This window comes from Eschscholzia californica, unplaced genomic scaffold, assembly GCF_041429995.1.
Source record: "Eschscholzia californica isolate CP2 unplaced genomic scaffold, dmEscCali1.0.p SCAF_3, whole genome shotgun sequence".
NCBI classification, from domain to species: domain Eukaryota; kingdom Viridiplantae; phylum Streptophyta; class Magnoliopsida; order Ranunculales; family Papaveraceae; genus Eschscholzia; species Eschscholzia californica.
Genome location: NW_028238420.1, coordinates 35,252,132 through 35,307,540, shown reverse-complemented (window position 1 = coordinate 35,307,540; position 55,409 = coordinate 35,252,132). Strand labels below are relative to the sequence as shown.

The 55,409-nt window shown below is 36.1% G+C and overlaps 7 protein-coding genes and 1 non-coding gene across 14 annotated transcripts; 6 read left to right on the top strand and 2 right to left on the bottom strand.

Moving 5' to 3' along the window:
• The first annotated feature begins 9,274 nt into the window (after nucleotides 1–9,274).
• On the top strand, nucleotides 9,275–15,136 carry LOC147549834 (uncharacterized). 2 transcript variants are annotated; one of them, XM_086669084.1, is made up of 8 exons: nucleotides 9,275–10,727; nucleotides 12,063–12,139; nucleotides 12,212–12,380; nucleotides 12,656–12,744; nucleotides 13,397–13,561; nucleotides 13,697–13,774; nucleotides 14,031–14,134; nucleotides 14,686–15,136. In XM_086669084.1, the coding sequence occupies exons 1-8, from the start codon at nucleotides 10,109–10,111 to the stop codon at nucleotides 14,789–14,791; spliced, it is 1,407 nt and encodes a 468-aa protein (XP_086525210.1). In that variant the 5' UTR covers nucleotides 9,275–10,108; the 3' UTR covers nucleotides 14,792–15,136. The 2 variants fall into 2 exon arrangements, with proteins under 2 accessions (XP_086525210.1, XP_086525209.1); XM_086669083.1 differs by having other exon boundaries at nucleotides 9,450–10,727; nucleotides 12,054–12,139.
• A 2,630-nt stretch (nucleotides 15,137–17,766) lies between these two features.
• On the top strand, nucleotides 17,767–22,463 carry LOC147549833 (uncharacterized). Its single transcript, XM_086670971.1, has 8 exons — nucleotides 17,767–18,274; nucleotides 19,391–19,467; nucleotides 19,540–19,708; nucleotides 20,029–20,117; nucleotides 20,761–20,925; nucleotides 21,060–21,137; nucleotides 21,390–21,493; nucleotides 22,018–22,463. The coding sequence occupies exons 1-8, from the start codon at nucleotides 17,893–17,895 to the stop codon at nucleotides 22,121–22,123; spliced, it is 1,170 nt and encodes a 389-aa protein (XP_086527097.1). The 5' UTR covers nucleotides 17,767–17,892; the 3' UTR covers nucleotides 22,124–22,463.
• A 685-nt stretch (nucleotides 22,464–23,148) lies between these two features.
• Nucleotides 23,149–27,822, bottom strand: LOC147549832 (zinc finger CCCH domain protein). The gene is made up of 6 exons (XM_086671067.1): nucleotides 27,313–27,822; nucleotides 26,217–26,390; nucleotides 25,685–25,810; nucleotides 24,997–25,194; nucleotides 23,933–24,097; nucleotides 23,149–23,707 (listed from the first exon to the last, which is right to left on the bottom strand). Exons 1-6 carry the CDS (start codon nucleotides 27,586–27,588, stop codon nucleotides 23,375–23,377), a joined length of 1,272 nt encoding a protein of 423 aa, XP_086527193.1. The 5' UTR covers nucleotides 27,589–27,822; the 3' UTR covers nucleotides 23,149–23,374.
• Nucleotides 27,823–28,824: 1,002 nt separating this feature from the next.
• On the top strand, nucleotides 28,825–33,102 carry LOC147549831 (Pentatricopeptide repeat (PPR) superfamily protein). Of its 5 annotated transcripts, none has more exons than XR_015237064.1 (3): nucleotides 28,825–28,955; nucleotides 29,139–31,653; nucleotides 32,629–33,102. XR_015237064.1 is itself a non-coding variant. In XM_086666703.1 (2 exons), the coding sequence occupies exon 2, from the start codon at nucleotides 29,347–29,349 to the stop codon at nucleotides 31,267–31,269; it is 1,923 nt and encodes a 640-aa protein (XP_086522829.1). In that variant the 5' UTR covers nucleotides 28,825–28,955; nucleotides 29,139–29,346; the 3' UTR covers nucleotides 31,270–31,820. The 5 variants fall into 5 exon arrangements, 1 of the variants encoding a protein (XP_086522829.1); XR_015237062.1 differs by having other exon boundaries at nucleotides 28,914–28,955; nucleotides 32,391–33,102; XR_015237066.1 differs by lacking the exon at nucleotides 28,825–28,955 and adding an exon at nucleotides 32,391–32,540 and having other exon boundaries at nucleotides 29,142–31,653.
• Nucleotides 33,103–34,107: 1,005 nt separating this feature from the next.
• On the top strand, nucleotides 34,108–38,448 carry LOC147549830 (cytochrome P450 714C2-like). Its single transcript, XM_086666700.1, has 5 exons — nucleotides 34,108–34,517; nucleotides 35,638–35,864; nucleotides 36,355–36,602; nucleotides 36,991–37,345; nucleotides 37,955–38,448. Exons 1-5 carry the CDS (start codon nucleotides 34,151–34,153, stop codon nucleotides 38,378–38,380), a joined length of 1,623 nt encoding a protein of 540 aa, XP_086522826.1. The 5' UTR covers nucleotides 34,108–34,150; the 3' UTR covers nucleotides 38,381–38,448.
• Nucleotides 38,449–38,556: 108 nt separating this feature from the next.
• On the bottom strand, nucleotides 38,557–42,787 carry LOC147549829 (cytochrome P450 714C2-like). 2 transcript variants are annotated; one of them, XM_086666701.1, is made up of 5 exons: nucleotides 42,345–42,787; nucleotides 41,280–41,506; nucleotides 40,147–40,394; nucleotides 39,519–39,885; nucleotides 38,557–39,108 (listed from the first exon to the last, which is right to left on the bottom strand). In XM_086666701.1, exons 1-5 carry the CDS (start codon nucleotides 42,667–42,669, stop codon nucleotides 38,683–38,685), a joined length of 1,593 nt encoding a protein of 530 aa, XP_086522827.1. In that variant the 5' UTR covers nucleotides 42,670–42,787; the 3' UTR covers nucleotides 38,557–38,682. The 2 variants fall into 2 exon arrangements, with proteins under 2 accessions (XP_086522827.1, XP_086522828.1); XM_086666702.1 differs by having other exon boundaries at nucleotides 41,286–41,506; nucleotides 42,345–42,740.
• A 1,812-nt stretch (nucleotides 42,788–44,599) lies between these two features.
• Nucleotides 44,600–44,683, top strand: TRNAL-CAA (transfer RNA leucine (anticodon CAA)). Its single transcript has one exon. It is a non-coding gene; the product is annotated as a tRNA-Leu (tRNA).
• A 1,886-nt stretch (nucleotides 44,684–46,569) lies between these two features.
• On the top strand, nucleotides 46,570–47,416 carry LOC147549827 (putative calcium-binding protein CML43). Its single transcript, XM_086672052.1, has one exon. It carries the CDS (start codon nucleotides 46,728–46,730, stop codon nucleotides 47,301–47,303), a length of 576 nt encoding a protein of 191 aa, XP_086528178.1. The 5' UTR covers nucleotides 46,570–46,727; the 3' UTR covers nucleotides 47,304–47,416.
• The last annotated feature ends 7,993 nt before the right edge of the window (nucleotides 47,417–55,409 follow it).

Here is a 55,409-nt window from a genome sequence, read left to right as displayed (position 1 = left end):
GGGGCGTCACACCATATGTGCCCAAATAGGGAGATGTTTACTACCTATAGGAGTATAGATGGTGGTACAGTTATACTGGGTGATGATAGTATATGTAAAACTGTGGGACTCGGAACAATACGGATCAAGATGCACGATGAAGTGGTGAGAACATTGACGGACGTAAGACACATACCCGATTTGCGGAAAAATCTAATTTCCCTTGGTGTGTTGGAGCGGAACGGCTGTAAGATAATTATAGAGAATGGCTCCATAAGAGTCGTTAAGGGTTCTTTGGTGGTAATGAGAGGTACTCGTTACGGTAATTTATACAAACTTTTGGGGACAACAATTACGGGAGATGTAACAGTAGGAATCAGTGGAAGGGATCCAACGGCTAGTACGAGGCTTTGGCATATGCGCCTTGGGCATATGTCAGAAAAGGGTCTATCTTTGATGTGCGGGAAAGGCTTGTTGAAGGACATGAAGAAGCCTTGCATGGAGTTTTGTGAGCATTGTGTGTTCGGGAAGGCACACAGGGTGACGTTCTCTACAAGCAAGCACAGGAGCAAAGAGGTATTAGACTACGTACACACCGATGTCTGGGGACCGGCAAAGTTACCTTCCAAGGGTGGTTCCAGGTATTTTGTTACATTCGTTGATGATCATTCGAGATTTGTCTGGCTTTATTTTCTGAAGCATAAGAATGAGGTATTCAACACATTCCTGGTGTGGAAAGCAATGGTTGAGAACAAAACTGGTCGAAAGCTGAAGACGTTAAGGTCGGATAATGGGACCGAGTACACGGATGGGGCATTCAAGGAGTTTTGTAATCAGGAAGGCATTGTGAGGCACTGGACAGTAGTAAACACACCTCAACAGAATGGAGTCGCAGAGAGATTGAACCGTACACTACTTGAGAAGGCTAGATGTATGCGCTCCAATTCGGGACTAGGCGTAGAATGGTGGGCAGAATCTGTTGCGACAGCTTGTTATATTGTGAACAGGTCTCCACATTCTTCCTTAGATGGCGGCATACCTTACGAGGTGTGGTCAGGTGAACATGCAGATTACGGGAGACTTAAGGTTTTCGGTTGTACGGCCTATTACCATGTTAAAGGTAACAAACTTGACAATAGAGCAAAGAAGGCAATTTTCTTAGGATATGCTACAGGAGTCAAGGGTTATCGGCTATGGTGTACGGAAGACAAGAAGTTTGTAATCAGCAGAGATGTGGTGTTTGATGAGTCGTCTATTGTAGCTATGGCGAAAGCTACGGTGCCTAGTTGTGGTGATGTTGGGTCTACTAAAGCTCAAGTAGTGGAAGTAGAAGCCGAAGACCAACGGGTTTCTAGGAATCATGATCAGGTGGAGCATCAGGATAATACTCAGGATGAGGAAATTGATGAACCCGATCATGAGGAGGTTCAAGGGGAAGGTACACAAGTTTTACAACAACAACAGCAGGATGTTTCGGTACACACTAGGCCGAAACGGTTATATAAGCCGGTACAGAGGTTAGGGTCAGACAAACCTCTTAGGCATTACGGGCAGGCAAATCTGGTTGAATATGCACTCTCGGTGGAAGACGACGAGCCGGTCACCTTCAAACAAGCTATTACCGCGGCGGAAAGAGAGAGTTGGTTGGTTGCTATGCAAGAAGAGATGGAGTCTCTTCACAAGAACCAGACATGGGAGGTTGTCCCATTGCCCGAAGGAAAGTCTGTTATTGATTGTAAATGGGTGTACAAGAAGAAAGAGGATTCTTCCGAGATCAAGGGTACAAGGTATAAGGCAAGACTAGTGGCCAAGGGTTATGCACAGAAAGAAGGGGTCGACTACAATGAGATTTTCTCACCGGTCGTGAAACATACTTCTATTCGGGTGCTATTGAGTATTGTTGCTCACAGGGATCTTGAGCTGGAACAACTCGATGTTAAAACCGCCTTCTTGCACGGTGATTTGGAAGAAGAAATTTATATGGCTCAACCTGAGGGATACAAGGTTGAGGGCAAAGAAAATCAAGTATGTCGTTTGAGGAAATCTCTTTACGGATTGAAACAATCCCCTCGCCAATGGTACAAACGATTTGATTTTTTCATGTTAAAGCATGGTTTTCGCAGAAGTGACTATGATTGTTGTGTATACATCAAGAAGCTTCGCGAAGGTGACTTTATTTATCTCCTTTTGTATGTGGATGACATGCTTATTGCTTCTCGAAGCATGGTGGAGATAAATAAGTTGAAATCTCAACTCAGTCAAGAGTTTGAGATGAAAGACATGGGCGCTGCAAAGAAGATACTGGGAATGGAGATTAAGAGAGAGCGGTCAAGTAAGAAACTGTACTTGAATCAGAAAGGTTACATCGAACGAGTAGTTTCTCGGTTCGGGATGCAGAATGCGAAGGCGGTGTCAACACCTTTGGCACCACACTTCAGGCTCTCGGGAAAACAATCTCCCACTACTACGGTGGAGAAGGATCATATGGATCGTGTACCGTATGCTAGTGCAGTTGGCAGTTTGATGTACGCTATGGTGTGTACTCGTCCGGATATTTCACAGGCGGTCAGTGTGGTTAGTAGGTTTATGGCAAACCCGGGGAAGACACATTGGGAAGCTGTGAAGTGGGTGTTGAGGTACTTAAAGGGTACCGTTGATACGGGTTTGTGCTTTGGTGGAGACACATGTCAGGTAAGCGGTTATGTTGACTCGGATTATGCTGGCGATCTAGATAGAAGACGATCTACTACTGGTTATGTATTTAGGGTACATGGTGCTCCAGTTAGTTGGCGATCGATGTTACAATCTACAGTTGCGTTATCTACTACGGAGGCCGAGTATATGGCTATGGCCGAGGGAGTGAAGGAAGCATTGTGGTTGTGGGGTCTTCTGGATGATCTAGGGATTAAGCAGGAGTGTGTGGATGTATGGTGTGATAGTCAAAGTGCGATCCACTTGGCGAAGAATCAGGTCCATCATGCTCGTACTAAGCATATCGATGTCAGGTATCACTTTGTACGAGATGTCATAGAGGAAGGTGATGTTTCTCTCATGAAGGTACACACAGATGAGAATCCCGCGGACATGTTGACTAAAGTGGTGACGTGTAGCAAGTTTCAGCATTGTCTGGAATTGCTGCAAATCGGCTCGTGTTAAGTTGCCCGAAAGGGCGTAATGGCGACAAGATAATCTTTATGTGAAGGGTTGGTAGAACTACGGTAGGCTTGATCCTATAAAAGGGTACGTAGGCAGCCATGGACATATGGTGCAGTCGGATGAAGTTACAAGAAGCAGATATATCTTACAAGGAGTATCCTGGTGTTCGTCCAAAATTTGAAGTATATCAAATTGTGTACGAGGTGGAGAATTGTAAGAGGCAGTTTCTAAAAATTGAAGAGGAGGTTTAAGAGGCAGCTATAGGCAGTTTCCAAAAATTGGGATGGTTTCCAATTTTTTGGCTCAATAGGCAGTTTCCAATTTTTTGGCTTATAATATATATAAATAGGGGTTGAGTGCTTTGTAATCAACACACCAACACAAACAACAACAACTCTTCTTTAGAGAGAGCTAAAGAGAGAGAGCAAGTGAGAGAGAAATTTTTTGTTCATAGTTTTGAGCGGTGTTAAATTTCTCGGTCGTCGAAGATCTAGTATAGAAGGTTAAATTCTATACGGTACCATCTTGGGACGAACTTGCGGGTTGTGTTAGTCGTCTTCATCTATCCTTCAATAAAGATTTCTTGTTCGCCCGAGGACGTAGGCTTTAAAGCCGAACCTCGTTAAATTCTGTTCGCATATTTGATTTTGACTTAGCTTTTCGATTAATCTTCATAATCGGATCAATTTCTAGGATAGGTTCTATAGCTTCCGCGACTTTCAGTTATAACATCGATCTCCCTCTGTAACTTATATATAGGACCATAACATTTAGCTTGTCTCTCTGTCTATAGAATTTTTGTAGATAAATTTATTATGATTTAGATAGGAGTATTTAAGTTGTAGTTGAAGAGTCTCTTTTGAAAAAGAAATAGTCTTAATGAGAAGTTATAGCATTACCTTACTAGCCATGACTTTGTGCATTTGCAGAATAATTGTGATGTTTTCCAAACAATTGTGAATAATTAATGTGTTGATTGAATTTGATGTACATCAAATATTATAAGTATATTTTGCAAAAGAAATAAAAAATCAAGAAAATGAAAGAATTGAGATATATTCTTTAAGAATCAAGAAATAAAAAATCAAGAAATACATATAGTCTGAACAAATATAACTTGCAATAGAGGTTCAGTCCAGTCTCAGATGGTTTCTAACCATCTCTATATTCTTAAAATCTCAATTTGTGGTCGGTGACCACCACAATTAAAATCACTATTAATAATCAAAATATATTTAACTTCGTCACATTAATGTTAAAACCTAGTATTTTTTTTACTACTGATTTATAAGCCAAAATTATTTTTATAATCTTAACAAATAACTTGATAGAAGGGAAAGTGAAAATAATGTATAGAATATTAACATCAAACATGTATTTAATGCCCTGTTAAATAACCAGGAATAGGACCCTTTTAGGTGAATATTATTACTATAACAAATAGTTAAGTAGTATGACAAAAAGAGCAGAAGATCTACAAGAATGGGTTTTTAATTTGTAGGATCTCTCCTTGTTTACCTGTCCCCTCCCCACACCTCTCTCCCCCATTCCAGATGTGTATTCTCTTTTGATTTTAATTATCTTCCAATCTAGTATATAACCTCAAAGAGAATCCTATGCTTTCATTTTTCTTCTATAGGCATGAATTTTTAGTCGGAGTGGAGAAATCGGGTTCCACTCCCCTAAGAAATGAATTTTCTTCCAGAAGTTCAAAATACCATATTTTTATTCCAACAATGTGTTGCCAAAATGATACAAAATAGTGTGAGCAAAAATAATTGTGCATCGCTGACAAAATAATACCCCTAGTGGCAATTCGGGAAAAATCGGGACTGGTCCAAAAGAGGCATTTTCTCCGTGATTTTTAGCAAGATCTAGTGGCCCACATCGCAGATGATCGACCAAGGTTTGTTGGAATTAAGTGAAAAGTCACATATTTTAACTGATGTGTCCCTAAAAACTCTAAAGATGTTCCCCTAATGAATGTATCTATTCAATTCCTATAAATAGGATCCAAATGAACTCCAAAGTGGATTATGTTTTCTTCAGAACATCAAACATTATTAGAAGTTCATTTTAGAGAGTCCAAGAATAACATTCAAGAGAGTTTTCAAGGAGTTTCACAAGAAGTATGTTATGTTCATTCGCATCAAAACAGTGGTTAATATACTTTCTCGTTTGACTAATTTCCGATTAGAAGTATCGAATCGAAAAGTTAATTGTTGTATCCTGGACGACAAACGTCGGTAACTGTGTAATACTATACGGGACGTCAATTGTCTTAAGAAAAGATGAATATCTCGTCTCGATTAAAATATCATTTTATTTAATCATCCGATTTTTCTTTTTCGTTTATCTGATTTCTAATTCAAAGACATTCTAATTTTTAGAATCAAGAAACATATTGATTTTAAAGTAATAAATCAGGAAACAAAGAAGGAATACAATTCATCTTTCCAATCATCTGTTCTAGATAACGGACATTATCAGTTAGAAACACGAAAAATATTGTATTGTTTTCTTCTTTGGTCTTTCTCTATTAATCTGGAACAAAAGTTTTAGATTGATTTACTTACAAAATCGAAGTAAGAGCTAGTTTTACCCGTGACTTGGTTAAGAAACTAATCAAGTCAACTCATTCAATGGGTATGCCGAAAACAATAGTTTAGTCTTTTAACCCGTAAACCATATTGAGAACTAGTAGCAATTATACATAGGAAAGTTCAAGAGGCGCCCTTTTTCGCACATTACCTAAAGTACGCCATAGGCACCTATTAAGTCCCACCTCTCTAGTGGGTCATAGGATTCATATTCCGAAAGTTTACTGGCACACACCTTGTTCTTTTTTTTTTTTTTTGTTGAAAACACCTTGTTGATATATGAGCCTATGAGGGCAAAAAAGTTTAGATGGGTGTGCCTGTACAAAATCATTGTTGCATTCTTCTCTATAATGGAGCTATTTTGAATTTGGAACTATTTTTTTAGTATTCGATTACGATCCACGTTAGTTATTACAAGACATTGATACATCATCAAGATGTGAAAGCACGACAAACATATTATTGTCTATACCTTTAATAACTCAAATTCAATAATCCTGGATTCCACCACTCCTGAGAAGAATATCTAAGACTTCCATGGTTTTGGAGTTTATGTCAACATTATCAACCACTTGGGCAATCAAGTTTTGACTAAATTTGAAATTCTCGTACTATTTCTTCTTTCCATTATTTTGTTTCAATTTGAAACGTAGTTATAACGGTACATTTTTTTTGGGTGAAAAGGCCTGCAATTATTCATTAAAATCGGGGTTAATTCCGTTTTGGCCCCCGATTTGTGACCAACTGGCCGTTTTAGCCCCCATAAGTGTCTGACAGTTCGTTTTATTGATTGAATGAATGACTGAAACAACTTCTAAGCCCTCATTATATAGACTTAGGGGTTCCTAATCTTGGTCAAACTCCATTAGAAACTCCTAAAAAATAAAATACTAGAATAGTAATAATCCTAAACTGAAAACAATTACCAAAAATAGAAAAAAACTAGTAAAAATCCGTTTTGAAGCCCTAAACGATGGAATTTGCCCCTCGAAGTGGGCCCAATGTGGCAACGCCACAATGAATGACCGGAACGCTATTTCGCACCATCCCTCAAAATTTCGTCCAATTCCGACACCCGTAGCTTCGATTTTGGCCGTTTTAGTCTGTCACCCTTGTATTTGGCCTCTTCGATCTCATCCATGTATTTCTCGGCCAATTCCTCTACATCACCAAACTAGCAACCATTTCTGGGGATTGATAGAGAAAAAAAGGAGGGGAGAGTAGGGGTGGGAATCGGTTCGGGTCGATCAGTACCAGATTCTAACTTCTCGGATCGGTCGGTTTCAGACATAAAATGTTGGTGACCACCTATTTACTCGGGCGGTCACTTTCAAGAATTATTTGTCCATTGACCGCCCGAGACCGTCCGAGTAAATAGGTGGTCACCAACATTTTATGTCCGAAACCGACTGATCCGATGAACTTAGAACCCGGTTCCGATCAACCCGAACCGATTCTCACCCCTACATACAACAGACAAAGGAAGTTACAATTTTTTGTTTGAAAGTACGGAAAGTGCAGTTGGAAATGTAGTTATATTATTTGAAGGGTTGATCATTATATAGTAAGGAAAATGGATCTCCTAGAGTTTGTGGCTCCAAAATTTTAGGGTTTCAATTCATTTGGTAGGTTTCTCTAAATATAGTTTTTTCTCTTTCTTAGAGGCTTACTCTTCATCTCTCAACAAAACTTCCAACCTCTCAACAAAAAAAAACAAACAAAACTACAGATCTTATGTTCTTTTGAAACAAAATTTTCTTCTTGGAACATGGGGTGGGAGAAGAATAAAACGAGAACTACTTCTAGATAATTATATCAATTTCACTTGACCAAAGTCAAGTGATATCGAATTGAGAGTGCTTTTAATATTTCTCATGGATCATTTGATGAGAAATTCTAAATGCACGCCCATTCACCCAAATATACCCTTATTGCTAAAGGCTCCTTTCCCATGCTTTACTCTTGAAAACAAAACTGTCCTTACCGTGGCAGGTAAACCGGATTTGTATGAAGATTCGCAGGTTGAACAAATTTGGCTGAATGCGATATTAAAGTGTGTTAATTTCGTGAGGTTAACCAAACAGCTGATTACTAGTCTACGATGAAACCACCAAAGGGACTAAGAGACATGAAACAAGATGAAATGCCAGAAGACTTACAGAAAAGGAAAGCATAGGACTTATTCGTATTAAACATTCTCAATGTGTTTATGTTTTTCAATTCATTTATTCTCTTTTTGGTACTTAATGAATCTTTTTTTTTTATGAAATCGTACTTAATGAATCTTGATTGTTAAAGGGTCGGTCTTTCAGCCAACAATTTCAAATAAAGAAAAAAACACCGTTTCTATATGAAACTGAACCCCCACAATTTGGTTGTAGAGGGCGTTTATAGCCGATATATCCTAACTCTGGCTCCATTCCACATCTTCTCTGTAGAACCACTCAATCAACAACTATCAAAATTCATTTTTAATTTATTTGTTGAAGTCCTACCCTGTATTACTTTTCCAACACAATGAAAAGGCATTTTCTTCTAATTATAATTAATGTAAAGTCATATCTTCGACAAATCTAAATTGGTGGATTGACCATCGGTTGATAAACATAACATATGAATATAGTTATAACTTGGGGTTTTTAATCATTATGACTAGTCTACTCATATTTTGTGTATAAAAGGAAATAAAACATTATTAGATATAAAATCTTTTAATTTAAATACTAATTTTATCAATCAATCTATCTGTCTACCAAGTTAGAATGAAATTGAACAAATCACGTTTAGGGGTGAGCCACTTGCCGATAAGTCTGACTGACTATATTTAATTCAAATTTCGGAGTATATATATGTATAAAATCTATATAATAACGAACCTGAGTTGAGGAGGATAGTATGTTCTAATTACTTCGTTTTTTTGTTTCAATAACAAAAGAAAACTTTGCATTACTCTAAACTCGTATAAGACACTGGCCCCTCCTACAGGAATAAGGAATTATACCTAGAGTGAAGGAACCAAATTGATGGAAGTTTATAGTCTTGTGAGGATTGTTGTGTTCTTTCCCAAAAGAGATTAACTCTATTTTCTGAGTCAGGATGACGGTGTATTATTATCTTAATCTAAAGTACCTTAAGGTCAAAAAAGGACATAATACTGATTGATTTGAAAAATTAATTGTAGATGGGGTATGCCTATATATGTTTGTTGACTTTGAATGTTTCACCATGAAAAATTATCTAAATGGAGCCAAAACTTGTTCTCTATTCAGTTTTAATCAAAAAACTTATGTAATAGACTCATATTATTAAATTTGTACATTTAGTACCAAACCGACCAAATTAATTTGATCCAAAGAAATTTGGATTGTTCAATGACCAAACCAAGGCTTATTCAGATAGTAAAAAGTTATAACAGAATGGTTCGGTTCGGTGTATAAGATCTGTGTCATCGATAAACGAACAAAACCGAACCAAACCATTGTTTTAATGTATTTTATATAGTATTATATATAAGAAAAATTGATCGACCTCTAACAAACAACAAGAAAAAGTGACAAAACATCCAAAGAGAAAGAGTTTTGATGAGAGGGGTATAAAAAGAAAAGATAAGTTAACAGTTAATGTTAACCGATTCAAAAAATCAAAGATATCAAAATGGAAGCCGGTCATCCTTATGGGGCTATTTTGGTGGATTTATCATCTTTTAGGGGACCAAAACAGAAATAACCCAAAGAAAATACACGCCGTACGCGGGTACACATGGATAATGGATTGAGAAATAACGAGTTTTTTTTCCCTCTTCGATTCTCGTCCCTTTTTTCCCTGTCGCCTCAAAGAGAGAGAAAGTAGAGAGAGAGAGAGAAAAAGAGAAAGCATTTCGTTTCTTTCAATGGTATATCGGGATTAGAGAGAGAAATCTAAAGAACATATAACCTGATAGAGTATTTCTCAGTTTGGTAACCCTAGATTCTAACTCAATTCATTACTATTACTAATTGTCTCTTTGATTCATCTCTATCAATTTCAGAGATAGTTCTTCATAAAATCAAACTGTTAGCAGGTAATGTCCCTGAATTCCTGATATTATCCTCCTTTAATCATCCATTCATTCCATTTCTAGGAGGATTTTTTAGGGTTTAAATCTTTATTGGATTGAATAATTCGAGTGGTTTGTTGATCATTAAGGGAGCTTCAAATTTTCTGAGGGGTGAGATTCCAATTCATCATTATTGGAACGTACGGTATGATCCTCTTCAGGAATTAGGGGTTCTGCTGATTTTGACGAGATTTTATCTTTTTTGTGCCCAAAGGGTTTTGGTTTATTTAGGTTTTGGGTGTTTGTTGTGAAGATTTTGTGTTTCTTGTTGATACTAATGGAAACTTCTGGTAGCAATCCTGACTTGTACAGAAACTCTTCTAGTTCTGGTAATAGTAGTAATTTTAGGAGATTTGGGATGGAATTTTCTGCTGCCAATTTCATCCAGGCGCCTTTATCAACCTTGTTAGAGTACTCTGGACTTCTTCGAACTAGATCAAATCACCAGGAATCGGAAGGGTTGATGAATGGAAGTCCATCATCTGGTTTTCGTGATAGGAATTTGGATGATTCTGGTCTGGCTAGCAATGATGGGGAGGTCTCGATACGGATTATAGGTGCTGCGGAACAAGAAAGGGATGGTCAGATAGGGGGAAATGTCGTCTCCGCTGAACAAACCACTGGATCATCATCGGCAGTAGGATTGGATCGTCAGGGGAACGTGGGTAATGAAGGAAGAAACAGTGAAGGGTCTTCAGTATCATCATCTTCTGCTTCGATAGGGGCTAGTAATTCAAGTAATGAAAGTACAGTTGGGGAAGCTGGTAATAGTTCAGGAGGAAATAGAGATTCATCTTACCAGAGATATGATATTCAGCAGGTTGCTAGATGGGTTGAACAGATTCTTCCGTTCTCTTTACTTTTATTAGTGGTATTCATCCGACAGCATTTACAAGGTATTTTAATTCATCGTTGTTTTAGATGTTAATGCTAAGTCGATTCATGTGTTAAAACTGAGAAAGTAATATTTTATGTGGGTAACTGATAGTTGTTAGATTTGTCTTGGAGCTTAAGTTTATGTGTTTGTTACTCTGTCTTTATCCGGGGTTATTGAATGTGTTGAACAAAAACTGGTAAGAGTTCTCCTTAAATCATACGATCAAGTTACATATTCACAAATAGAATGGAGGTTTTCTTGATAGGTGGTCTTTTGTAAGAGATGCCCTTTGCTTATTTTATTTAAGTTCTGTTTTTCTTCATCTTTTTGTTTCTCTTCCTTGTGCTATCTGATCATATGATGTCTATACTGGTCTTGATTTGGGCAAGAATTGGGTTGCAGTTTACTTTGGTTGAACGCATTGTATCCACTTGGAATGGATTACTTTCATGGATTATGAGTACTTATAGGTGGTCGTTTTATGTGCTTAAAGGAGGAATGTATTGATTCTCCGTACCCCTAACATGATATATAGAGAGATTGCAAATATCCTTTTGTGTTGCGTTAGTGTGGTTAACAATTAATGCGTTCATGATTAATTTCCTTATTAAGTTAAGAGAGTGAAGAGAACCCTTATAATTCTATGTTGATTTTTCACCCTATTTTAAAAACAAATATATCTCTTTACCCAGTCTCTTTTTCCTTAGGTTTATTCCTCAATTCTTAATTTTCTTTTTATCTATATTCTGAGATTAGATGGTTTGATTCGTGTTTTCATTATATGTAAAAGAATTGTTAGAGATGTACGGGCATGCTTTAGTTGTAGCAATAGGTTGTGCGGAAATTGTGTCGTAGTCAGTAGATGATCTCATTGACCAGCTGCAGCTAATTACCTCTAGGTTAATAATTTGTGTGCAGTCTGATCATTGTCAAATGAGCAGAAAAGCATCATCTATCATCCGTGATTGAGGCATAGACAATGTAACCAAAGCAAAGAAGCTAGGCAATCCAATATCTCTTGATTTATTCAACAGTTCAATGTCCTGGATATGTTTTTATTAATTTGGCTTATTTTCACTGCCAAGTCTTATTTTTCCTTCCTTGCTTCTGTACTTCTTCTCACACAACATTAGGCTAACTTCAAAAAGTGATTAGTTCAAAAGTACAAATAACCAGGTTTAACAGACTTTTAAAATTGGGATATGATAGTGGTAGTCGGTGTTTGAATTTTCCAGTGCTTCTTGTAATGGTGTGACATAATCGTGCTTATCTGCTTCTTTAGCTCTTCATATTTACCATTCGTTATCCACATTTCATTTGTTCATTGATATATTTCATTTGGAAGGGCTTGCAGGTTTCTTTTTCACAATCTTCATTGCTGCTGTGATGTTCAAGTCAAATGATATTCTACGGAAGCAGACAGCACTAAAGGTACTGTGATATCTTTCTCTTCTTTTTGTTTTTGATGTTTTCACTAAACACTGTCTTCTTCTTTGATTTCAGGGAGAAAGAAAATTTTCTTTTCTTGTTAGCATCACTGTAGTATTTTTGCTTCACGTGATTGGTGTTTACTGGTGGTATCGAAATGATGATCTTCTGTACCCACTTGTCATGCTCCCACCAAAAGAAATACCACCTTTCTGGCACGCAATATTCATTATCATGGTGAATGGTATGGTGGCATTCCCTTAGTTGATTTACCTATACGGTTTTCATATTGAGCAAATTATATAATAAGAGATATAATGATCATGAATAGTATGTAAACACTTTGAAATAGTACAAAACACATTGTATAGGCATCTCTTAAGGGGTGAGAGAATACTTGTTCACTTTCTCTTTTCAATATGTATTTCTTCTAGTTCACGTGTGTATTTTTATATTTTCCAGAATTTAGAGCTGTAAATATGTTATTTCTTACAGTCTTATGACTGGTTTACATTTCAGACACAATGGTGCGTCAAGCTGCAATGATCTTAAAGTGCATATTGTTGATGTATTACAAGAATAGTAGAGGCCGTATCTATCGTAAGCAGGTAAAATGGCAGTTATGTATTGCTTATTTAGAAGAATGTGATGTATGACTTTTATGTTAGCACCAGAACTGTTCATTTCGGTGCAGCTAGTAACAGTTGTGGTTTCTGTGTACGTCTTTTTAATTGATTACTCCCTGAAAGATCCAATGGTAAATGCAACCAAGGTCGTAAAAAATGGGTTATCTAACAAAGAAGTGCAGCAGATAGCCTATATATTTTCAGCTAGATAAGGACTTGCATCTGATTCATGCCTTCCATTTTTAACATTCTTGAATATTTTTATTTCTTAATATTCTGAAACATGCTTTGACTGCAATTGCCGTTGAAATTTTCTTCCTCAATTCAGCATTTTAATAACGGAAGTATCTTTTACTACTATGGGTATAAGAATAACTAAAATTTACGAAAAATACGCCTATTTAGTAGACAGGGAGGTAGGTATGTAGGTATTTGGTGATACAATGCCAATATTTGAGGCTTGCACTTGGTTAACTTTTATCACATAACTATCATTGATAGGAAAGATGATGATTTTAGGGTATTTTAGTAGAAGAATAGCCACAATGGCTTTCCAGCTTCTTAAAAAATTTCTTGAACTTTTTGCTCCGCTCTTGAGGTTTATTTGAGTATGTTCTATCTTGTAATTTTTCAGGGCCAGATGCTAACTCTGGTTGAATATCTGCTGCTGTTGTATCGTGCTTTGCTACCAACTCCTGTTTGGTACCGTTTCTTCTTAAACAAGGAATATGGAAGCCTATTTTCATCCTTAATTACGGGATTGTATCTGACTTTCAAGCTCACATCAGTTGTCGAGAAGGTGTGATTCCTGGGGAAACCTTTCATACATGTCCTCTAACTTCGTAGTTCTAAATAGTAAATACTTGTGCTTCATCAAGATAAGAACTTCCATATTTCAGTCCTAAATTTTCTGTTTTGAGCTTCTGGTGTCCAGGTTCAATCCTTTTTTGCCGCATTTAAGGCTTTGTCGCGCAAGGAGATCAACTACGGATCCTGTGCCACATCTGAGCAGGTAACTCTGGATTCCATTATCTTGGTTTATCATTTTTTCCTTAGTATATGTTCATGGGCTATCTTAAAGTCCTTTAAGAGTGAAGCTAATGTATCTTCAGGCCTTGAAGGAGCATATTAGAACTCCTAGAGATGTCCTACTGATAATGTGAAGTTTTGGATCATTAAGTTCAGTTATGTTGCTAAATGCAATTATCTGTTATATTGTTTGCGTAGTAAAGTGAACTTCAGCTCAAGTTAGTTAGCGGTTTATGCAGGTTAATGCAGCAGGCGATCTGTGTGCTATTTGCCAGGAGAAGATGCATGCCCCAATCTTACTTCGCTGTAAACACATATTCTGTGAAGATTGCGTATCCGAATGGTCAGTTTAAAAGCTTCATTTTGAAACTTAATCCCCCTTGTTTACTTGTTTCTTCCGTATAATCAGGAAGCATATAAAGAATCATGGAAAACCTAGTTTCCTGTTCCATTTTAAGTTATCTTAAAGTGTCCACGAACTGAATTGGTTCACAGTAAAAATGTGACCCGAAGGGCTCCGTCAATAATTACATCGACGTTGTGTTAGGAAGGAATATCATGTTCAACCCAAAATAGCTAAGGAGTAAAATCTTAATAGTCAGAAAACCACCTGAGTGTCTATAAGGCTTATGATAGTTTTTCTTGCTCATCGTGTTGGAGAAATGGAGTAATACGAGACTTCACTTGTATTAATGCTCAAAATCGTATGATACCAGAACGAACCCTTTAATGTGCTTCAATGCGAACGCATATTTTCTTCATTGTCTTTTATTGTGTTTATGTTTAACGATTTTCTGCCTTTATATCATTTGTATTTTGCCTTGAATCTGTATATTTTCCGAAAACTAAAATAAGTTTTATCATATAGACTTGTAATAATGTTTTACATTTCAGGTTTGAGAGAGAAAGGACATGCCCATTGTGTAGGGCCCTGGTAAAACCAGCAGATCTCAGATCATTTGGTGATGGATCAACAAGTCTCTTTTTCCAATTCTTTTAGGGTTCTATCAGCACAGCAAAATCCCGGAAGACCCATGTAGCTTCTAAAAGCCCGATTCAAACTTCTCCGAAGCAGGGATAACATCCCCACAATATCTCCAGTCAGTCATGTATTTTTCATACTTATACTCAAGTAAGTCTTAACCAAGTCTTCAGACACTGGTACAGCTTACAGCAATGATATCTAGGTTGCTGCTTCTTGAAATTGAAAGAAGGGCAAATATCATGTTTATATTGTTATTGATGATGAGGGCTAAAAAAACTACTCATCAAGAAACAAATACATATAAAGTTGTATTTTGGTTAAATGAGAAAAGTGAAAAGGAAGACTTCAAATGTTACATTATCCTTTTTTCCTTGTCTAGCTACTACTATTTTATGATTTCATTCTACTAGCTGTTCGAGATATGAAAACAGACGTCTACCAAATATCGGGAAGGAAAGGTAATATGGTTTGTTTTAAGGAAGGTAAATGAAGTGCCGAAGAAACGAATTTACCTCAGAAAGTCCTCTATTTTGATTCTTGCCTCAATATTTTCTTATTTCTTATACACTAAGAAGCTCAGATAAAATTTGTTGCTAATTTTAACATTTCTTCTAATCCTCTGTATACTATCATTGTATCCTGAATCTGATTTTAAAGTACACACTCAAAAACGAAAATGGTTAAGTTTACTAGAGTATATACTCTTGACAATCCAAATGAAAACAGAATAGGTTTTGGGACGGTCTAGAAACCTTACTGAACTGCTCTACTATTCTGGCCAAAAACTAAGACAAAAAAAGACTAAAAGTAGACCTAAATAAGACTCAATTTTCCGTCGAGAGCGAAAAAACGCCCATCGAGAATGAAAAAGTCAGATTAAGAGAGAGTTGAACTGAAAAAGGAGTATATTAATTTCATGTAGATTTGGAGTAAGCTTTGACTTGTAGTCTCTCCTATCATTACAGGTTTGGAGTAAGCTTTGACTTGTAGCCTCTCCTAGCATTACACAATATCATGAAGATTTGGAGTAGGCTTTGACTTGTAGCGGATTACAAAATGCGAAGATTTTAGGCTATTCAGTTCTTTTTTCTTAAATTCGGACTTGGCACTATAGTCTATATGTAGCTATTTTAGGCACATCTTCAGCTTTAGTTATATACTATTAGACAGGGAGTAAAAATCAAACTGATTCATATTTTTGGCAGGAGTGTCAAACTCGTGGGACACATTGTCATCATCTAGTATAGATTTAGCTTTGTTAGCCAGAACACCCCAAAAACCATACTTCGGCTCATCTTGTATGGATCCTACATTTGCGTCCTCAAAAGATTCACAATCATCAACTTGAGAAAAATAAATCATGATATTGTAAATGAAAATTTTCGCTGAAGAATTTGAATTTTGAAGAATTAATACGACCATAATCCATCAAGGGAATAATCAGATATCTTGCCTACATAAGCAAATGAAAAAGTCAAACACATCAAGACTTTAACAAGCTGAACAAGTGAATCTTTGAGTGTTAAAGGGTCGGTCTTTCAACCAACAATTCAGATAAAGAAAATACAAATTCCGTTTCAGTATGAACCTGAACCCCAACAATTTGGCTGTAGAGGGGGTTTATAGTCGATATCCTAACTCGGCTTCAATCCATATCTTCTCAATAGAACCACTCAATCAACCCCTAACAAAATTCATCCTTAATTTATTTTGTTGAAGTCCTATCTATCATGTATTACTTTTCCAACTCAATGTATTATTTATTTTCTTCTAATTATAATTAATTAATGTGAAGTCATATCTTCAACCAAGTATAAATTGGAGGATCTTCAACAAAAAAAAAAAAGTATAAATTGGAGGATTGACCATCCGTCCATAAACAGAACATATAAATAACTCTCGTTTGTAATCATTATGACTAGTCTACTCATATTTTGTGTATAAAAGGAGATAAAACTTTATTAGATATAAAATCATTAATTTAAATACTAATTTTATCAATAAACCTATTTGTCTACCAAGTTAGAATGAAATTGAACAAATGGCATTTAGGGTTGAGCCACTAGCCCATAAGTCTGGCTGACTCTATATTCAATTCAAATTTCCAAGTATATATGTGTGTAAAATCTATATAATAAGGAACATGAGTTGTGGAGGATAGTATGTTCTAATAAACTTTGTTTTTTTGTTTCTTAACACCAAAAGAAAACTTTGCATTACTCTGAACTCGTACAAGGCACTCGGAGGCACTGGTCCCTTGTAGGGAAATTACACCTAAAGTCAAGGTACCAAATCGATGGAAGTTTGTAGTCATACGAGAATTGTTGTGTAACTTGTGTTCTTTCACAAAAGAAATTAACTCTAATTCTGAGCCAGAATGCCCACCCATTATTATCTTATAATCTTAAGTACCTTAAGGTAAAAAAAAAAAGACAGAATACTAGAGGATTCTAAAAATTAATTGCAGATGTGGTATGCCTATATTTGTTGACTTTGAATGTTTCACCATGAAAAATTATCTAAATGGAGCCAAAACTTGTTATGTATTCAATTTTAATCAAAAAACTGATGTAATAGACACATATTATTAAAGTTGTACATTTAGTATTCAAACTGACAAAATTAATCTGATCCAAACCAACCAAAGGATTATTTAGATAATAAAAAGTCATAACAGAATGGTTTGGTTCACTATATAAGATTTGTTTGATCGATAAACGAACAAACCATTGTTTTGATGTATTTTATATATTATATATAAAAAACTGATCGACCTGTGACAAACAACAAGAAAAAGTGACGAAGGATCCAAAGAGAGAAAAAGTTTTGAAGAGAGGGGTATAATTAGAAAAGATAAGTTAAAATGTTAACGGACAGAAAAAAAATAGAAGTTGGTCATCCTTATGGGGTCATTTTGATGAATTGATCATCTTTAGGGACCAAAATGGAATTATCCCAAAAAAATAACATAACTGAGTTTTTTCGCGCTCGCCTCAAAAGAGAAGAGAGAAAGTAAATATATATATATATATATAGAGAGAGAGAGAGAGAGAAAGGGAAAGGGGAAGGCTAAAAAGTTAGGTTTTGGTATTTCGTGTGAAGAGAGATTGATTTCAATGGAAACTTCTTCTAGTTCTGGTAATAGTATTGATTTTAGGAGATTAGGGTTGCAATTTTCTGCTGTTAATTTCATCAGATGGCCTTTATCAACGTTGTTAGAGTACACTGAACGAATGGAAGGGTTGATGAATGGAGGAAGTCCATCATCTGGTTTTCGTGATTCTGGTCTACCAGGTAACAATGACGTCGGGGAGGTCTCTATACGGATTATAGGTACTAGTGCCGAACAAGAAAGGGAAAGACACAGTGAAGGGTCATCATCATCTTATGCTTCATCTTCCCGGAGACCTGATATTCACCAGGTTACTAGATGGATTGATCAGATTCTTCCCTTCTCATTACTTTTCTTAGTGGTTTTCATCCGACAACATTTACAAGGTATTCTAATTCATTGTCTTTTTTAGATGATGTTAATGCCTAATAAGTCTGATTCATGTTAATGCTAATGTTTCTTGATATGTGCAAGAATTGGGGTTGCAGTTTACTTTGGTTGAACCCATTGTATGCACTTGGGGATGGACTATATGTGGTAGTTTTATGTGCTGAAAGGAGGAATTTATTGAATTGATTCTTATTACTCCTAGGGGACATGTTTTAGTTGTAGCAATAGGTTGCGCGGAAATTGTGCCGTTGTCAGTAGATGACGATCTCATTGACACATAGGGTAGACCCCGAGTTAGGGTTTGGCCGAGTTTCTTGGATATCTCGGCCGAGACAACCCTAGACCGAGACAGCCCGAGACCGAGACAGGAATTTCTAATTATTTGAAACTTTTCTTTTTTGGAAAACTGTTAAACCTAATTGTGTACTACTATTTATTATCTTCTTAAATCTTAACTACTTATTATGTTCCCAATGAATCTAATATAAATAGCAATGATACTACTATATAGGAATTTTTAGGTTCTATGCCTTATAGAAACATTGGAAATTCTTGCTGTCTCGACCGAGAATAAATTTAGTACATATTGCTTAGTAGTTATTACTTAGTAGTAGGCCATTAGCTAATAGCTACACTTGATGTCTCGACCGAGAATCTAATATAAATAGCAATAATTAATTTAGTACATATTACTTAGTAGTAGGCCATTAGCTAATTGATACACTTGCTGTCTCGGCCGAGAATCTCGGTCCGTCTCGGTCTCGGCCTTTGGCCGGACCGAGACCGAGACTGATACCAACTACATAGTTATTAATTCGGCTTATTTTCACTGTTAAGTCTTATTTTTCCTTCCTTGCTTCTTCTGTACTTGAGTACTTCTCTCACCCAACATCAGGCTAACTTCAAAAAGTGATTAGTTCCAAATTACAAATAACCAGGTTTAACAGACTTCTATAATTGGGATATGATAGTGGTAGTCGGTGTTTGAATTTTCCAGTGCTTCTTGTAATGGTGTGACATAATCGTGCTTGTCTGCTTCTTTGGCTCTTCATAATTGTCATTCGTCATCCCCATTTTCATTTGTTCATTGATATATTTCATTTGACTTGCAGGTTTCTTTTTCACAATCTTCATTGCTGCTGTGATGTTCAAGTCAAATGATATTCTACGGAAGCAGACAGCACTAAAGGTACTGTGATATCTTTCTCTTCTTTTTGTTTTTGATCTTTTCACTAAACAAAGTCTTCTTCTTTGATTTCAGGGGGAAAAAAAAATTTCTTTTCTTGTTAGCATAACTGTAGTGTTTTTGCTTCACGTGATTGGTGTTTACTGGTGGTATCGAAATGATGATCTTCTGTACCCACTTGTCATGCTCCCACCAAAAGAAACACCATCTTTCTGGCACGCAATATTCATCATCATGGGGAACGGTATGGTGGCATTTATCTGCTTTGATGCTTCAATTTTTTTCTTTTTGAAAATTAATTTTGCCTTAGTTGATTTACCTATACTGTTTCATCCTGAGCAAATTATTTATAAGAGATATAATGATCATGAATAGTATGTAAACACTTCGAAATATTACAAAATACATTGTATAGGCATCTCTTAAAGGGTGAAGAGAATACTTGTTCACTTTCTCTTTTCAATATGTATTTCTGCTAGTTCACGTGTGTATTCTTATATTTTCCAGATTTTAGAGCTGTAAATACGTTATTTCTTACAGTCTTATGACTGGCTTACATTTCAGACATAATGGTGCGTCAAGCAGCAATGATCTTAAAGTGCATATTGTTGATGTATTACAAGAATACTAGAGGCCGTATCTATCGTACGCAGGTAAAATGGCAGTTATGTATTGCTTATTTAGAAGAATGTGATGTGTGACTTTTATGTTAGCACCAGAACTGTTCATTTCGGTACAGCTACTAACAGATGTGGTTTCTGTGTACGTCTTTTTAGTCGATTACTCCCTGAAAGATCCAATGGTAAATGCAATCAAGGTCGTAAAAAATGGGTTATCTAACAAAGAAGTGCAGCAGATAGCCTATATATTTTTAGCTAGTTAAGGACTTGTGTCTGATCCATGCCTTCCATATTTTAACATTCTTGAATATTTTTATTTCTTAATATTCTGAAACATGCTCTGACTGCAATTGCCATTGAAATTTTCTTCCTCCATTCAGCATTTTAATAATGGAAGTATCTTTTACTACTATGGGGTATAAGATTTACGAAAAATACGCCTATTTAGTAGACAGAGAGGTAGCTATGTAGGTATTTTGTAATACAATGCCAATATTTGAGGCTTACACTTGGTTAACTTTTATCAGATAACTACCATTGATTAGAAAGATGACGATTTTAGGGTATTTTTGTAGAAGAATAGCCGCAATTGCTTTTTAGCTGCTTAAAAATTTTCTTGAACTTTTTGCTCCGCTCTTGAGGTTTATTTGAGCATGTTCTATCTTGTAATTTTCAGGGCCACATGCTAACTCTGGTTGAATATCTGTTGCTGGTGTATCGTGCTTTGCTACCAACTCCTGTTTGGTACCGTTTCTTCTTAAACAAGGAATATGGAAGCCTATTTTCATCCTTAATTACGGGATTGTATCTGACTTTCAAGCTCACATCAGTTGTTGAGAAGGTGTGATTCCGCGGAAAACCTTTCATACATGTCCTCTAACTTCGTAGTTCTAAATAGTAAATACTGTGCTTCATCAAGATGAGAACTTCGATATTTCAGTCCTAAATTTTCTGTTTTGAGCTTCTGATGTCCAGGTTCAATCCTTTTTTGCCGCATTTAAGGCTTTGTCGCGTAAGGAGACCAACTATGGAACCTGTGCCACATCTGAGCAGGTAACTCTGGATTCCATTATCTTGGTTTATCATTATATCCTTAGTATATGCTCCCGGGCTATCTTAAAGCCCCTTAAGAGTGAAGCTAATGTATCTTCAAGCCTAGAAGGAGCATACGAGAACTTCAAGAGATGTCCTACTGATAATGTGAATTTTTGGATCATTAAGTTCCGTTATGTTGCTAAATGCAATTATCTCATTGTTTGCGTAGTAAGGTGAACTTCAGCTCAAGTTAGTTAGCGGTGTATGCAGGTTAGTGCAGCAGGTGATCTGTGTCCTATTTGCCAGGAGAAGATGCATGCCCCAATCTTACTTCGCTGTAAACACATATTCTGTGAAGACTGTGTATCAGAATGGTCAGTTTAAAAGCTTCATTTTGAAACTCAAGTCCTCTTGTTTACTTGTTTCTTCCGTATAATCAGGAAGCGTATAAAGAATCAAGGAAAACCTAGTTTCCTATTCTATTCTAAGTTGTCTAAAAGTGTCTACGAACTGAAATGGTTCACAGTAATAATGTGACACGAAGGGCTCCGTCAATAATTACCTAGACGTTGTGTTAAGGAATATCTCGTTCAACCCAAAATAGCTATGGATCAAAATCTAGGTAGTCAGAAAACCACCTGATTCTCTTTAAGGTTTATGATAGTTTTTCCTGCTCATCGTGTTGGAAAAATGGAGTAATACGAGACTTCACTTGTATTAAAGTTTATAATCGTATGATACCAGAAAGAACCCTTTCATGTGCTTCATTGGGAACCCATATTTTCTTCATTGTCTTTTATTTCTTTTATGTTTAACAATTTTCTGTCTTTATATGTATATTTCCGAAAACTAAAATAAGTTTTATCGCGTACGCTTAAAATAATGTTGTACATTTCAGGTTTGAGAGAGAAAGGACATGCCCATTGTGTAGGGCCCAGGTAAAACCAGGAGATCTCAGATCATTTGCTGATGGATCAACAAGTCTCCTTTTCCAATTCTTTTAGGGTTCTATCAGCACAGCAAATGCTGGAAGACCCATCTTGCTTCTAACAGCCCGATTCAAACTTCTCCAAAGCAGTGATAACAGCCCCACAATATCTCCAGTCAGTAGTGTAATTTTCATACCTATACTTGAGCAAGTCTTAACCGAGTCGTCAGACACTGGTAAGGCTTACAGCAATGATGTCTAGGTTGCTGCTTCTTGAAACTGAATGAGGGGAAAATATTGTCTATATTGTTTGCTATATGATATGATGAGGGGCTTAAAAAATATTAAGAAACAAATACATATAAAGTTGTATTTTGTTCAAATGAGAAAAGTAAAAAGGAAAACTTCAAATGGTATATTGTCCTGTTTTCTTGTCTAGCTACTACTGTTTTGTGTTTTCATACTACTAGCTGTTCGAGATATCAAAACCGACCTCTAATGAAATATTGAGAAGGAACGGTGAAATGGTCTGTTTTGATGAAGGTTTAATGAAGTGAGGAAGAAACAAATTTACCTCAGAAAGTCCTCTATTTGATTCTTGCCTCAATATTTTCTTATTTCTTACACTAATTTGTTGCTAATTTTAACATTTCCTCTAATCCTCTATTATTGTATCCTGAATCTGATTTTAAAATACACTCAAAAACGAAAATGGTTAAGTTTACTAGAGTGTATACTCTTGACAATCCAAATGAAAATTGAATAGATCGTGGGGACGGTTTAGAAACTTCGCTGAACTACTCCACTGATCTGTCCGAAAACTAAGAAAAAAGAAGACTAGGACTCAATTTTCCATCGAGAGCGAAAAAAATGCACATAGAGAATGAAAAAGACGATTTAAGAAAGACTGAGTTGAACTGAAAAAGGAGGTCATTAATATCATGTAGGTTTGAAGTAGGCTTTGACTTGTAGCGGATTACAAAATGTGAAGATTTTAGGCTATTCGCATCTTGTTTCTTAAATTTGGACTTGGCACTATATGTAGCTATTTTAGGCACATCTTCAGCTTTAGATATATACTATACTATTAGACAGGGGGAGTAAAAATCAAACTGATTCATATTTATTAACAACCCAAAATGCTAAAATTACATGTTTACAATATCAATCAATAAATTATAGAAAATAGAACCTCACAAACTTGTAAAAAAGAATTGATGTTACACAAACAAACCTTGCTTGGATCTGGAACACATACATGATAAGGAAAACTCTACTCAAACAGAAAAAAGAAGATTTGAACAAGTTACAGTTCCTGACCCCATCTTCAGCTGGGACTTGATGAGACTGGATTATCCTTAGCACTTGCTGTTGACACGGTGGTGGAAATCGACGGGTAGTCAACCTCCTCCAGCAATGGTGGTAACTTGGGTGAAGGTGGTGGCATGGGACCCAAGGAGGAGGGTCCATCTTCGGTCGGAGGAAAGTGGTGTACTTCTGTCACCTCTTCGATACCCTCGTCTAAGTAAACTACATCCTGCATTGTTAGCTGATGGTATTCCACTATCTCACGAAGGAACCTATTCTCACGCGCATAAATAGAGTTCTCATGTGCTAATCTAGCTTTCTCAGCCAACAACGTCTCCAGTTGAAGCCGTATCTGATACGTGCAAACATCATGGATATCAATATTCTGTATATAGTTTCAATAAGTAGCAAACAAAAATGCAACATATCTATCTATGTAATAAATGCCAAAATTCAGAAAGTCAGAACCTTGAAGACCTATTTGGACGGTTAAGGAAAATTCAGTAAAAAAGTTATCGATCTCAACCTGTTTGAGGAATTTTAATTCCTTTGATTATAATATTGCAAATGAACTTACCAAGTCATCATCTTCTGGTGTGTCTCCATTTTCACGACTTTCTCTAAGAATCCTGTTTTCTTCTTCTAGCTGAGCACATCTTTCCTTTGCAAAAGCAAGATCTGCTTTGACGGTTTTCAACTCTCTTAGAAGAAGCTTGGCTTTAGCTGCCATTGCCATCGCAACCTGCAAAGCATACAAAGTTGAACCATGCATTTCATCGAGAGAATTATAGTTGAACATAATTACCAAATAACACACCGAACAATAGCATACATATAAATATGTCAATGAATGGGAGATGGAAAAGTTAGGTCAAAATTTGCGAAAATGGGCACCAGCGGCCTTGACTTTCTCTTTCTTCCGGATTTTCTCTCGAAATCTAGGCTGTTGATAGCCATTTTCAGTGAATTTCGGCCCAACTATTTTGGCTCCCCTATCAATATTGCAATTTATAGCCGAGAGGTGGGCGAATTGGAAATATAACAAATATTATCGCCAATGTTCATTAAATTATAATCTGAATTGTGCAATATACTGATACCACCAAAGACCTAATGAAGCCTCAAATGATACTGCAACTTTCCTAACCACAGCACATGACATTACTGAAGGCAAATAAACCCTAAGTGTGATTCTAAACAGAAGAAGATTCATGCAGGGAGAGAACCTAAGAGCTCAATCAAGTGATGTATAGTAATGTTAAGAAAATCGGATGAGCCTCCAATACAGCACGGCTCGGTAAATTTCCAATCAAGAGTCCGACCCACTAAATCAAGTGGGACAGGCGGGAAATACCCACCAACGGGCTTTGGAAGTCCAAGATATCATTGAGACTTCGGTGAATGTGAAGGGTATCGGCCCCAGGACAAAAATCCCAACGCTAGTTAAGTTAGTGGAGCGTACCAATCCCTTAACACCATAAATGGGTGTGCATAATTGTTAGTGAAGTTGATTATGACTTAAAGGTTTTGAAATTCAAAACGGGTGCTATCCAAAAAACTGAACATAAGAAAGCATAATAGCGTAGAAAACAAATTCATGATTTCACTGCATAATCCAATATTACACGTTTGCCACCTTACGTCGCGAGATGCCTTCAATTGTGTTTCTCTGTCTGTTTTCATCTGCATGTTCTCTGGAATATGTTGTTGTGGGTCAGATATACTTGTGCCAGTCGAATTATTAGATGCCTCGGAATTGCTTCCCTTTCTCTTCACATGCAGCTTACGAGTTTCTTGAATGATATCCTGGGTCCTATGCTCCACAATTGTCAAACCCTCCTGAAAACAAAAATGTGTTCAGATATTGCATGGAGATTTTGAATAAATAGATACTGTATATAGATAGAACAAATAAGTAGAGAGAGAATATATACGATGACTATTGCATCACCAGTTGAGATGTATCAAGTAATTCTTGTAACTTGCGAAGTCTAATACTATTGGCAAGGGAGCTCAGGAAGTTGTTAAGTATATTAAAACTTACGAAATGCCTCCCAAGAATTAACTAATTTGCAATAAAGCAAGAAAAAAGTGGACGTAATGAAAACAAGATAACAATTCCAAGGATCAGAAGGAGTTTGGCGGCCAACAGGGCAAGCTAATGTGTATACAGAACAGTAGATAAACAGGAAAAGGTATCTACCGAGATAATGTTTATACTTCATAAATAAAAGCTTATTGTTAAGGTATAATATAAAAATAATGAGGTAAGCCCATTATTTAAATTGAAAAAAATTCATTGTCTGGAGAGTATGGCAAAAAAACTTGCCTCAAACGCATTTCCGATTGTCCCACCAAGATAATTAAGGGAAGATGTTATCTTTTCTATGCCTTTCTGTAACGAAGGACTTTTGGTCTTTCTGCCGCTTTCAGTTGATTGAAACGAATTATGCATCTGCAGAGCAAAGACAAAATTTAGACTACTTCCCACAGTCAACATATATAATATTTAATATGCTACAGATTGCATTAAGTGGGCAGTGAAGGGTAAGTTTTAAGAGGAATGGCCCCAAATATTAACTACAATAAATTGGCTTCATAAATCTGGAGGATTTAGAACTAGACCATGTGCCTAATTATCAGAATTGTTTGCAGAAACAAGAAAGAAAATACAAAAGCAAACTTTGACTTCCAGCTATGTGATGCAAAATGATTTCCCCACCATAAGATCAACTGAAGCAAATCCAGGAACTTCTTTGATCAGTCTTTTTAAGACTCCCGATCAATGCCCACACTAAAGAAACCCAATGAAATGTTGCAATTGAAAATAAAAACCAAATGAAGGGAAACTTCTTTCTCACCTGATCCCTCGTAGTATCAACTACGAGCGGTTTATTTTTGGCAGGAGTGTCAAACTGGTGGGACACATTGTCATCATCGAGTATAGATTTAGCTTTGTTAGCCAGAACACCCCAAAAACCATACTTTGGCTCATTCATACTCTTGATCGATGTATACTGGTAAGAGGATGGATCCTACATTTGCATACGTCAAAAGATTCACAACCATCAAGTTGAGAAAAATAAATCATGATATTGTAAATGAAAGATTTAGCAGGAGAAGTTGAATTTTGAAGAATTAATACGACCATAATCCATCAAATAATCAGATATCTCGCCTACGTTAACAAACGAAAAAGGCTGTGAAGTCAAACACATCAAGAGTCTTATAAGCTGAACAAGTGAATTATAGATGAACTCAGTAGTCTGGGTCATCAGAACTCATTATCAAGGGAGCAAACAGCTTCAGAACTTCCAATATATTGACTTTCAAATTAGGGTATGAAGTAGGTGCTGCTATTTGACACACAAAGAAATACAAACAGGAAACAATCATGATGACTGTACTTCATCTCATCTCATGAGATTCGAACACAACATTTGCAGTGAATGAGATTATTAGCATATCATCCAATAGATTGGAATGATAGATATTACAGGCTAAACTAAAATCAATCACACCAAGCTCTAACCTAGTATCACAAAGTTACCCCTAATTTGATCAACACCAACGAATTCCAACCTCAACAGGGGAAAAAATTTCCAATTCTTTTAACAAAATTACATCTTTTTAATATCAGATCTTAACCAACAACTCATTAGAGAGCTAAATTGATTAAACCCATCTTTCTAAATTAATTATTAATCACACAATGATTACTACACCAACACTCCTTCACCATAAGTCATATGTATGTGATGATTCTATTTGAATACCAATAAAACCTAATTCATACTTCAAATTACAAAAATTCCCAAATGATAACATTCAAGTCATGAACTTTTATCAATTATCGTGAAGTAAATAAGCTTTCAATCACTTCAAATATAAAAGAACACAACATTTCAGTGAAACCCTAAAAAAATAAACCAAAATGGTGAAGGAGGAAAAACTGACCTGTCCGACGGGATAGGATTTTCGTCGATTAGTTTCTCTCTGACCGGAAGAGGAAAGAGCAGGTTCTCCATAAGCGGAAGAAAAAGAAGAATCACGATGAGCAGAAGAAGCTCGGATCGCTTGAGCAGCAAGAGAAGAAGAGGAAGAAGAGGAAGAAGAAGAAGATGAAGAAGAGTTGTTGGTGTCATCAGGGTGAGGAGGAGTTGGAGGAGGAGGGTACTTAATTTCTTCTTTGAAGGTAGCCCTAGTAACCCCTTGTTTTCTTCGATACGCCATGAATTGAGAAATCTACCAACAAGAAAGAGATGAATTACACTAATGAATAATTTTGATCGATTCGATTGATTGATTGATTTCTAGAGAGAGAGAGAGAGAGAGAGAGAGAGAGAGAAAGAGATGTCAATTAATGAATCAAAAAGGTTAGAGAGAGAGAAGAAGAAGAAATAATTTAACCAACTTTTTCTTTTATATGTGGGAAAAGAAACCTGAAATGCAAATTCAAGTGTTCATAAATTTCAACAAAATTCCACTTTTTATTTACTTTCAGGATGAGAGAAAGCCCAATGGAACTTTAAAGACACACACTTTCTGATATGAACACCTGACTTGGTCAAGTTACTGTGACCAAGTCAACCACCACCACCGTCAAGCGCTCTCTCCCTTCTCACGCTATCGATTTCTCTCTCCCTTTCTCGAAATTTTGCATCTCATTGGGAAATCACACTTCTCCTGCTGTCCCAACGGTTTAGAAATGATAGATGGTGGTGCTTACAATGTTAGTAAGATGCTATTGGCAACAATCGTATCATCTTACAAATTGAATGTGTATATTCATCGGTAAGTGGTTTGTGACATGTCATTTAGTGTTAATGCAACTTACCTACCGACGGACGTGCAACAAATGTTGGGAAGATGGTACTAGTGGTTGCTGATAGCATTTCACTGATCTACGTGGACACGTGTCGGATTGAACAATTCCTATAGGGATCTTAACAACAACGAGAGGGGGAGAAAGAGAGAGAGAGAGGAAAAAAGAGAGAGCTTGAAAAAAAGAACGAGAGAAAGAGAGACGAACTGAGAAAGAGAGGAAACAAAAACACAAAAATCGGGGAAGAAGGGGATACATGTGAATAATGAAAAAGAGTAAAAAGAAATACACCAACTTGCCGTTTAAGGTGCCTATAGGAAAAACTGATCATTGAATGGGTCTTGACTCCGTCCCAAAAGCCCGACGGGTTTTGGTCTAACTTGGGCTTTTTGTTGGTCTAGGCAAGGCCCACCAAGTTCAAAACGAAGCCTAGCTTGGAATTGGAGGTTGTCTAGGTCGGTCCAAGTCGCTCTTAAATGGGTCAATCCTGGGTTGAGCCATACCAACCTAATAAATACTACTAAATGCGTGATTGGTTAAATGTACAGATATTAAACTTTTAGCTCATTCTTAATAAAAACTCACACAATGATTACTAACCAACCTTATTGTTTTCAACAAAAAAAGCCAACCTTATTGTCTGTGAGGGTGCTATGTGCACAAAATATTATGACTTAATTTGTGACTTGATGATTCACTTTTACTATAATACAAAAGAATTCAAAGTTTGATTGAAACTACTAGTCTATTATTGACTCCACATGTCACAAATTAAGTCAAGGGAAATGATAGAGTGACTTAGAAATTGGTACTTAGAGGGTGACATATTTCTTCATTTAGAAATAAAAGCGGTCCCCACCGTAGTCAAACTTTGAAAAAACCTTGTCTTTTAGTGATTCCACATCAGCTGGGCACTAAAATGCCCAAAAAATTTGGGCTCTCTAGCATCTCCCGTAAGTCAAAATCTTCTGTGCACCAGCCGAAGATATCTAGAGACCGATCACTCCTTTGATAACGAGTCGAAGCTTTTTGAGCAGGACGAATCGGAGCATGACATTTTAGCTCCAGGCCGGCCGCCGGCGGACCTCTTTCAGGAGAGAGTGGTCTATAATACATGTAGAGAGATAATTCTGCTAAACTAGCACTCTGCAGTAGTATATCCACCAATGAACATAACAAACCTCTTCTCCACAACATTTAAATTGATCAAGAAAAACCCTTCTTACTTCCATCTCAGTTTCTCTACAACCATTGAGATTTCTAAAATACCCACTGATCTAAACCAAACTATTTATTCATTACAATCATGTGCATACACCAAAAATCTCACAAAAGGAAAAGAAATCCATTCATGGATGATAAGAAACGGATTCCTCGATTCCCCTCTTTCTATAACCAGTCTCATCAATATGTATTCAAAATGTAATCGACCCAATTATGCATTTTCCATTTTCAATACTACCCATGATCCAAATTTGTTTGCTTGGAATGCAATCATTTCTGGGTTCATCTCTAATCATCTACCCAAAGAAGCATTTGAATTTTATCAAAAATTGCGTCTTGAGAACAATTTATTACCTGATAAATTCACATTTCCCTGTGTGATTAAAGCTTGTACTGATTTGGCAGAGACATTAACAGTGAGAAAGATTCATGGGGAGTTATTAAAATTTGGTCTTGGAAATGATGAATTTGTTGGTAGTGCTTTGATTAATTTTTATTTGAAATTTAAGTTCATGGTTGATGCTCAACAACTGTTTGAAAGATTGCCTCAGAGAGATGTTGTTTTGTGGAATGCCATGATTAATGGGTATGCTCAAATTGGGGAATTTGATATGGCTTTGGAGGTTTTTGGAAGGATGGTAAAAGAAGATGGATTGGTTCCTAGTAAGTTTACTGTAACAGGGATTTTTTCGGTTTTTTCAACAACTGGAGATTTAAACAATGGACGATCAATTCATGGGTTTGTTAAGAAAATTGGGTATGAGTCAGATGTTGTTGTTTCAAATTCATTGATTGATTTGTATGGGAAATGTAAGCAGGTTGAAGATGCTCAAGAAGTATTTGATAAAATGCTTGATAGAGATATATTTTCTTGGAACTCCATAATATCAGTCCATGAACAATCAGCTAACTACCAAGATACTTTGAAACTCTTTTATAAGATGAGAGAGAATGGATTTCAACCAGATGTTGTTACCATTACTTCAGTTCTTCCAGCTTGTTCTCATATGGCAGCATTAATCCATGGCAAAGAAATTCATGGTTACATGGTAGTTAATGGTTTAAACAAAGATGGTTTATCTTCTAATAGAGTTGATGATGTTTATGTTGAAAATGCTCTTATGGATATGTACACAAAATGTGGGAGTTTAAGAGAAGCTGAATTGGTATTTGAAAAAATGAAAGAAAGAGATGTTGCGTCATGGAACATACTGATCTTGGGTTACGGACTTAACGGACACTTCGAATGTGCACTAAGCACGTTTACAAGAATGTCCGAGGAGAACATTAGTCCCGACGAAGTTACCTTTGTTGGCCTCTTATCGGCTTGTAGCCATGGAGGACTTATAAGTACCGGCCGTGAGATTTTGTCTCGGATGGAACTAGATCATGGTGTGGTTCCGACAGTCGAACATTACGCTTGTGTAGTAGACATGCTCGGTCGAGCAGGACTCATCGAAGAAGCTTATGAGTTGGCAAAAACAATGCCAATTGAAGCTAACTCTGTAGTTTGGAGAGCATTTTTAGCAGCTTGTAAAGTTCATGGTGATTCTGAAATGGCAGAATTTGCAGCAAAAAGAATTTATGAGCTTGAACCAGAGCATTGTGGAAGTTATGTTTTGATGTCAAATGTGTATGGATCTATAGGAAAACATCAAGAGGTTTCGAAGGTGAGAGAAACAATGAGAGAAAGAAATGTTAACAAGAGTCCTGGGTGTAGTTGGATTGAACTAAAGAATGGGTTGCATATATTTGTTACTGGGGATCGGAGTCATCCTGAGTCAGACCGGATTTACAATGGGTTGGACGGGTTGGTAGGTGGGTTACGTGAGTATGGGTACGTGCCGATGTTTGAGCATGGGTAGAATAGAAATATCTTTTTGAATTTATGAGATTTTTGAGAAAAATCAAAAGGGAAGATCATAACAACTTGATTCGAACTCTCATTCTACGGTCCAAGTCAACGACTGATCACTCTAGATCCTAACTGTGACAATTTATCTCAAATTCAATTGTATCCAATTCAGATCATGTAATTTGTGAGTTAAATTGTCAAGCTCAGTCAACTTTGATTTGGATTCACCTGGAACCAGTCTAATTGGCTCGTCCGATTTGGTTGAGCCAACTGGGATCCCGAACCTAGAATTTTTCTGCATTTTGTAAGGGGAAATTTGGATGCTTTGATAACAACTTGACGAATGGCGAGAAAATTCTTGAGAGGATTACTGCAATTGGACGTCTTTCTTCTGGTAATGGTTCCAAAATCTTGAAGTTTTTTTCATGATTTGTTATTTGGTGTTGATTATTATGATTTATGATAAGATTGATTATTTTCACTCTGTTATAATTCGTTTGGTACCCAAACTTTTTATCAGTGGGAATAAGTGAGATCTATTTTACTAGTTTCTGTTTCTCATGTACTCGTGCTCAAAATGTCTTTATGCCGTGGAACTAACAGAGACAATTATTGACCTGATTGGCATTATAGTATCATAAAATGTAGTGGGAAGACTCTGAACGCCTTTTATGGAACAAAAGGCATTTGAACAAGATGTGATTGTTTTAGGTCTTTATAGGGCCATTTTGTGCAAGGTAAACCCAGTCCTTAGTTTTTTAATAATAGTGCAGATACGTCTTTTTTCTTTATTCTTTTAACCAAATGAGGAGGTAAATGTGCCTGTTGATACCAAGGAAACATGTTCCATGGAAGTCTGTTCTTTTACACATGTTCCCCAAAAACAGTTGTTCGGGGGAATTAATGACGTGTATTTGTTTGGAATATACTAAAACCGTATTTATGTCGTACTTTTTTGTTGACATTAAAGTTAATAGGCTTGAATTTTCAAGGAAATAGAAGTGCAATCGAACAGTGGAGACTAGCTTATTTATCTAAAACACACACATTTCTATGAAAATTTACTCATTTCTCTAGTTTCTGCTGGTGAATTTAGCTCATGCTCTGTTTTCTTTTTTGGTTGCCGACCAGATCCAAATGGATGCAGTATCCCAAACTAGTTCCAAGTATTCCAACCACTCTGTGGAAGTCACGCAAATAAATTCTTTATTAGTTCGGCATTCTGACTAACAAGAGACACATTGTTCTCTATGCCGAAGAATCTTCCCACCAGTTAATGAAGTTAGTTCTTGGAAACCATTAGCATGTGTTGAGACTGTTAAGTTATGTTTCTTGAAGATCTTGAGAAGAAAATACGTGATTCTTGTAGGTCACTCAGAGGAAGAAGAAACAACAGCAGGAGTTCTGAGTTAAACGAGGATATGTTCTCCCAGCAACTCTCGAGTCTAATCAATCTGGTGAGGCAAAATCAAGATGATAGTCCTGTGACCCAGTCTCCGCGTACGACACTTCAGTAGTTGATGGAGTTAATCCTGCCAGATTACGACAACTTACAAGCTCAAGCACAAGTCCAACTAAATACAGGAGATGGAGCTCAACTTTCTCTGATAACGAAAGTGAAGGTTTGACTACTCTGTTCTCGTGAGAACGAATGAGCTTTCGTGATACGGGCCTTTTCATGTAAAGAGAGAGATGTTGTTCATTTAGCGCTTAGGGTGGGGTTCAGAAATCTGTTGACGAGCATAATTTCGTGGAGAGAGAAGCATTTTATCGAACTAGGTAATGAAAGCGATTCTGATAAAGATAAAGATATTGACCCAATGAATGCAGGTCTTAATCGATAGAACCCAGATCACCATGATGAAAATAGAGAACAGGGAGAAGCAAATGTGAGGAAAACATGATTGAAACTGCTGAAGGGGAAGGTTGGATTCAATATGTTTTAAGGAGGAGTTGAAAAATCAGGATGTGAGCAACTTTATTGAGACAGTTGCAATCTCCTGAAAATTGTGTTGCTATTCGATTCATTTTGCCTTTATTGTCGTAATTGTAACACCGTGCCTCATGACCTGGCTACATTTATCAATGTGACTCATGAAACATTAACGTGGGATCAACGTCACATCCAAATTCCTATTGAAAACTTAAGTTTCTATTCAAAAAAACAATATATAATCTCTCCAAAATATATTGAATTTTCCAAAAAGTCAAACAAGATAGTGGGATATTGCTATTAGGTTATAATTTTTTTTTCAACTTGTCGACTTAAGGGTGGGAAACGGACCGGGCTGGTAGTCCACAGTCACTTATCTTCCAGTTAGGGTGGACTCGTTCCAACATCCGGACAAATCGGGCGAATACTTGACAAAGTTTAGTTGCCGTCCGTGCCCGCCTAATTTGTGGGGATTAAAATGTGGAGACCCGACTTATTTTGTAGCGATAATATGGTCCGACATTGTAAACTCTTTAAAATGAAAGAGATACAAAGTTCTATAAATAAAAAACGTAGTCTTTTTGTGCACTTACATGTAAGTGTACGGTCTAAATACTAACTATATTAATTGATTATAACTATCTATATACGTGTCTAAAGTAAGTCGAAAATATGAATCGGTCGTACTTAATCGGTCGGACTCAGACGGAAGGCCAGTTAAAGCCTTTTGTCACCGTCTGACTAAACTTGACGGTCCGGACGTGTCGACACATGGGTGAACAAAATCCAAAAAACTTCCTTACTAATGTCACATTATACTAAGAACCAATCATCATAAATAATGACTAATTAATTCACATTTTGAAAAATTTGTTTTTTATGTTAAAATCAAATTGAAACATCTTATTCCAAATTAGGTCCACATAGAAAACAAAGATTCATTTAAGTATATATTTAAATGGAAGGAGTAGAGGAACATCAATACAAAACAAAAACAGAGATAAGGAAAAAAACAGCTAACCAAGCCATGGAAGCAAAACCATCAGTAGTACAATTTTTACAGATCTTCTTCTCTCTCGTTTTTATAAGTTTCTTTACTGTGTTCATACACCTCTATAAAACCCTAATCTTAAAACCCAAGAAACTTCGATCATCCCTTCTAAATCAAGGAATCAAAGGACCTTCACCTACTTTCTTCTATGGAAATATTCCAGATATGAAGAGGATTCAATCTTCTTCTGTTGTCTCTGTTCCTGATGATTCAATCCGCCATGAACATTTCTCCACTATCTTCCCTTATTTCGAACACTGGATAAACGAATACGGTATGTAAATCTCTCCAAGCTTTTATTTGTTCGTTTTGAAATGAAGATTCTTTTTCCATGGGAATTTTGTTGGTTCCAGTTTTAGGCAAAGAAATGGTTCCAGTTGCTACAATCCGGTTCTAATTCAGAACTGGTTTAAGTGAAAACCGAGTAACTAGTTAGTACTGTCAAGTGTCATGTCTTGATATTTTGTCAAGATAAAGACGATTCTCACAACAAGATACCGAGACCCATTTGAAATGTCTTTAAATGTCTTCGAAGGTCCATGAAACCAAAATGTCTTTAAAACGTATGTGATCTTGTATTTCAAACGAATAAGAGAGAGTTAAAGGGATATATGAAATGTCTCGAACGAATAACAAAGACACTTAGAGACATTTGAAATGTTTCAAACAAATAATAACCTAATTGGAACATTGATAGACATTTAAATGTTCCAAACGAATAACGGAGACATTGGTGGACATTTCAAATGTCAACCAATAACACAAACATTGGTAGACATTGCCAGGTCAACCAATGTCCACAACCACAACCAATGTTGGGATAATCCAAAGGGTGAATCAAGTGTTACTGTAACATATATTTTTGACACAAACCTATAAAGAGAAACGTATTTCTGTTGATTGGCGCTTTCTGGAATTCCTTTTTATTGGGAATCTTTGGCTATTGATCAAAGGTTGTTGTGAGAGGATCAAAGCTTTGACACAAACCTATAAAGCGTCCAACCAACCTTAATAACGAGATTGGTCATATGGCTAGACTGGTGACCCACCTCCTTAAATCTTCTTCCTTTCCTCTTTTAGGTACGCAGAGAAGAGGAAAAAAAGGAGAATTTTGTCAAGAGAAAAGGAAAAATAAGAATCTACTAACGGAATAGTTAGTTAGGGACCGTACATACCCTTGGTCAAAATATGGAGATCAAATAGTTGACTTGGTCCGGGACAATTTTTTGGAATCAGTCCTGTGTATGAGTGTGTGCGGCTTAGTAAGTGTGTGTGTGTGTGTGTGTGTGTGCGGCTTAGTAAGTGTGTGTGTATGCTTGTGTCTGAGTGTCCGTGCATGAGTGTGTATTTTGTTGTAGAAAATTTGAAGTTTGGTTTTGATGATGGCTTGTCAGGTCCAATATTCACTTATTCGACTGGAAGCATGCAAGTACTGTTTGTAACAGAACCTGGACTCGTGAAGGAAATCAGCCTCTTGACATCTCTGGATTTAGGAAAACCTTCACATATAAGAAGGGACCGAGGTCCTTTGTTTGGTGAAGGAATCCTCACTTCTAATGGATCACAATGGGCTCACCAGAGAAAAATCATAGCTCCTGAATTCTTCATGGAGAAAGTTAAGGTAATTATTCTATTTTAAGGATCATTTCTTTATGGGATTATCGTTTGTTGTCTTCACCGTATATTGTTTCAGTTTTTACATTCGTATAATTTCACTTTATAGAGATGTGTGCTATTCACATAGATATGTGTAAGTGATACTCATGACTCATGGGGTGATCGTAGATCAATATATCACTTTATAAAGATGCGGGCTATTCTCATTGATAAGTTTCGCTCGTTGACTTTGTCGCGTCAAAATAATCCTGTTGTGATTTTTTAAGGGTTTTATTGTGTTTCGGTACCATATTGTAAGATTCAATTACATCGCTTAAATGTATATGGTTTGTGAGTACCTTCTGATCACCATGTAGATCATCGTCACGAATATTAATCAAGCCCTTGGCGTAAATAGTTGGTAGCTGCAGTTCTCACATACTATGACTTCAAAATGACATTTTACTCTTTCTTTTGATTTTTGTTAGCCTAATGTATCTCTCCTTTGCATGTAGGGGATGATGAATCTAATGGTGGAATCAGGAACTACAATGTTGAAATTATGGGAGAGCAAGATTGAAAGTGAAGGTGGAATAGCAGATATAAGAGTTGATGAGGATGTGAGAAATTTCTCTGCCGATGTGATTTCAAGAGCTTGTTTTGGGAGTAGTTATTTCAAGGGAAAGGAAATATTTTCAAGGCTTAGAGCACTTCAACAACTCATGTCTCTTCAAGGTGTACTTCTTGGTGTTCCTGGCTTGAGGTATTCATTTCCAACCCAAAAACTTATTGCTAATTCTCTTGTTCTTTAGAGGTGGAACTAAGTATCTATACAGAATAATTGCTTTGTATCGGTTACTCTAATAGATGGGTTTCCCCAAACCAATTACTAAAAACGCGAAATATCTTGAGCCAAGTAAGCCCTCTGAAAGGTACTAGCCAGTAGTAGGCTAACTCAGGCTCTAATGTACCTGCGCGTTGATCCTAGTTAACTTCAAACTCTTTGGCCAATCCTGACGTAGGCATGGATCAATGATCGTTTCATATACGTACCCATTGATGATTTCACTTTTACGACTAACGTAAGAGTTGGCTCACTTTAAGTAGAACGAGAAACTTGTCCAGAATGAAACTAAATTGATACATTTCAGGCATCTTCCGACAAAGAAGAACAGAAGTCTGTGGAAATTAGAGAGAGAAATAGGGTCGCTGATTCTAAATGTAGTAAAGGAAAGAAAAGAAACAAAATCAGAGAAGGATTTATTGCAAATGATCCTTGAAGGTGCTCAGGGTGAAGGTCAGGAGGTATTAAACACTGATAGTTTCATTGTTGATAACTGTAAGAACATTTACTTCGCTGGGCACGAGACATCTGCAACTACAGCTTCTTGGATTTTCATCTTGTTAGCTTCACATCCAGAATGGCAAACTCGTGTTCGTGCTGAGGTACAAGAAGTTTGTGCTGGTTCTTTGCCTGATTTCAATATGCTTCGTAAGATGAAAACGGTATGTTATTTTCCTTAAATATTTATATTAAGAACCATATCTGTTTTTTTTCCGGCCCTCAGTTCCTATCATGGATTCAGATTTCTACCAGAAAAGATAGACTCTTAATGGGTTGCTCTTACAGGATTTGTAATGAGTAGTCACAAATTCTTCATTTTCTCAAGCTAATCTGTCGTATCCAACTGTATCGGGTCAAAACAACGAGTATTAGCCAGGACTCAAATATCATAATCTGAGGTCGAACTCATTTAATAGTTCCTTTTTTCTCCAAGTCCGTACTTCCTTCTTTTGAGCTTTTTGTATACTCTGTAATTGGTTGATCTTTCATAACACTTCGCCATGAGTTTTGTTTTCAACCCAAAAGACTAGCTTCTCAGGTAGAGTAGCTTAACCCATGTAAGCTCAAGACCCATTTAGCCCGTTCTACATGAGAATGGACTTATAGTCACCACTCCACAGGAACACTCGGACCCTTCCAAACTCTATAACTCAATCCCAAATAGAGCAGAGTTGATCCAAGTGCCGATTTTGATAACTATTTTTTCCTTGTATCATCCTTGACATTATCCATTTCCTAGTTAGTTTTGAAATCTTTGATTTGATTTGTAGTTAACAATGGTGATTCAAGAAGCACTCCGATTATACCCACCGGCAGCATTTGTAACAAGGGAAGCCTTGAAAGATGCAAAAATAGGTGATATCCATATCGTAAAAGGTGTCAATATTTGGATTCCGACCGTAAAACTGCATCAAGATCCAAATATTTGGGGTGAAGAAGCTCATGAATTCAATCCAGATAGGTTTTCTGGTGGAATTGGCAAGGCTTGCCTTGTTCCACAAGCTTATATTCCATTTGGTTTTGGTCCTAGAACTTGTTTAGGGCAAAACTTTGCCATGATAGAATTAAAGATCTTATTTTCACTTGTACTTTCTAAGTTTTCTTTTACTCTCTCCCCAAAATATCGTCACTCCCCTTTTTTCAGGCTCGTTATAGAACCCGAACATGGCGTTGATTTGGTAATGAAGAGGATTTGAGTTGTAATATGAGAGAAAATTGAATCTTTTGGTTACACATAAATGGTAGATTGTTGTTTGTTGTTGAACTTTTTTACTTGGTTTTATGAATTTTACATTCTATTTGGACAAGTTTGTTTTGCTACCACCTATATTCAATCATCTCAATAGAATTGTTGGTGGTAAAATAATTGATATACGAGGGAAATATATTACTAATCATTTAACTCACCATAAATTAGCAACAAAATTCAACCGAACCAAATCTTAAAATCTCTCAATTATACTTGTATACCTTTTCACTTTTATTTCCTCTGAGAACCTCAGAGTTTCTTTACAAGGAGGCACATTCCATGTTCAGGTTCAACAACAATTCTAAATGCAGGAGTATGTTTGTAGTTAGGAGGTAAGGAGAAACTGAATTTCGAGAGTATCAATGATAACACAATCTTCAATTCTGCCATGGCAAATTTTTGTCCCAAACACGTCCGAGGGCCCATACCAAACGGTATATACACTTGTGGTGTCGTGCAAGCACTGAAGATACCGTGCGCAAATCGTTCGGGTTTAAAGTTATCGGCGTCTGGGCCCCAGATTTCAGGGATCCTGTGCATTGTAGAGATTGGAATCCACAAGTTTATGCCTTTTGGGATGTTAATATCTCCAAATTTCATCTCTTCTAGGGTTTCCCTGGTAACAAGTGTGGTGGGAGGAATAAGACGTAGTGTTTCTTGAATCACCATTGTTACCTGCATTGTGCAGCATAAGTATATCCTAAATTTATTATTTTGAGGTATAGATTCTGCAATTGATTATAGACCGAACCAAAGTGTGTGGCCTGTGTGTGTGCCCTCGTGCTTTCCATGTCCCCAACTGGTCCTGGGCCTCCCTCATCCCAAAAGCTTGCTAAAGAGCTAAGACTTCGCTTACGCGTCTCTCACTCCAAAAAGTAGGTCAAGAGGCGAGGCCTCGCAGTGACCACCACCCCTCTTCACCAACCAATGTGGGATAGCTAAAATAGGGACCACATGGAGAAAACCTGATGCATGGTATTGAAATATGTGGTTTTCGTTACTGCACCCAAATCTTTGACAAGATCTCAGTCTGTGGGTTATAGTAATTAAAATGAGCTGATAGAGCTTTAGTTGAAGTTACTTACAATCTTCATCTTATGGAGCATATCAGCGTCCGGAATGCATCCACCGGTGACATGTAGTACTTCAACTCGAGCTCGAGTTTGCCACTCTGGATGAGAAGCAAGTAACATCAATGCCCATGTGGCAACCGATGCAATCGTCTCATGGCCAGCTACGTATATGTTTTTGCAGTTATCTACTATGAAATTGTCAATTGCTTCTTGTCCACGGTGATGATACTGATCAGCATAAGCACCCTCAAGAATCATCTGTAACAAGTCTTTCTCACCAACAGATTGTTGTTTTCGTTCCTTTACTAAGTTCAAAATCAATTTACGAATCTCTTTCTCTAATCTCCATACTTCTCTGTTGTTTTCGGTCGGGAGATGCCTGCCCAAAAGAAAGGATACAAAAAACATAACGTTACTAGATAGAACTGAACAATCATCCGACTAGGGGTGGACATTCGACCGGGCTGAGTACCCCTCTTTACTTCCTTTTTTATAGGTGGGATGTGCAAACATACTGTACAAACGTACTAATTTCCGATGATCGAAATCAAGAGTACTCATTTTGTCGAAACCTAATGTCCCAGAGCTTCGCTACCAAGTAACATGAGGAAATTAAGGCCAGCATAAGTTATTTGATTACCTTAAAGCAGGAGTTTTAACAAGTAAGCCTGTTCTAGACATAGCCCTTTGGAGTTCTCTGAGCTTTGAGAATATTTCTTTCCCTTTGGTGTAAGAACTCCCAAAACAAGCTTTTGAGATAACATCTGCTGATAAGTTTCTTAAATCTTCATCAACTATTATACCTGCAATTCCTCCTTCCATTTCAATTCTATCTTCCCATGATTTCAACATTGGCACTGCAGATTCCACCATTAGGCCCACCATGCCCTACAAATATGTCAAGCCCATCATATCGTTTTAGTTAAGTTGGAGTGGGTTAGCTGCCCCCTAACCCAACAGACATACACGGTGAAGGTCTGGTCCATGTCTGTAGTCAATCAAGGCCCTGTCATTGATTCCTTGCCTTACTACTCAACCCTGATTTTGACTAGTTTTAATCCCTCGCTAAATGCACCGGGCATAATGTCAAGCAATCGTGAGTTATTGACCTTGACAGAGTTACTACTCCACTCTGTTTAGTTGGCTTATTTTTATGTAGGTTGATCCTAGTTAAACCAGTATTGTACCAAATAGCCCATGGTTGAGGATGAAAATGGGTCATGGTCGGGATTGAGCATTTGTTACATGTTAAAAAGAAAAAGAGGTGAGTTTAACTTGACCCAATCTTAGATACATTACGGTTGATTAGGTTATAGGGTTCGGAATGGGATGGACATGGTATAGGGCCAGGTCTGTGATTGAGCCACACTTGTTTCAACCATGCATGATATTCGTTGGGGTCAGGGTGAAGACTCAAGCTACATACAATTGAGCTTATCCAGTCTGATCTCTAACCCATATCTGGAAGTTAGGCTTTAGGCTAGGCTTTTCTTCTAAACCAACAGCGTATATGAGTGTGCTAGCCTGAAAGTATGGCCCGTCCGAACCTATGGGTATCTCTGCCAGCTCTGAATATTACAACAGTAAGGCCCATCTCAATCTGATTGGGCCTAACATTTTACGTGGTGACAACTGACAAGTAATCGGTTTCCGCCTTCCAATGTGGATCTACAACTCTAAAAATTACAACATCTTGCTCGCCATAACCTTGCTAAAGGATAATAAGGTAAGCTTGACAGGTATGGTGGTTCCTAATGAATATAACTTAATTACCTTAACCTTGTCAATGAAGAACTCTGGTGCTATAATCTTCCTCTGATGAGCCCAAACTTCCCCATTGGACCTAGTAATTCCAAGCCCAAAAAGAGGCCCGAGTTCTCTATTTAGGTATGTAGGCTTACCTAAATCCCATGTCTTGCTCTGGCTTATCTCCTTGACTAGGTTCGGATCTCCTACATACAAATGTTGATCGGTTCCCGTTGCATACGTAAATATTGGACCTACATTGTGTAAAAAGAATTGCAATAAGTAAAGCATATAGTTTGTCGATAAGTAATCCTATAATTCTAAGTGACCCCAAGGATTCCAACTTAGGGTAACTCCACAAGAGCCAGTATATCAATGGAAGCAAAAAAGGCAAACCCAAGCGGGGCCTATAGAATATTTGGGCCAACTAAGATTGAATGTGGCCAAGGCTTCTTGGGAAGCACCTTGGGAAGTTTTATAGGGCCCCATTCTTGTTAAAAGGGCCCCACCTTGTGAATTCGGTACAAGCCCACCGAATTCAAGAGAGACTATTCCGTATGAATCCACCGAAATTCACTCCAGCAGCCTATTTTCGTTGAAAAGACCAAATATAAGTCCAGGCCCAATAAATTTTCCCTCAAAACAACAAGGCCCATATTTTATTAGAAATTTTGGGTTCCTAGTCCAAAAATCTACCCCTAAACACACATTTAGTCCACCCTAATATTAATATAGGATTTTAAGCCAAAATAATAATTATAATGGATATTTAGTCCAAATTAGTTAAAGTATGTATATATGTCAAAGTTAATGCGTTTTTCTACTTATTGTTTCTTGTTTTGTTTCATAAATTACCTGTTATTTATTGTTAAATTTTCATACTTTATTTCATTTTTTTTTATATGTGTCATACATAATACATCATGTATCAACAATGTTTTTTCCAAAACGGAAAAAGACTAAAAACCCATTTTTTGAGAAGATTGGACCTTAAACCCTTTTTGAACTTTATTTTGGACTTAAAACTCATGCACCCATTTTATTATAGTTAGAAAAAGGGAAGTAAATTGAAGGGTTAAAGGAGGAGCATACCATAGTGTTTCCTCCAAAGCCCTAAGTGAGGAAACAAAGTAGGAATATAATCTTCAATTCTTCTTCTATCTGTTGAAGTAGTTTCAGTTTCAGTTTGATTTTGAGATGATATAATTTGAGCCGTCGATTTAATCCTCATCATATCCAAAACATTACCAGTAAAAAGAGAAGGAGATGGTCCCTTTATACCTTGATCTCTCAATTTTTTTCTAATCTTCTCTGGTTTCCACCATAAAACATTATATATATACAAACACAAATTACCCACCACACAAATTAGACTAACATAAAACAACATCTTCATCATCATCATCAATACTTCCATCTCTAATTTTCTCTCTCTAGTCTCTAGATTTGTTTTTCTTCTTCCTATCTCCTTTTCCTGTGTAGAGATCTGTGTGTGGATAAGAAGGGAAGTTTTATATTTTAGTAATTGTGATGATGATGTCAGGATCAGAAAAATCAATTAAAAAAAGTCCACTTCCCACTCAATATTTTACATGAGAGTAGGTTACGTAGGTAGTTGTTCTTATTCCTAAAATAATTAATGGACTTCTTTGTTAAAGATTGAAGTAGTTCAAAGAAAGATGTAGTTCGTTCAATTCAATCCAGTTTCACCACGTTAAGAGAGCAGCTAACTCCCAAGCTGATAAACTGGCGAAATGGTCTAGGAAGCATAGTCAGAGTATGTGGCATATAATCCCTTATTTTTTAGTTTTTATGTACCGTAAGAACTCTTTGCTTCATTAATTATATTGTAGTTCAACAAAAAAAAAAAAAAAAAGTAGACCCTCAAAAGGATTTATCTTATTAGTGAAGGAAAACAAATTATTTTACCAAGGAGAGAGTGTTTTGGAGAAATAAGAAAAAAATTCGAGCTATAATTTTGACTAAAGTTCGCTTTTCTTTTTTGTCTCCCATTATTTTTTTTCCTACTCCGATAATGGTCGATCGTAAATGACTATCGTTAGGACATTTAACTTTAAAAAAAAAAAAAAAAATTAATATCTTCTCATCCGACCATCACCCGCCACTACTATGATTTTCTCTTTCTCCTCTTCCCCTTTATCCTCCTTCCTCTTTACTCTCAATCTGTTCCAGCAAAAGGGAGGGTCCATCCTCTCAGCCGAAATCTGGATCTAGTTTAGGGGATTACCAGATCGGGATTCCATTGCAGTGCACCCTTATATCTGGCGGAGCAAACCGAGACTGAAAAAAGGATGAAAAAGATAAAAGACAAGTGGCAGTGGGAGGCAGAAAAAAGGGAAGAGGAATAGAAGAGAGTAATGGTTGTGGTGGCTGGAGATGAGGAAGAAAAATAAGAAGAAGTTTTGTTGTCCAAACAAAACCCATGATTCTTTAAAAATTTAACAAAACTCACCATTCCCCTTTCAGATCTTGTACCCTGCAAAATTTTCTTGTTTTCTCGAAGCGTCGGTTTTTTACAATATCAAACATACTCTATTTTTCTAAAATTCCCTTCGCTCTCCATATTATCACTGTTTCGACAATAGTAGAGGGTTTCAGTCGAAACCCTCCCTTCACGACGGTTTTACCTTAAACGCTAAAACCCCTAATCGATACTTTCAGAACCCTCAATCAAAGGTTTGAGAACGGCCGTTCGAGTGTGTGAAATGCTCGAGGGTTTACCCTAGAACCTCTCTTGGCGATGAGGGTTTCCGTCAAAGGGAACTCTTCGCTACGTCGAACGATGAGGATATAGAAAAGTGAAAGCTCTAAATAGATTGAGCAGAGAAGGAGAAAGAGAGAGATTGGAGAAATAGCGGTTGCGGTCGGAGGTGGTGGTAGTGGTGGAAGGAGAGGAGGAAGAAGTGGTCGAGGCCTGAATTTTTCTTTCTAAAGGGTCGATGGCGAAGAGGGCTTGGCAAAATAGTTAGATTTTCCACCCCAAACTTTTTGCCCCTCGAAAACTTTTTACTTCTGAAAGCAACGACCTTCTTTAATCATCTTGTACCGACCTATTTTCGTTAAACGTAATTGTGAACTCTATAGGGAACCCAACATTATTATAGAAGCGCCAGTTCGATTAACTCCCACCAGGTTCAAGGCAATGCTACATCAAGACGGAGGGTGCTTCTAGAAATTTCCTTCTTTGTTATGAACAGGTGAATCCATGAATCCTTGTTTATTTGGGCTACACTCAGATGCAGAGCCCATCTATCTGTGTTATCATAATACGATTGGGCTGGAGCCTGGCGTTGAAAATATTTGAGTTAGAGTATCCTGTCAACTACGTCAGGATGGCCGAGTGGTCTAAGGCGCCAGACTCAAGTTCTGGTCTTCGTGAGAGGGCGTGGGTTCAAATCCCACTTCTGACATTGTTTTTCCCTTGTTTTTCTTTTTTCCAAGTTAAACTCTTTTGAAATTTATCAAGTCTTACCACTACCAGATGCATTATTCTATACAGTTTGGAGCCATATATTTAAGACAAAAAAATAATTTGAGATTTAGAGGAACATTAGAATGGGACTCCTCCATTTTTATGTAGAGAGAAGTTATTTACACCTCGAATTAAACAGTAATATGGTCTCTAGTCTTTTGATGTACATCATATGTAACAAATTATTCAATCGGGTTAACACATAAATGAATGATATATTAGTGCGTATACCTGAATAACGACATAATCATCAGAAGCCCTTTAGAGGCGCAAAATTATATAAACATTGTAAGGCATGATGTCTTAAGTTCGAAAAATAAATTCAAATTTTTGTTTTCTCATTTTGTGGAGGAGGGTTGGAGAACACACCATGCATCTGCGGAGGCCGAAGGGGTCAGAACAACCGAGTGGGTTATTTCGAAGACATGATGGTGCCATTACATATAAAAATCGCAAAGTCAAATGTCACATATGTGTCAACACTTGGTTGCTCAAGTGGTTTAAAGTGTTGACATAAACTCCAAAAATCCATAGAGGTCCCTCGTTCGATCCTCAGAGGAGGTGGAAACCTTGAATTATTGAATTTGGGTTATTAGGGTATAAATAATGTAGTTAGGCTATAGTTCATAGTTTAGTTAGCCTTCAGGCATGTTCTTGTTAAAGTTTGGCGGTTATCGTGCTTATCACATCTTTGATGTATCAATGCCCTTGTGACGACTATCGTACATCGTAGTCGATTTCCAAAAAAAAAGATGTCACATATGTGGCCATCATCCTGACTAGTTTAATCTGATTAGTTTCCTTACGAAGAAAACTCGAAAGACATGTATCTACCGATATATCTAGTATTAAATAAGAAAAAAGTTAGAACATCTCCCACAACCCCGTTTTCACGGTTTAGGTTGATCCCATTTCGCTCGTCGTTACTACGGGAATCATTCGTCGTTACTACGGAAATCACTTTTGCTTTCTTATCCTCTAGCTACTAAGATGTTTCAGTTCGCCAGGTTGTCTCTTGCCAGACTGATTGAGAAATTGTGGGTCTCCAAAAGTTAGGGGCCAACAACGGTTAATTGCCGACTATTTATGATCAGGTTGAAATCAAACTAATCAATAGTAGTTTAGCTTCAGTGAGACTTGACTCGATTGAATGGTTCGACCAAACTCAATTAACCTAATCAAGCACGAGAACAAAGTGAAATCAAATAAAAAAATGACAGTTGAAATTAAAGTCAATCTATAAACTATGGTGGATTTGGATCCCTACAAAAGTTTATCGCATAGTTTACTATCTTTTTGAAGTATTAATTATTAATTAATAATATTATATACCTATATATAATTCGGTTTGGGTGGTTTTCAAAAATTCAAGTCGAAGCGAACCTAAATCAGAATCGGTTGGTCGATTTTTCAGTTGAACCCATCTTAGTCAAACTTTATTCGATTTTGCCGAAAAACCATTCAGTTTGATTTGGCCAAGTTCAGTCTAGCTGATTTGAGTTGGTCAGCCATACCAAAACTAATGCAAGTAGAGATAAAATATGAATATAGTGAACCCATTTTCAGACCATTCCTCTAGAAATAAACTTGTATTAAATATAGGTAAGATGCAGTCAAATAAATGTGGCTTCTCTATAGCCACCTCCAAGGCCAAGAATCCGTGATTCCTCTCTCTCTCTCTCCGTTCAAAGTTGGATCAAATCCTTCTTTTCATTTCCTCTTTCTTCGCTTCAATTATTTCAAATGCAAATTCCAAAATCAACCCAATTTCTTCTCGTCCTCTCATTTCCTTTATAAATACTTATCTCCCCAATCATTTCATTGTTTCTCATCAATTTGATCCTCACTGGTATAATTCATCAATCTAGACTTAGGCTGGGAGGAGGAGCCGATCCATTGATTGGTTGTCTCCGTTCGCTCTGGTTTGGTTTGGTTTGGTTCGACTCGTTTTTTTTTAAAAAATATTTTAATACAACCGGACCATGGAAGAAGATGGTTCAAAGCCAAGCCTAGGAGGCCCATCATCCTCGTTTCGACTCCGAAGCCCAAGCTTAAATTGCCTTCGTCTCCGTCGAATTTTTGACGTTTTTGACAAAAATGGTGACGGTACAATCACATTAGAGGAGCTAAGCCGAGCGTTAGAAAAACTTGGCTTAGAAGCCGAGACAACCGAACTCGAATCAATGGTACAATGTTACATTAAAGAAGGGCACGAGGGTCTCGATTTCGAAGATTTCGAATCTTTACATCAAGCTTTAGGAAATACATTTTTTGGATCCGAAGAAGAAAATTACGACGAGTTTTGTGACGGTGGGGCGGCTCAAGAAGAAGCCGATCTAGTGGAGGCGTTTAAGGTTTTCGATGAAGATGGCGACGGTTTTATATCGGCGACAGAATTACAAGTGATATTAGAGAAATTAGGGTTACCCGAAGCAAAAGAAATGGAAAGAGTAAGGGATATGATAATTTCTGTTGATCAAAATCAAGATGGTCGAGTAGATTTCTTTGAATTTAAAGATATGATGCAAAATGTTACTATTCGTCAATCTTCTTCTTGAATTAATTTTCTTTTTAAAGTCTCATTATTCTTTATATTCATATTTTTTTCCTTTCGTTTTCATGGATTATTTATCCATGAAATTTTATATCAGATTCAGTTTTTGGATGAGCATTTGAGTGTTTGATTGGTCCAAGATTTGATTTCTTTTTTCTTTGATCCCCATTTTGTGGCAAATTTGGAGCTCTGTCATGGTTCTATTTATCTCATCAAGATACCCCATCGTAAAAATATGATATTTAATATTGATTAAAATAAGACTATAAAATAATTCACTAATTTTGGGATGATATAATGAATAGTAATGGTAGGGAATAAGAAATATTTGGCAGACATCCGAGAAGGCTTCTCATGAATAGGGGTGGGAATCTGGCAGGTATGGACGTCTACAGGTAGTCAGGCTTCGGGGGTCGGGCGGGCTGGAACAATTAAAAGTTTATACGCTATGGATTTTAATTTATATATGTTGAACCCTAGCTAGCTTTCATAAGAGTTGAAAGAGAGAACCATGTATACCTATTGAAAGCTCATCTACTAACTCATCTCTCTCTCTCTCTCAAGATCTACATCATGAAAGATCTCGTTATCAGGGGTGGCCCTGGGGCAAAGCGAACAAAGCGTCGCTTCGGGCCACCGACTTTTAGGGGCCACCAAAGACATTAATTTCTTTAAGAAATATACAAGAAGCTTAACTCTCTAAGAAAATTATAAGGGCCCCATTTAACAAATGTTAAAAATGGCCACCAAATTTGATGACTTTTAAATGAATGGTGGGTCTAACCGTTTGTTTGACATGAAAAAAAATATTTTTTGAAATTTGAATATCTAAATCATGAAATCCCAATATCCTTTTCTTTGTTCAAGCCAAAGTGTGAAACCGGACCCGAGAACACCCTCTTCTTCTCCACTATGGGATGAGAGATCCATTGTCATCTACTCATCTCACCTAGTCACCTTCCCTTCTTAGATTCTTCAAAGTCATCGAGTTATTGCCTTATTTAGGATAAAACAAATCCTATTTTCTACTAGTATTTATTTACTTTTCTCTCTCCTTATTATATATAAATATACGATCTTTAGATGTTGTAGAGTTTATTAAATTCATGTAAATCTAAATTTCTATTTATTTACTCACTCTCTATCCTGATATATATAATAACAAAATTGACAATATCTAGATGGTGTAGGGTTTATTAAGTTAACGAAAAACTATTGATGAAACCCTAATCTTTAATCCTAATTACTAGAAGCTTTAGAAGAATTGGTGGAGACAAGTGATGATTAAAACACAGTTCATAATGCCAAAAATATATCAGAACAAGACTTTGAAAATTTTGAATTCCTTTTGAGCATGGTTATTTGGCATAATATATTGTTTGCGGTAAACTCTATCAGCAAAACACTTCAAACTGAAGATATAAATATTGATGTTGCATTAGAGAAATTGAACGGACTCATTCGTTATCTTGAAGATTATAGAGAAATGGGGTTTGAAGAAGGCATGATTGAAGCTAAAGAGATTGTCATTAAGACGGGAGTTGAAGCAACATTTCAGAAAAACGTATTATTCGAAGAAAGAAACAGTTTGACGAGAATGTGTGTGAAGATCCATCAATGTCGTCTGCAGAAGCATTTAGAGTTAATTATTTCATATACATATTAGATTATGCTCTTTGTTCATTTAAGAGCAGATTCGAGCAATTTCAAAAGTACAAAGAAATATTTGGTTTTTTGTTTGAGTTAAAAAAGTTAAACTCCAAAGATGATGGTGATTTGAGAGATTCATGTGTTTGCCTTGAAACCTTTTTGCATAATGAGGCATATGACATAGACGGACTAGACTTATTTTCTGAACTGGAAGTGTTGAAGCGTCTTTTACCAAATGAGATCAAAAGACCAATTGAAGTGCTAGATTTTTTGAAAGATAAGAAAGGTTGTTACCCGAACACATGAGTTTCTTATAAAAATATGTTGACTATACCAGTTACCGTTGCCTCTGCAGGAAGAAGTTTTTCTAAGTTGAAGTTGATTAAGTCTTATATTCGATCTACTATGTCGCAAGAAAGGTTAAACGGGTTAACTATATTATCTATTGAGAAGGATATGTCTGACAGTTTTGATTATTTGACGATTATTACTGACTTTGCATCGAAAAATTTCAGAAGAAAAAAATTTCGGTGATTGTAATCATAAAAAAAAACTAATTTGTTTATAAGTATGATGAAAATATTTTGCAGTACTTACGGTTTTCATGTAATACATTTTACAATTTGATAGAAAGGGCCACATTTTCAGACCTCGCTTCGGGCCACCGAAAAATCAGGGCCGGCCCTGCTCGTTATTGATGCCTACCATCAGCCTTTTTAATTGAGAAAACTAACATATTAGGGTGGAAACTAGTAAGGCAAGATTTTGGAGAAGAAACTAATGGTGCGTTTGGTTGCAGGATTCATGAATTCACGGATTCATGAGTCTTTGGCATTCATGATTCCACGGATTCATGAATCTAAATGGTTTTTTTTAGTTTGTTTGGTAACCAATAAGAATTCTAGGATTCTTGATTCCTTCAATTAAAATCATTTGGTTTGTTTGTCTATTATATTTGGATTCTTACAAAATAAGATTCTAATTAAAATAATATCCTTCAAATTCATGAATAATATCTCAAAAACAAAATCTCATCCAAATATTGTCTCTAGGTAACTGAAATTTCATTAATGGTGCGTTTGGTTGCAGGATTCATGAATCCACGGATTCATGAGTCCTTGGGATTCATGATTCCACGGATTCATGAATCCAAATGGTTTCTTTTGGTTTGTTTGGTAACCAATAAGAATTCTAGGATTCTTGATTCCTTCATTTAAAATCCTTTGGTTTGTTTGTCTATTATATTTGGATTCTTACAAAATAAGATAATAATTAAAATAATATCCTTCAAATTCATTAATAATATCCCAAAAATAAAATCTCATCCAAATATTGTCTCTAGGTAACTGAAATTTCATGAAACCTTTTTTTTTCCGTAATTGAAATTTCATGAAATCTATTTTTTTTTCACGAAAATTTCAAACTCATTATTTTCAAAATCATTATTTTTTCGATTTTTTTTTTCAAAATCATTATTTTTTCATTTTTTTTTCAAAAATCTTTATTTCTTTTTCAAAAATCATTATTTTTTTCAAAAAATAGTTATTCCTTTTACAAAATAATTATTCTTCAAAAATAGTGATTTTTGAAAAAAAATATTAAAAAAATAATAATTTTTAAAAAAAAAATATTCAAAAAGTAATGATTTTTTTTAAAAAAATAATGATTTTCGAAAAAAAAATAATGATTTTTGGAAAAAATAATGATTTTTGAAAAAAATAATGATTTTTGAAAAAAGATAATGATTTCTGGAAAAAATAATGATTTAAAAAAAAATGTTTTTTAGAAAAAAAAAAATAATTTTTGAAAAAATAATGATTTTCTAAAAAAATTAATGATTTTTAAAAAAAATAATGATTTTTAAAATAATTATTTTGTAGAAGGGAAATAAATTTTTGTTGATTTTAAGTTTGAAATTTAGGTTTATTAATCCAAAATCCTAGCAAATCCTATGGGGTAGGGTGGGATTTTGGTCCAATACAAATTTTGGAATTAGGAATCCTTAGGATTCAAGAGTCCTAGGATTCTTGGTAGCCAAACAGACCAAGGATTCATGATTCCTACCAAATCCCACTTTTGATAGGAATCCCACTTAGGAATCCTGCAACCAAACACACCATAAACCTATTTTTTTCACGAAAATTTCAAAAATAGTTATTTCTTTCTACAAAATAATTATTTTAAAAATATTACTTTTTTCAAAATCATTATTTTTTCGAATTTTTTTTTTTCAAAATCATTATTTTTTTTTATCAAAAATCATTATTTTTTTTCAAAAATCATTATTTTTTTCAAAAATCGTTATTTTCCAAAAACCATTATTTTTTTCAAAAAATAGTTATTCATTCTACAAAATAATTATTTTTCAAAAATCATTATTTTTGATATTTTTGAAAACAATAGTGATTTTTAAAAAATAATGATTTTTGAAAAAAATATTCTAAAAAAAAATAATAATTTTAAAAAATAATGAGTTAAACTTTTTTTTTTTTTTAAATAATGATTTTAAAAACAATAGTGATTTTTAAAACCATAGTGATTTTAAAACAATAGTGATTTTGAAAACAATTGCGATTTTTAAAAAAATTAAAAAATAATGATTTTTGAAAAAAACAATTTTTTCAAAAAATAGTGATTTTTCAAAAAAAATAATGATTTTTGAAACTATAATGATTTTTGAAAAAAATAATTAAAAGAAAAATAGTGACTTTTAAAAGAATAATGATTTTAATAAATAATTATTTTGTAGAAGGAAAATAATTTTTTGTTGATTTTGAGTTTGAAATTTAGGTTTATTAACCCAAAATCGTAGGGGGTAGAGTGGGATTTTGGTCCAATATAAATTTTGGAATTAGGAATCCTTAGATTAAAGAGTCCTAGGATTCTTGGTAGCCAGACAGACCAAGGATTCATGATTCCTACCAAATTCCACTTTTGATAGGAATCCTACTTAGGAATCATTCAACCAAACACACCATTACTTCATCGCTGTCGAAGAAACAAGATAATGAATCGGGAATAATCTCACCAGTGATAATAGCGTATAGCCCTTCACCATGACCACCAAGAATCATTAAGGAACAGATTCTTTCGCCTTCAATCACAACATCCACCATAACTCTTTTTTTGATATTTGACCTCTCGTTCTTGATAGATTTATTCAAATTCCCCAAAAAATCTAATATCACCGAAATATTATCTGATGAAGTAATAGTTAAGATAGATTTTTAGTTAAGATAGGTTTTCTATCAACTGCAATGAACAATCGGGTTGAAGCTTCCGTGCTTGATTTCTTGATATCGTATTCAAATGCCATTTTAGGGCTTTTCTTTTCAAAACCGAAAGATGGGGAAATATTGATTAACTCATGGTGTTTTTGGTTGCAGGATTCCTAAGTGGGATTTGGTAGGAATCATGAATCTTTGGTTTGTTTGGCTACCAAGAATCCTAGGACTCTTGAATCCGAAGGATTCTAATTCCAAATTTGTAATGAATCAAAATCCCACCCTAACCCCTGGGATTTGCTAGGATTTTGGATTAATAAACCTAAATTTCAAATTTGAAATCAACAAAAATTTATTTGCCTTCTACAAAATAATTATTTTTAAAATAATTATTATTTTTTTTCAAAATCTTTATTTTTATGAAAAATTATTATTTTTATGAAAAATTATTATTTTTTTCAAAAATTATTATTTTTTATAAAAATCATAATTTTTTGAGTTAATTCCTATTTGGCCCCCTACTTTGTGACCAGCTTCCTTTATGGCCCCCTATTTTCTGTAAATTCAAATATGACCCCCTTTTTTATGTAAATGTCCTGACTACCCTTCCTTTAAATTTTTTTTCAAAATAAAATTATAAATAAAACATATGTCCACCTCATTTCCCTCTCCATCACATATGTCTCTCCAAGTCACCTCTCTCTCTCTCTCTTCACCTCACCTCTTTTCCCAACTCACCCCTCTCTCTCTCTCTCCAATTCACTCCTCTCTCTCTCTCTCTCCAACTCACCATTACCTTCTCCGACGAAGTCGCCGGCCGGAAAATTTTCCGGCCGGCAACCTTCAAAAAAAAAAAAATTTCCTCAAATCTCTCTCTTTAAACACTCCGGCAAAGGGGGTTCCCTTTGCCGGAGTCGGTTTGTTCTTGAACTTATACCTCTTGTACATAACATCCATCAAATGTTTATCTTGTCTCTTTGCTGCTTCAGTGACTAAAGCTTTAAGTGCACCTGTTTCACCATATCCAAGTCCCCTTCTTCTAGTTGTGGTTCCAACAGAATCTAACAACACATACCCATCCAAATTCTTGTCGAATTTCACATACTTCCCATCAATTCCTTGAGAAGCATAAAGTACATCTCTAACCAAAACCCCTCAACAATCTCACTCTCTTCGTTCAACAAATTAGCAAACTCACGAAAAGCAATATCTCTAAGATTCTCAGGATCTTTTGAAAGTAACAAAACCCCACCAGTACCAGTCCTATTATTATCTAGGGTTTTTCTAGATTCATCAAATAAAGCAGGAAGACCACCAGATTCAGTGGAAGCAAAGAGACTAGAAGAAACCCTAGAATCAGATTTCTTTTATTTCCTTCTGTCTTCAGAAATGACTTTGAGAAGGTTAAGTACAAACCATTTATTCTTAATAGAGCCAGGACCAGATTTAGTAGCAAATTTACTATAGAGATCGGCAAAAGTTAGGGCATCAGAAGATTTACCTTCATTAACAAAGTGACGCTTAATAGATTCGGCCATAGCTGACTCGTCGATAGAGATTGAAGGAGTCATTCGGCTTCCTAAAATGCGCACAGCATATTTTAAGGACTTCTCTAATTCGACGGAAGGAAATGATGATGATGATTGTGGTAGTGTTGTAGTTGGGGGAAGTAGTTGAAGAACAAGCTCTTTGACGAGATCTAAGAACTTATGATCGTATTCTTCCATGGCGGACAGGAAGATGGTAGTTAGTGGTTACTCGTTAGGTTAAGTGAGAGAGTGTTAATGTAGTGAGAGAGAGAGTTTAGGGGTTTAGAGAGAGAGATGAGAGAAAAAAAAATTGAAGGTCGCCGGCCGGAAAATTTTCCGGCCGGCGACTTCGTCGGAGAAGGTAATGGTGAGTTGGAGAGAGAGAGGAGTGAGTTGGAGACAGAGAGAGGTGAGTTGGGAAGAGAGGTGAGGGGGAGAGAGAGAGGGGTGACGTGGAGAGACATGTGTGGTGGAGATGGGAATGAGGTGGAATTAATGTTTTATTTATAATTTAATTTTGAAAAAATATTTAAATGAAGGGTAGTTAGGACATTTACATCAAAAAAGGGGGTCATATTTGAATTTACATAAAATAAGGGGCCATAAAGGAAGCTGGTCACAAAGTAGGGGGCCAAATAGGAATTAACTCTAATTTTTTTTATTTTTTTTAAATTTTTTTTTTTTCAGAAATCATTATTTTGTTTAAAAATCATTGTTTTTTTAATTTTGTTCAAAAATCGTTTTTTTTTCAAAAATCATTATTTTCCAAAAATCATTAGTTTTTCAAAAATCACTATTTTTGAAAAAAATATTGACTTTTGGAAAAAAAATAAGAGTTAATTCCTATTTGGCCCCCTACTTTGTGACCAGCTTCCTTTATGACCCCCTATTTTCTGTAAATTCAAATATGACCCATTTTTTATGTAAATGTCCTAACTACCCTTCCTATAAATATCTTTTCAAAATAAAATTAAAAAGAAAAGATAAATTCCACCTCACTTCCCTCTCCACCACTTATCTCTCTCCACGTCACCTCTCTCTCTCCAACTCACCACTCTCTTCTCCGACAAAGGTCGCCGGCAGGAAAATTTTCCGGCCAGTAACCTCCAAACTTAAAAAAAAAAAATCTCTCATCTCTCTCTCTAACCACTCCATTTTGGTTAGAGAGAGAGATGAGAAAAAATGGAGAATCTAGACCATAAAGCAACTAAAAATCAGTTCATGTGTATAAATGAATGCATATCAAAGACGAGTTAAAAAACACGAAACTGGAGCAAGACAATCACAGATTTCAAAAGGACCAACTACAGAACTACTTTGATATCTCCTTCTTCGTCTTCACTGTGCTTTACATTGTTTGCAGTGAAATTCAAGTCTAGGGTTCTTAGATCTAGATCTAGGGCATTTTTAGTATCTTTCTTTAAACAATTGGACAGATCAAAAAAATTTGAAATCTATGCACGCACAACCACCATGAAAACAACTCTGCAACATAGATCTCTTATACAACTATCGATCTCTTCTACCTATGAATGTATTTACTGAATAAAGTCAATTAACTAATCAATCATTCAATCATCTTTCTTTCTCTTATTATAGTAACTGCACCCAAACATCTAGACACATTTAAAAATCCCATCTAACCAAGCAAATCTTGTAAAACAAATTTACTATAGAATCTCATTTTCATCCACAATGCAAGCTGTA

Coding starts and splice junctions, on each gene's coding strand:
- LOC147549832 (XM_086671067.1), bottom strand. CDS start 27,588: ATGGCGTATCGAAGAAAACAAGGGGTTACTAGGGCTACCTTCAAAGAA. Junction 26,391..27,312: donor AATCCTATCCCGTCGGACAG/GTCAGTTTTTCC, acceptor ATGCAAATGTAG/GATCCATCCTCTTACCAGTA. Junction 25,811..26,216: donor TTGATACTACGAGGGATCAG/GTGAGAAAGAAG, acceptor TTTGCTCTGCAG/ATGCATAATTCGTTTCAATC.
- LOC147549829 (XM_086666701.1), bottom strand. CDS start 42,669: ATGGAAGTATTGATGATGATGATGAAGATGTTGTTTTATGTTAGTCTA. Junction 40,395..41,279: donor TCTTCATTGACAAGGTTAAG/GTAATTAAGTTA, acceptor ACATATTTGTAG/GGCATGGTGGGCCTAATGGT. Junction 39,109..39,518: donor TGCTCCATAAGATGAAGATT/GTAAGTAACTTC, acceptor TGCACAATGCAG/GTAACAATGGTGATTCAAGA.
- LOC147549833 (XM_086670971.1), top strand. CDS start 17,893: ATGGAAACTTCTTCTAGTTCTGGTAATAGTATTGATTTTAGGAGATTA. Junction 19,468..19,539: donor GGAAGCAGACAGCACTAAAG/GTACTGTGATAT, acceptor CTTTGATTTCAG/GGGGAAAAAAAAATTTCTTT. Junction 21,138..21,389: donor CCTGTGCCACATCTGAGCAG/GTAACTCTGGAT, acceptor CGGTGTATGCAG/GTTAGTGCAGCAGGTGATCT.
- LOC147549827 (XM_086672052.1), top strand. CDS start 46,728: ATGGAAGAAGATGGTTCAAAGCCAAGCCTAGGAGGCCCATCATCCTCG.
- LOC147549830 (XM_086666700.1), top strand. CDS start 34,151: ATGGAAGGAGTAGAGGAACATCAATACAAAACAAAAACAGAGATAAGG. Junction 34,518..35,637: donor ACACTGGATAAACGAATACG/GTATGTAAATCT, acceptor ATGGCTTGTCAG/GTCCAATATTCACTTATTCG. Junction 37,346..37,954: donor TGCTTCGTAAGATGAAAACG/GTATGTTATTTT, acceptor TTTGATTTGTAG/TTAACAATGGTGATTCAAGA.
- LOC147549831 (XM_086666703.1), top strand. CDS start 29,347: ATGAACATAACAAACCTCTTCTCCACAACATTTAAATTGATCAAGAAA.
- LOC147549834 (XM_086669083.1), top strand. CDS start 10,109: ATGGAAACTTCTGGTAGCAATCCTGACTTGTACAGAAACTCTTCTAGT. Junction 12,140..12,211: donor GGAAGCAGACAGCACTAAAG/GTACTGTGATAT, acceptor CTTTGATTTCAG/GGAGAAAGAAAATTTTCTTT. Junction 12,381..12,655: donor ATTCATTATCATGGTGAATG/GTATGGTGGCAT, acceptor TTTACATTTCAG/ACACAATGGTGCGTCAAGCT.